At 41.8% G+C, this 72089-nt stretch overlaps 1 protein-coding gene and 1 pseudogene across 1 annotated transcript; both read right to left on the bottom strand.

Annotated features, from left to right (window-relative positions):
- Positions 1-39047: 39047 nt before the first annotated feature.
- On the bottom strand, positions 39048-42596 carry LOC134000068 (putative nuclease HARBI1; annotated as a pseudogene).
- Positions 42597-44845: 2249 nt separating this feature from the next.
- On the bottom strand, positions 44846-46215 carry LOC134000067 (uncharacterized). Its single transcript, XM_062439372.1, has 3 exons — positions 46063-46215; positions 45867-45911; positions 44846-45751 (listed from the first exon to the last, which is right to left on the bottom strand). Exons 1-3 carry the CDS (start codon positions 46213-46215, stop codon positions 44846-44848), a joined length of 1104 nt encoding a protein of 367 aa, XP_062295356.1.
- Between the last annotated feature and the right edge of the window lie 25874 nt (positions 46216-72089).

The raw sequence follows: 72089 nt of genomic DNA, 5'->3' as shown, positions 1-72089 counted from the left end.
CCAACTCCAACGTCACGAGTGTCACGAAAAAATTGGAAGATTCGTGTCCATGTACACAAATCCATAGAGCAAATTTCGTGACCGTCTCACCAACTGTCCTAAGACTGGGTTGTTATTATTGTTAGTGCATCATGTCAATTGTAATGAGTGCCTCTTCTGTCATCCCAAACATGTCTGTAGGAAAGTTTAATGTGATGCTGCTGTGTGAGATTTAATGCAGCTCAGCTCTCCCTCCTGTTTCTAGTGCACTTAGGGCGTACTCACACTAGGCAATCGTACCGTGCCCAAGCACGTTTGCTCCCTAAAGTCTGGATTATTTGGCTAATGTGAGTGCAAGTGTACCGTGCTTGAGTACGTTACACTTCCCTGGCCCGGTACGGCTGGAAGAGGTGTGCTTGAGCACGGTACACTTGGTCACACGTCTGTGACTGTGACCCCTCATAAAAGTAATATTTTACAAATCTGCATTATATAAACTAACGAAATTCGTTAAAGTAAGTCATTTGGCGACTTCTAAGTCATTCAGTTAAATTAAGTCTATTCCTGCGAGCGTGAATGATCACTCGAAGTGATCGAACTTTCTTACTTTTACTGGAGTAAAGAGTTGAATCAGGACGTCTGCTTTTACTAGAGTCTTTTTTACACAAGTATCTAGTACTGCATACTACACAGGCATGACTCAGAAGAACAAGCTTGCACTTTTTAATCATAGTGCGTTGTGTTAATTGACGGCGTTGTGTTGTGTTTTACCGGCGCACAGCACGCGAACACACACCTGTGCATGTGCTATTAGAGTAAACTGTCTTATATGTTTTGCGCAACGTATGTGTCGGAGGCAACCGTGCTTAAATATATATATATATATATCTTACCTCATTCACAAACTCCCTCCCCTGGTCAGTTATGATATTGCTGACCATGCCAAACATGTAAAACTTGGCAGTTGATTGCAGCTGAAATCTCCACAGCTCTTTTAATGGGCCAATTAGATCCATCCCAAGCACACTCCAGTTTTCTTTAACCTGTAAATATAAATGTCTATAGTTGATCATCTTTATATGTCAGTGTACTGAGTCACAGGTCTGTTAATTATAATAATAGTAACTATAGTCTCACAGAGATCAAATACATGTTAAAAAGAACATTGTATACTTTAAGTGGTCACTGGTGTTCATCATTACCTTTATGGAATGTAGCACTGGTGCCACTGTTTTTATTGAATCATTTAACTGGCATTGGTGACAGCAACTGACCTGAAACAGAGGTCAATGTACTTGAATAGATATCTCATGTCAGTTTTTCTTGAAATAAAATTATAGTTGGAAGTTCTATGGTTTCAGATGTCAAACCTTGCCTTACCCAGTCACATCCTCCATGATGTGGGCCAGTAGTATCCAGCCACCACACGGTTTCTGGTGCCTCTGACACCATTGTGGTTGTCTGTGCCTTGCTGGTTGTGGCACTCTTTCTTTTTTTTCCTCCTCAGACATAACCACCAGCCGCATGTACAGCTTGTTTGGGCCAGTGTAGAACAGTGGGCCATCTGTGTAGAATTATTATTTTTTAATTCAAATACACACTCTAACACAATATACTGAACAAAAATATCTGTCTCTCTCTTGTTCTGTCTCTGTCTCTCTCTCAATTCAATTCAATTCAAAGTGCTTTATTAGCATGACTGTTTAAATACAGTGTTGCCAAAGCTATACGAAGAATAACAAACAGAAATGTTTTTTAAAAAATGAGAAAAAAAGAATAATACAATACAATCAAACAGTAACATGAATACAATTGGATGGATGGTAGCTGAGTGAGAACAAAAACACGGCTGACTTAACCTGAGTCCCTCAGATCATGACAATTTAAGACAAATTAGGGCAGCAGAAGGCCCTTCACCAAGGAGTGACATATTAAATGTCTTTAATGTTTCCAAAATTTGGGATGTTTCTTTTTAGTTTGGTGAAGAAAGTTTGTCTTAAGTTGTCATATTTTGGGCAGTGTAAGAAGAAAGTGCCCCTCTGTCTCAACCTTCTCTTTCTCACAGTGAGCACGCGGGTGATTCTCATGAACATGGTACAACTCATAGAAAAAAATCCCAAACCATTGTTTACACACACAAACACACCCTTTTTATAAAATAGGATCTAATTTTAATTTTCAATGTGAAATTAAAACCTATATGCAAATTTTTTAGGTATTTTCAAACATTTTTTAGTCTCACTTTGAGGAAATAAATTCATTACCGTAACACATTTTTAATTAAGAAATATGAAACCACAAAACCTTTTTTTAACATTTTTTTGGACACCAAGGACTTCAATGTGCACAAAGAAACAGGTATCACCAAAAATAAGCATTATTAACAAAAAATATTATTTTAATGCAAACAATTATTTCATCACCGTAACATTTAAAAAGTTTTTTACATCAATTTTGATTGTGTTTTTGTGTCAAATCATTAAATTGAAAAAAACAACACAACCACAGTATAAAGGGTCTGACACATTTTATGAAGGGATTAAAAATTAAGAGTAATTAGTTCATCTAATTTCAATAAATCATCAAATACTCAACATAGCGGTAATGAAAAAAGTATATCGGTAATGAACAACAATGCCATCTGCTCCTTAACCCTAACAAACCATACATCTGCAAATTGAATATTGGACCAATATTGATTATGATGGATCCAAACAATCTTAGGAAACAAGAACTGACAGTTTTGACAACAACACTCTAGCTTTGCTCATCCTTCTCATGTAATAACACTCCCAGGTGACAATTCATTTATTTTTTATTTTTGTACTTGGCCCAGATCTCTGGCACCACACAGAAGTGTCTTCCAGTTGATGAGGAAGGCAGTGGTTCGGGGATAATTGCTTTGATGTCCTCCAAATAATACCAAACCTTCTCGCCAGCAAATCTTATTGATGGGATGTAGAAGCGTTTGTCACCAGCACAGCTCATTGTATCAACCTCGTACTGACCACTGGCAATCTGGATTAATGAATGAAAAAGATACATTAAAACAGCAGAAAGTTGAACATCAACAGCATTAAGTGTAACAACTTGTCCAACAGTTTTTGTTTTGATTATTATTACGTGGTTATGACCTACACCTTTGTTATTACATGTTGACAATCTGAATTCAATATTTACACACTTGACTTCTCTGCTTTCAACTCTGAGTCTTAAACCTACCTGTGTTACAGTGCCAGGATAGAGGTCTCCGTCGTAGTCCACAAGGACCCATGTTCCTACTTTGATGGTCTCTTCAGACTCCTCTGAATCCCTGTGGGTGAAAACAAACTCCTTTGGGGAGAAGCAGTCACAAGAGTGGCTACAGAAGCACAAGACCTCTCGAAACCTGATTCTCCCTGGCTCAGTAGCAATAACTAATGTGGAGACATTAGTTAAGTTTAGTTTTATTTGCAAAAACACTAAAATAGACGGTCTTATCTACATTTGCACTGAAATAAATAATGCAAATTTACAAAAAATGTTGGAGAAAAAAAAGGAAAAGCACCAAACTGAAAAGTGAATGTGAATTTGTTTAGGTGCACATGTAGGAACAGGGTGCTCACCTGATGAATTTTCATAGTCCCTGGGACTGATTTAAAGGATGGATGAACCAGTTCCCCACATTGTGTAATGTTCTCCTCTGTCACCTCAAAAAGCCTCACTGATGATTGCTTTGATATATTTTCCAACAAAGCAGCAGCATTTGGGATGTCTGTGCCATAGGCCACCAAACGATCTGCAAGGTTTTTAATAGCACCTCCTACTCCGTCAGGACCTCCCTTCCCATGAGAGGCCTCTGTGAAGTTCCATGTCACATTCTTAAAGCCTTTCATAAAAGGCACTGTGGACGCTAGGTAGAATGCAAATTTATTACGATACTGAGACGTTGGTCCATCCGATAGGAAGTGGATATTTTTTGCCAGGGGATGGGGCTTGATCGAATGTGTTCCAAGACTGGCTCCAAATGTGCCCATGTGGCGACAGCATTGTGCTGTAGGCTACCAGACACAGTTGAAAACGATTCAGCTTGTCCACCAGCGAAGTACATCACCCCTGTATGGAGTGTGACTTGCTGATGGGATCCACCAAAGTGAGTATCTTTAATTTCTGTACTCCATTTGCATGTGTAGTTTTCACTGTAATCTACATGTACTACAACATCATGCTCAGTCAAGGTTTCTTTTAGTTTTTTAATATATGTTGAACTGGTGCCGAATGTTATATAGATGAGTACAGACACGGGGAGGGTCTGTCTTTGTTAGCTCGACAAGTTTCTCAATGTTAGCAACTTTGTTGTGCAGGGTTGTGGTTTTCATGTCACACTCAGTTGTAGTGCCATGCTGCAGTTTTTTGGTCATTGGTGTTGACCTTGTCACCCACTCACTCCATGACACAATGTTGTTTTTTGTGGTAGGATCCACGACCACAGGGAATGTAAGATCCTTGCAGGCTTCACATCTGCCATACATGCAATCAGTGTTCTCTATATCACAGACGGATGAAGCTACCAGATTAGTAATGGATATTGTATTTATTATCCCCAGCTGGTGCAATTTTTTTTACTTTACTTGAAAAATTCTCGTGAATTTTACAGGCACGTGTTTCTCTGTCAGAGACCTTTGGTCTCACTATCCAGAAGTGCTTCAGCTTAAAAAACTGGGAGCTTCATTCAATATATTTTGGACTGCGCGTTTTTTTTTGTTGTATCTGTTTGAATTTCCCCTTTTTAATCGGTGTCACCTCTCACTACACCTGCTAAACAAGTCACTATATTCCTCCGTTTATCAGTGATGATCAGTGACCCTCAACTGAACCTGAGGGAACTGACGAGGCACGGGAAGATCATTTCCCAGATGGCAGGTTCTTATCATCCTCAATAAAAAAGGATGAGGAGCTCAGTCTTGTGTTTAATGTGAGAGTGGATGATTTTGATTATGTTGTGTTTGTGAACTCCGGGACATTGAAGTGTTTTGGCTGCGGGAAGGAGGCTCATTCAGTCCGAGCCTGTCCTGATAAAGTCTCCTCTGCTGGTGAATCACAGAGAAAGGCTGAACAAGATGGTGAGGGGACAAAAGAGACAGCAGAGTCAAGAAACTGAGAGACACAGACAGAATGAAGCAGCTGTCAGTCAGACAGGAAAAAAGAAAAGTGATAACAGTGAAATGACAGCAGGAGGAGAGCAGACTGTGTTAAACACTGCAAACACAAAATGAAACAGATAAACAGTGACAGTGGCTCTCAGGCTAAGAAGGGAGCAGTAAGCATCAGAGAGAAGCAGAAGGAGGTGCAGCCAGCACTAGCATGGAGGAGGAGGAGGAGGAGGACTGTGCTGAAGGCAACCAACCTCACACTGACTCGCAGCTGTCTGTTTAATCACAGCAGGAGGAAATATATGAAGTACAACAAATTAAAAAGTTCCTGCAAACAACGAAAAATATGAAAAAAGTCAGATTTGAAGAGTACTTTGCAGACAAAGAACTGTTTTTACGTTCCGTCAGATCACAGAGGAGCAGAAGAGGAAAAGGAGGTTATACTGACCAGGAAGTCTACAGACTGTAGAAAATAGTAGTGAAACTCAAACAAGAGTTATATAATGATGAGGACGGTGCTTCTCACATCAGCGGACATGAGTGATTTCAGAGTCTCCGAACTTAACATAAGAGAGCAAGTCTGTTTGAACTGATTAAACTGAGGAGCATTAATGTGATTAATTAATGTTGGTTCAGGAAACACACAGTGACACATTAAATGAGACTGACTGGAGGAGGGAAGGGGATGGGGAGGTTGTCTTAAGTCATCTAAGCAGAACCAGTGGAGGAGTGGCTCTCCTCTTTTCTAAAAAATGTTCTGCCACAGTCTCACGTGGTGGAAGAAGTAATGAAGGGAAGAGTGATTGTGGTTATAGTCAAATATGAGCTTTTTACTTTTTTTTTTTTTTTTTTTTTTTACATGTATACGCTCCCAACACAGGACATGCAAGAGTTCAGCTTTTAAATGAACTAGGTGTGGTTTTAAGTCCTGAAGAGTTTTTTTTTTTCGGAGGAGATTTTAACTGTACATAGAACGATCAGCTGGACAGAAATCATACTGAACCTCATGCTGCTTCAAAACGAGCGATGAAGCAGCTGGTGGAGGCTCACAGGTTTACTGACATATGGAGAGAAATGCATGGCAAACATAGGCAGTACACTTGGGTCCAGACCAGAGAGAAGCTTTTTTCTATGGCCCGATTAGACAGATTTTATTGTTTTAAGCATCATTTCAGTATTTTCAAAGGATGCAGAATACTTTCAGATCATTCCATGGTGTCCTGTAATGTTTTTATTGCAAATGTAAAACACAAGTCTGCGTATTGGCACTTTAACACTGCTTTGTTGTTGGATGAACATTTTAAAGAAACTTTTGTATTTTTCTGGGACGTTTTTAGAACAAGAAAACGGGATTTTACATCGTTGAACAGTGGTGGGATTGTGGAAAAGTGGAGATAAGGCAGTTTTGTCAACAGTACACTCTCAATGTATCTCATGACGTCACCAAATCTATAAAAGATCTGGAGATTGAAATAGTGGAGCTGCAAAATGCTGCAGGGTCCACAGGAGATCGAGGCTGTTTTGAAGGTTCCAAAACCAAAAAAGCCAGAAAACTGGCAGACCTGCTGGGCTCTAAAGCAGAGTGCTGCTTTGATGGACTCAGCGTCTAAGTTCTTTTTCAGCCTGGAGAAGAAGAATGGGCAGAGCAGGTGCATCCACGCTCTGCATTCAGCTATAGCACACCTGCTGACTGAAGCTAGTGAGATCCGACAGAGACAGCTGTAGACTTCTACTCTCACTTATATGAAAGTGAGTACACTGAAAATGAAGGGGCTTTTGACTTGTTCTGCGGTGGGCTGCCCAGGGTCTCGGAGGAGACCCAACAAAGAGCTGGAGGGTCCTCTGACTACAGAAGAAGTACACATGGTGCTGCAGAGTATACAGGGGGGGAGGGCCCCTGGGATTGATGGGCTCCCACCTGAGTTTTACAAGGCTTTCTGGAGTGAACTAAAAAGAGACATCATGGAGGAAAGCTTTGGTGACTCGTCTCTGCTAAAAAGTTGCAGGAGAGCAGTTCTGACTCCGTTGCCAAAGAAAGGAGTTCTTCAGGACATTAAAAACTGGCAACCAGTCTCTTTAGTGTGTACGGACTACAAACTGCTGTCTAAAGTCCTAGCAAACAGACTGAAGGAGGTGATGGACCAGGTCATCCACAGAACTAAAACCTACTGTGTGCCCGGTAGGTCTATAGTTGACAATGTGTCACTGATTCGGGATCTTTTGGAAGTCTCTGGTTCTTTGGGCTTTGATGCTGGTCTGATTTCTCTGGACCAGGAAAAGGCTTTTGACCGGGTTGAGCACCGTTACCTTTGGAAAGTTTTGAAAAGGTTTGGCCTCAGCCCTGGATTCATTTCCAAGATTACGGTTTTGTACGAGGACATTGAGAGTGAAAATGAATGGTGGTTTGTGAAACCTTTTAAAGTGACTCGGGGGATAAGACCAGGCTGCTCAATGTTTGGTATGCTCTATGCACTTTCTATTGAGCCAATGTTGCACAATATTCGTTTTTTTAATTGATGGTCTGGTTTTATCTGATTGTGAAACACGTTTTCATGTATCTGCATATGCAGATGATGTTATTGTTATAGTAAAAAAACAGGATGATGTCACAAAGTTAGGAAATATTGTTGAAACATTTGAGAAAAATCTAGGAGAAAATAGACTGTCAATAAGAACTGGGAGGGAGTGGTGGAGAAGGTGGAGGGGAGGTTGGCCAAGTTGAAATGGCTTTTACCTCACATGTCATACAGGGGAAGAGTTCTGATAATTAATAACTTAGTGGCATCAACTCTATGGCACAGGTTACAATGTATGGAGCCCCCTGCTGAGTTACTGCAAAAGGTGCATTTTTGGGTATAAAGGTGCATTTTTGGGTTCAACAGAGTGTACTTTACCTGCTGAAGGAAAGGGGGGGGGGGGGGGGGGGGGGGGGGGGGGGGGGGGCAAGACTGTCTGCCTCTCAAATTTAAATTCAATTCAATAGGGCTTTATTGGCATGAGAAACATATGTAGGCAAAAAACAGTAAATTAATGTCTAAACAGAAAATACAGGAATAAAATAATAATAATGAAATTGTGCTTTCTGTTAGGAATCTGCATTCTCTCCTCTCCCCTTTGTGTTTGTCTGTGTGTGTGTAACCTCCCTGGTTCCTCCCTTGCTGGTTCTTCACACCTGGCCTCAATCACCTCATCTCCACACCTGGCCTCAATCACCTCATCATCTCAACAAGCTGCTGCAGTATTTAAGACCGGTTCTTCATCCCATTCATCGCCAGATCGTCCGTTTACCCATGTGGTACACAGCTTGGCTAAACCTAGATATACTTACCTTAGTTTAACTGTTGTTTGGAAGACCTCTGTTTAACTCCTGTTTTGTCTCCGCCTCAGATCCACCTTACCTGCCCGGTCGCTCTCCTGCTACGCCCAGCCAGCCGTTGAATCCTGTTCCTGGTCCCAGGTCCAACTCTCCCACATCCACTCCATCTACGCTCTAACCCCAAATAAACTCTGTTTGCACTGAGTTGGCATCCGTGGCTGTGTCCTGCTTATTTGGTCCTAAGAGCGAAACCTAACACTTTCACTGTACAAAAGCTTATATTATAGATGTGCAATAGTATAAATAAGGCATATAATGGTTGTGCAATAAAGGGCCTATATACATATCAGTTAAACATTAACTTTTTAAGAATAAGAAAATATATACAAAGTAAATGACTTAGAATGAATGTTCTTTGCACATTGCTGTACTACTTGAATTGGGATGTCTAATTTGATGTTCTTTTTGATGGCGTAAAAAGCCCTTCTCGCCTTGTCTCTCAGGTCGTTCACAGCTTTGTTGAAGTTACCTGTGGTGCTGATGTTTAGGCCGAGGTAGGTGTAGTTTTTTGTATGTTCTAGGTCCGTCTTATCTAGGAAGAGTTTGTATTTGTGGTGGCGGAGGCTGGGTCCTTTTTTCGAATATCATGATTTTTGTCTTGGTTAGATTCATTGTTAAGGACCAGGTTTGGGAGAAATTGTGCAGAAGATCAAGGTGTTGTTGTAATCCTTGACCAGGTCATCTGCGAACAGAAGGCATTTGATTTCTGTGCCTACTAGAGCAGGGGTTCACAAACTTTTCCATGCCATGGCCCCCTAAACAGCATTAGGCCTGGTTCAGACCAGACGCGGAAGCGCCACCATTAGCTGCGAAGCACCGAGGAGCAGAGCCATTTTTGTTTCTGCGCCCATGTTAACCAATGGTGTCTTTCACATAGAAAGACTGCAGGAAGCTGCAGAGTTCTCCATGCCAATTCCCAAGTCAGACTCACTGTACACTCCTCCATCACTTGCTCTTCCAAAGTCCGCTACCTGGATGTTGATGAAGTGGTAGTCAGCATCTACCAGCGCAAGCAGAACAATGGAGAATGTCTTTTTAAAGTTGAAATATAGGCTTCCAGATTTGGATGGGGCAGTGATGTGGATATGTTTTCCGTCAATGGTACCAATGCAGTTTGGAAAATTCCACTTTCTCCATAAGTTAGAAGCTATGTCTCTCCACATCTGCTCCGTGGGCCTGGGGAACTGTGATTCCGTTATCCGCCTCTCTACTGCCCGACAGGTCATGTGTACTGAACTGGACACAGTGCTCTTCCCTAATCTATACTGAAAGCCCAGGCTGGCAAAGCTTTCCCCAATGGCAAGGAATCTGTGGAAATGGGAGAAAAAGTTATAATTAAATTACAGTTAATAAATAAATATGTAATACAGTATGGAAAAAAAGAAGATGTGACCCTGATCTGTTGTCCAGGAGGAAATATGTGGAATGTACTGAAATAAGTATTAAATGAATTCAAAACAGCTATGCAAAGTTTTAGCCCTGTTAATAATATACATTTTATGATTATGTTATAATAATATAAATAATAAGGATAAATTGTATTGTATTAATTCATGTTTGAAGAATGCAAGCGGAGGTGGAAGCAATTACGGGACAGTTTTGTAAAAAACAAAAACAAAACTGCCCCGAGTGGGTCTGCTGGTTCAAAAGACTGGAAATACAGCAATATTATTCTTACTGCCACACATGCAGACCTGAAGGTTAGTATTTTTTTGTCTAAATATATTTAAATATATTAAAAACTGTCCATACTACATATAGCCTATACTGGACACAATTCCATTGTAATCATATTTAATAGTTTTTTTTATTTCTTATTATGTTGTTTCTAATATTTCATAACAACTTTTTTTTTTCAGCTCTGAAAGTACCCTCCGGCCCCTTGAAGATACACCCGCAGCAACGTCCCAGCAGCGGCTCTCCGCGCCGCAGCGCTATCAATCCGCAGCATTTATATTTTTGACAGAGCCGTTTCTAACTTGTGACAAGCTCAACAGAGCAGATTGCACCAGACAGGAAGTCAGACACAGAATCGGCATAATAAAACTTCCGTCCCCTTTCAAAATAAAACACAATGCGCAGATCACAACCTCACATCCACATTACGTCATAACCGGTGGCCCCAGGTCAGCAGTCAATCGATCAGAGGGTCTCGGAGAATTGGTCCGAGAAGCAAAGTAACCTGTTGTTTCTTGTTGTTGACTTTATACACCCAGTTCGCGGGATCTCGCGATTATCGCGGGATCTCATGATCTCGTGAGAATACTGCTGGCTTGCAAGGCACAGCTCCGCTGCAGTAACGCTCCCGGTGTGAGTTGAAGCCGGGCAGAGGACGGAGCAAAACCGCGCAGCTGTTCCATGCCGCTGACGGACCCGGTGGAAATCCCGGGTAAGTCTACATGGCGGTGCTATGGCCTCACCTCTCCAACCCCAAATATCATTACAACCGACTATTACTATAATGATTAATTATCAGATTATTTTGACAACATGACCTACTGCATATCTAGGTCAGTTACAGTTAATGATAACAAAAAACAGTATTGTTTTGGCAAAATACATTTTGCATTTATTGCCATATGAACAATTATGTCAAAATAACTCTTAGCACAGAAGCATATGAACAATAATAATAATTCTCAAGCAATAACTTAAATTGTAGTTCTCTTTCATAATATTTCGTTCGATGTCTCACTATGGGATGCACGCCTCGCTGCAGCCCTCAGAAGCATTTATCTCATTACGCCAATCCTGATTGGCTGGTGAACGTGTCCGTCCGCCACAGGTAGTCCCACCTACCTTAAATAGCTAATGCGGACGGCACCACCCTCATTCAAACACCTCTTCTCACTCGGAGCATATCTCGTGTCCAGGGCTAGCTAGCTTAACTGTCCATAGACGGATCTTATTTAGCTTCTGTCGCTGGGCGCTACTAGCTTAGGACATTTTTTCTGCTTCGTCGGTCACACCAGATCGAACTCAGTGCTTTCCTGCCCTCCACGGCTTGGTCAGCACTGCTCTCGACGCCCCACCACGGCGACTCGAGCACCGGGCATTAGCACACCAGCTAATTCTCGGCTTCTTCACGGTTAGCACACCAGCTAACTGCCTCGGCTCCCTGCCTGCACACCAGCTCGCACGGAATGGAGGCTAAAACCCCTCACACCAGAGGGCACGGAGACTCCGGAGCCAGACTCTGTCGCTGCGGGAATAAGATATCGAGCATGGATCCACACCAGGTCTGCTCGTGCTGTCTTGGGCTGGAACACGCCCGGGCGGCTATCGAGGTCCCCGGCTCGTGTCAACACTGTGCGGTGTTCACCATCAAGAGTCTCCGCAGACGACTAGCCCGCCAGGCTAGCCTGTCTGGACATGACCCCTATCTCTCTTCCGACGGCGCCGCCGTCGAGGGCGGAGAGGAGGTGGGGGTCGCTGCGGTGGCGACACCGGAGGCTAGCGCCAGCTGGGGCTCCCAGCTCGAGCTAGCCGCGGTTCCCCCGCTGGAGGAAGACGTCCTGGATTTGGACTATGGGGAAGATGATGATGGCGCCTTGGATCTCCTCATATCAGAGGATGAAGAAGAGGATGACATCTTCATCACGCCGGATCGGGCTGCAAAGCCTGCGGCTTCCGTCGACTCTCGGGATGGAGACGAGAGTAGCACACCAGCTTCTCCCTCCCCCAGCTCGGACATGCTCGACGTGTGCAAACGCGCTGCTGCCCGGCTGGGCATCCCCTGGCCCGCTGTCGTAGCTGAGACCACCAGATCACGCTACGAGGGGAAGAAATTGCCCTTGGCCAAGAGCGGGACGAAGCAACTTCTCCCCGTCTTCCCGGAGCTGCTGGAGGAGGTGGCGCGCTCATGGAGAGACCGCCCCTACAGCAGCCGGAGCCCGGTTCCCGGGGCCTCGTCCCTCGACTGTGAGGCGATGGAGGGCCTGGGTCTGCATGCCTCCGATGGAGCCACTTGTTGCAGCTCACCTTCACCCCCAGCTGTCAGCGGTGTCCTCCCGGAGCCCCAGCCTGCCGTCCAAGTCCGACCGTTTTCAGTCAGCCCTGACTGAGAAAGCGTACAAGGCGGCGGCGCTCTCGGCCAGAGCGCTCAATGTCCTCTCGCTGCTCACGGCTTACCAGGCTGAGTTGTGCGAGGATGTTGTGCAAACTCAGGACCCAGCTGCGTGGGAGGAGATACCGGTCATCACCGACCTGTGTCTCCGTGTCCAACGCTGCGCGGTCCAGGCCACGGGAAGAGCGATGGGGACCATGGTTCTGCAGCAGCGAGCGCGGTGGCTCAACCTCGCCAGCCTGTCAGACAGAGAGAAGGACGACGTCCTGGACATGCCCATTGTCCCGGAGGGGATTTTTGGTTCCGCCCTAGCATCGATGCAACAACGGTGTGAAGCCAAAAAGAAGGAAGACAAATCTCTCAAGCTCTGCCTCCCTCGCAAGCCCCCAGCTCCCTCTCCACCTGCGCAGCGTAAATCCTTCGCGCAGGCTGCTTCCCAGGTTTCGCAGTTCAAAATACCGAAACATCCGAAGCCTCAGCCCGCCCCGCCGCCCGTGCCCGGTCGGCCCGGCTGGTTCAAGAAGCCCTCGGCCCCAGCTACAGCTCCGCCGGCACAGCCCGCGCAAGCTACCAGCCACCAGGCCAGGAGGAAGAAGAGAGCGGCCTGACCGCCCCTCTCGTCACCGGTGATGCAGCTGGAAGTTCCCCGTTCTCCAGCTCCACCTGTTTGGCTTCCGAGCGTGCACTCCGGGGCCCCCCACGCCCCCATCTCCCAGCTGCCACGGACCGTGCCAGAGCAGACCGGGAGAGACGGACATCTGACGGCAGAGGGTTCAGCGGTTGCCCCTCTCCCATGTCCACAAGCACGCACACACACACAAGTTTTCATAAAGAAAATAAAATGTGTCCCGCTGTCGCATCCAGGCCGAGTGCCGAGGGCGCAGCTAATAAAAGCCAAAACTATAAAAATAAACAGCGCGGTGGCGGCACCTGCTCTCCCACCCCCGGGGAAAGCCGCGGCTTTTCCCGGGGTGAGGGCAGTAAGGTCCCCGTCACTGCGTTGTCCTCCCGGGCCAAAGTGCACAGCACGGTGCACAGCATGTCAACCGCGGTGCGGTGGCGCCCTCTCGTGGTGGAAGAGCTGCAGCGCGTCTCACCTCTCTGCCGCAGGTGGCAGAGGTGGGCTGCGCTGGCAGCTTCGCCCTGGGTGTTGAAGACGATTTTGAGGGGTTACAGGCTGCAGTTTGCCGCTGTTCCCCCTCGATTCGCCGGCATAATACACTCCCAGGCTCAGGGAGAGTCAGCTCATGTTTTGCAAGAGGAAATCCTCTCACTGTTAAACAAAGGAGCAATCTGTGTCGTTCCTCCCGCACAGTGTCAGAGCGGTTTTTACTCCAGGTACTTTCTGGTCCCAAAACGGGGGGGGAGTGGTATTCGCCCTATCCTGGATCTACGTGCTCTGAACTAATTTCTCAGGAAATACAAGTTCAGGATGCTCACACACGCATCCCTGCTGCGCCTGGTGCGACAGAACGATTGGTTCACTTCTGTCGATCTGAAAGACGCGTATTTCCACATTCCAATATATCCTCCCCACAGAAAGTATCTGAGGTTCGCTTTCCAGGGGACGTGCTACGAGTACCGCATGCTCCCATTCGGTCTGTCTTTAAGCCCGAGGGTGTTCGTCCGGTGCACGGAAGCGGCGATAGCCCCGCTGAGACAGCAGGGCATTCGCTTGGCCACATATCTGGACGATTGGCTGCTTTTGGCACAATCGAGGCAGGAGGCCATGGCGCATACGCGTATTCTCACACGGCACCTATTAGACCTGGGTTTTGTGATAAACGCGGAAAAGAGCATGCTGTGCCCGACACAGGACATAATCTTTCTGGGATTATCCCTGGACTCTGTGATTTTCACGGCGCGCCTCTCGGCGGAGCGAGTGAGAGCTTTCAGAGCATGTGTCGCGCTTTTCCATCCAGGCAAATCTGTTCAATTCAGATTGTGTCTTCGATTACTCGGACTGATGGCGTCAGCCATTCTCGTGGTTCGTCTCGGTCGCCTCCACATGAGGGAATTCCAGCTCTGGGTGGCCTCATGCGGGCTGGATCCCGTGCGTCATGGCGCACGGAGAGTGTTGGTTACGCCGGGGTGCGTCAGGGCACTGCGCCACTGGCGAGCCCCGTCGTTTCTGACCCGCGGGGTGCCCATGGGCTCTGTCCTGTCCAGGAAGGTGGTCACTACGGACGCCAGCCTGACAGGGTGGGGCGGAATTCACGAGGGCCGGTCAGTGAGGGGCCGCTGGAGTGTGGACCTCCAGCGGTCTCACATAAATTTTCTGGAACTTTCAGCGGTGTTCCTCTCCCTGAAACACTTCCTTCCGTCTCTCATGGGCCATCATGTCCTGGTGAGGACGGACAATACGACGACGGTAGCGTACATCAACCGCCAAGGGGGGTTGCGCTCTCGTCAGTTGCACATGCTGGCACGCAGACTGATCCTGTGGAGCTGCGGTCGTCTCCTCTCCCTGAGGGCGACGCACGTCCCGGGAGCTCTGAACACGGGCGCGGACCTGTTGTCCAGGGGCGCGCCGGTATACGGGGAGTGGACTCTGCACCCAGAGATTGTGGAACAGATATGGGCCCGTTATGGTCGGGCCGCGGTGGATCTGTTCGCGTCAAGAGGAAACGCGCAGTGCGCGCTGTTTTACTCTCTGCGCAACCTGGATGCCCCCCTCGGCATAGACGCACTAGCGCACGTCTGGCCGCACGAGCTTCTTTACGCGTTCCCTCCCCTGGCCCTGATACCCCCCACTCTGATACCCCCCACTCTGTCCAGAGTGAGGGACCACGGCCACGCGCTGATTCTGATAGCAATGCATTGGCTGGCGGAGATATATCGGTTGCTGTGCGCGCAACCTTGGCACTATACAAAGTGCTCGAGCCTCTTCCACTAGGTCTCTGTATGACTGTAAGTGGAGAGTGTTTGAGGACTGGTGTCACAGAAATGGCCACGTTCCTTTTCAGTGTCCAGTAGGTGTGAGATTGTCATTCTTACAGGACCTGATTGACAAACGAAAAGCCTTCTCCACAGTTAAAGTGTACTTGGCAGCTATAGCCGCCTGTCACGTGGGGTTTGGGAAACAAACAGCGAGCCAGCACCCGCTGGTTTGCCGTTTTATGAAGGGAGCGCGCAGGCTTCTCCCCGTGTCCAGACCGCTGGTGCCACCATGGGATCTGGCTGTGGTTCTGGAGGGGCTCAAGGGTCCTCCTTTTGAGCCGCTGGGGGGAGCAGGCTTGAAACACCTGTCTCTCAAGACAGTGTTGTTACTGGCTCTGGCTTCGGCTAAACGGGTTAGTGACATCCATGCGCTTTCGGTGCATCCATCATGCACTCAGCTTTTCCCGGGGGATGTGAGGATGATTTTGAAGCCCAACCCGGCCTTTGTGCCTAAGGTAGTGGGCTCATGTTCTCCTATTGACCTTGTGGCCTTTGCTGCCTCACCTGGAGAGCAGCGGTCACATGCGTTATGTCCAGTCCGTGCGGTGCGCACTTACATGGACAGGACTAAGGGTTTCAGGAGGAGCGATCAGCTGTTTGTCTCCTGGGCTAATCCTCATAAGGGGAAATCTGTCACAAAGCAGCGCCTGTCCCACTGGGTCGTGGAGGCGATTGCTTTGGCTTATACGAGTCAGGGTTTGCAGACACCTGCGGGTCTGCGGGCGCACTCGACTCGGGGCTTGGCCGCATCCTGGGCCTTATTCAGGGGAGTTTCTGTTCAGGACATCTGTGCTGCAGCGAGTTGGTCCTCGCCTCTCACTTTTGTCCGTTTTTATATGCTGGACGTCTCCGCTCCGTGCATGGCACGCGCGGTTTTGCTGTCCTGATTGGAACAGAGTACCTTTTCCCTGTGGGTTGGTGGACGCTCGATAAGCTTGTCTGGCAATACGGGAGCAACCATATCCCATAGTGAGACATCGAACGAAATATTATGAAAGAGAACTTTAGGTTATTTACATAACCCCGGTTCTCTGAGTAATATGAGTGAGATGTCTCACCAGACTACCCTTCTTGCTTGGGCGAGTGAGAAGAGGTGCTTATCTTGAATGAGGGTGGTGCCGTCCGCATGAGCTATTTAAGGTAGGTGGGACTACCTGTGGCGGACAGACACGTTCACCAGCCAATCAGGATAATGAGATAAATGCTTCTGAGGGCTGCAGCGAGGCGTGCATCCCATAGTGAGACATCTCACTCATATTACTCAGAGAACCGGGGTTATGTAAATAACCTAAAGTTACTATAGACCACTCCACTGTCTGTCTATGTGTGTGTGTGTGTGTCTCTCTGTCTGTCTGTCTGTGTGTGTGTGTGTGTGTGTTAAGCTGCTGGTTGTATCCCACAGAGCACAGGAAATTCATTTAACCAGTTAATAAATGTTCTAAACAAACCGTCTGAAAAAACTAAAGTCCATATTTTAATTCTGAAACAAAGAAAGCAGAAGGGATTATCTAAGTTCAACTAGTTTATTACTGATGAACATATAAAATACTGTTTCAGTAAATATCTTTTTCTACATTGTGTTTCTTCTAATAACTAAACTAACTGTCTTTGCTGATCAATAAAAGACTTCTAGATGTCTTAGAAATGGATCAGGATCAGCGTTGATTTATTGTACAGATGGAAATAAAGTTGCGCGATGACGGGAACCGGGAAAAAATATTATTATTTAAAATAAAAGAAACACAGAATATTGGTGAAATATATTCACTAAAACATAAGCAGACAGTTTACTCTAATAACACATTCACAGGTGTGTGTTGGCGTGCTGTGCGCCGCTAAGACACAACACAGTCGATCAATTAACACAATGCACTATGATTAAAAGTGCAAGCTTGTTCTTCTGAGTCATGCCTGTGTAGTAGGCAGTACTACATACTTGTGTAAAAATGACTCTAGTAAAATCAGACGTACTGATTCAACTCTATACGCCAGTAAAAGTAAGAAAGTTCGATCACTTTGAGTGATCATTCACGCTCGCGGGAATAGACTTAGTTTAACTGAATGATTTATAAGGCGCCAAACGACTTACTTTTACAAATTTCGTTAGTTTATATAATGCAGATTTGTAAAATATTACTTTACAGTCACAGTCACAGACAATAAACTTAGCATTTCATAATTGTGGTAGCAGCGGTGCAGCAGATGTAATGAAGTCCATGCAGCACACTCTTGGTCAGTTTTTGCCAAATCTGATGGAGGAAATAAATCAATGTCACATTTCAACAAGGATATTCTGACATATAGCTATTGTCACCAAAAATGGGAACCGAACAGTTTTATTATATTAATTATTTCTAAAATATTAGGATACTGTTTATTTTCTTTATTCGTTGCTATGCAACCAGATTGGCTGGTCATAAAATGTAACAGTGCATAGCAACAGTAACCAAGGAGACAGGGCTTAACAACGAGATTTAGAATGTTTGTGAATGATGTCACAGAGATCACAGTCAAGTGATGTCATTGGAATGCTTTGAAGTGCTTTGATGACATGGGTTCAAAGTTCCACAGGTTTGATATAGACCATATTAAGCTTTTTAATATATTAATAATATAACACATTGTGATCCAAACGTAAGAGTATATACTGTGTATACTATACTAACCCTAACGTACAACACAACCACCAGAAATAAACTGAAATGGCTCAAGTAAAATCTACAATTTTGTCCCATGCTGAATGGGCAAGGATCCAGGCTGCAGCCAAAGAAATAACCAAAAATGAAGTGGTTCAATACAAGAAATCCAGAGTGCAGGAAAGAGAGGATGAAACTAAACGGCTAATAAAGCTGAGAGCCAAAAAACGCGTCGAGGAAAAGGAGGAATATTTAAATAAACTTGCTGCAGAGGAGGTTGAAGCCAAAAGAGAAGATCGGCAGCAAGCAATTGACACAGCCAACAATAAAATGTTTTATGATAATGGCTGTGTCAGAAAATTTACCCGTACGGTCCTGGTAAGTCATATCCAGAAAGAGAATGAGCTCCAGGTTCAATTTCATCAAAAAAAACAGAGGGCTGCTGAACAACAAGAGAGGCAGGCTCAAGAGCAGATCAAAAGAAAGCTAGCGGATGATCTTAGAAAAGAGCAGGAAAAAATGAACCTGAAAAAATTCAATAACCTGTCTGTGGCAGAATATCTGCATGAGCAAATGCTGTCAATAAAACAAGCGAAAGAGAAAGAGAGACAGCAGGATAAAATAGAAAGAGATAGACTTTGGGCACTTGACCAACTTCATGCTCAAGAGGTAAGATGTCAGGCAGAGAAGGAAGCTGAGTCCAAAAAAAGCCTCTTGAAAATGAGGCAGGATAATATTACCGATAAAAATATCGGAAGAGAAAAGCAGACACAGGCCCTGATAACGGAGGAGAAAATAATAAAACTTGCTCAATTTGAGTTAGAAAAATCATTCAAGCAGAGAGATAATGAGCAAGCAGAAAAATTTAGAAAGCTCCAGACACCAAAGGAGATTGTGGCTGACAAATATGCATTGAAAATTAAGGAGGAGGCTGCCACAAGAGCTCTGAAGGAGGAGGCCAACTTGTTTAAAGCTATAGCTGAGCAGGAGGCACAATTTGAAAGGAAGGAAAACGCTAAAAAGGAGAAGAAAGCTGCTACACTTCAGTCTATATCTGATCACTGCAAGGCAAAAATACAAGAGAATGACTTGCGGAGAAGGGAAGAACATCAGAGAGATCAGGACTGGTGTCAGGCCCAGAAAGAGTCTGGCAGGTTGTTCCTGAAAAAGGCTGAGCTAAATACTCAAAAAAACAAAAACAAAAAAATTAAGTGTCAGGACTTCAATGCTGCTCTTATGGCTGACGAGCAGGCCCGTCTCCAGCAACTGAAAAGTGAAGAACACAACATTGCAATGGCAGCAGCTGAAGAGATTGCTAAGAAGGACAAACAGCTCCATGAGTACGTTCAGAGTGAACTTAGCAAGGCTGCAGACAGTCAACGAAACAGTCTGCCCCTTTTAACTGCAAGCACAGGAAAGTGTGGCTTCATGTTGGATGGAGAAGAACCCATCAATAAACAATATATGAGTAAAGGCCCTGGTGCGCAATTGCTCAGATATACGACTAACCAGACCCGCAATATGAAACAGCATCTGGAACGTGACAGCCTGCAGCTTACCTATATAGAGTCAGGAACAGTTGATCCAGAACCAACTCGCTTCTCACATATTTCTAAAACGATCGGACAATCTGCAGACATGTCAATCTTGAAGGAGACAACTAGAGATCTATGTAGCCCCACTGTTGGTCTGGAGGGGTCTGCCTACCGATCTCAAGATACAGGTGAATCCTTGCCCAGAAGAGTCACAAAAATGACTCAATCAGTCAAGCAGCGTATTGACGAAAAAAAGCTGGACTTGACTTATCAAGAAAACAGTTATTTTCGGCCAACTCCCCCACCACCCATTCCCACAAATGAAGTCCCTGCAGGATGTCCTCGCCCCCCACCTGGTGTGGAGGCATCCCCCTATTGTTCAGTCGACAGATGTGAACCACTGCCCCGAAGGGTCACTGTAAGAACTAGACGTATCAAAGAACAATTAGAGCGCAACCGCCTAAGGCTTACCTATATAGAGGCAGGTGAGGTCGATCAGGAGCCGACATGCATAAAACCCAGAGGACAACAAAGCTCCATTTTTCATGTGTCAAGTCCACTACCATCCATTCCCACAAATGAAGTCCCTGCAGGATGTCCTCGCCCCCCACCTGGTGTGGAGGCATCCCCCTATTGTTCAATCAACAGATGTGAACCACTGCCCCGAAGGATCACTGCACGAACCCGGGCAATCAAACAACAATTAGAGCGCAACAACCTGCAGCTTACCTATGTAGAGGCAGGTAAGGTCGATCAGGAGCCCACTGTTGGTGTGTCAAGTACCCTACCACCCATGCCCACAAAAGAAGACCCTGCAGGGCGTCCTTACCCCCCACCTGGTATGGAGGCATCCCCCTATCGTACTGTGGATACGTGTGAACCACTGCCCCGAAAGGTCACAGCAAGAACCCGGGCGATGAAGCAAGAAATAGAACGCAACAACCTGCAGCTTACCTATATAGAGGCAGGTAAGGTTGATCAGGAGCCGCAACGTAACTCTACTGTTTGTGTGTCAAGTCCCCTACCATCCATTCCCACAAAAGAAGTCCCTGCAGGACGTCCTTGCCCCCCACCTGGTATGGAGGCATCCCCCTATCGTACTGTGGATACGTGTGAACCACTGCCACGAAAAATCACAGCAAGAACCCGGGCGATGAAGCAAAACATAGAGCGCAACAACCTGCAGCTTACCTATAAAGAGGCAGGGAAGGTAGATCAGGAGCCTCAACGTAACTCCATTTTTCGTGAGTCAAGTCCCCTAACACCCATTCCCACAAGAGAAGTCCCTATAAGACGTCATTGCCCCCCACCTGCTGTAGAGGGGTCCCCCTATCGCACTGTTGATACGTGTGAACCACTGCCCCGAAGGATCACTGCACGAACCCGGGCAATGAAACAACATTTAGAACGCAACAGCCTGCAGCTTACCTATAAAGAGGCAGGTAAAGTCAACCAGCTGACACTGCAACCTGTTTGTACCAAGTTCAGTGTGCAATCTGTGGTGTCGGTTAGGAAGGAACCACTGCCCCGAAAGGAAACTGAAACCCACTGTATTATCAAGGCATCTCCCAAATACCCTATAATCATCTCCTCCATCCGACCAAAAAATAAGACCAAAATATAATCCTTTCCCTACATCCCCATTCCCCCCTTACTTCCCTTGTAACTCCACTGAACCTTCCACCATCCCCCACATCTCTTCCCTCCATCCCTCATCTCCACCTTACTGCCCTTGTCCCCCCACCTCACTTCCTTAAATCCCATTTTCAGGCCTTACTTCCCTCTGTCCCTCATTCCTTTTTACTGCCCTTGTTCAACTCCCCACTTCCTTAAATCCCATTTCCAGGCCTTACTTCCCTCTGTCCCTCATCCCATTTTACTGCCCTTTTCCCCACCCCACTTCCCTAAATCCCATTGCCAGGCCTTACTTCCCTCTGTCATTCATCCCATTTCATTTCCCTTGTTCTCCCACCCCTTACCTAAATCCCATTTCCCCACCTTACTTCCCTACATCCCTCATCCCCATTTTACTGCCCTTGTTGCCCCATCTGACTTCCCTAAATCCCATTTCCCTGCTTTACTCTACCCGAACCCCCACATCCCTTACTTAAAAAAAATTAAAAATTAAAAAAAACAAAAATGAATGGAAGTCATTATTAATAATTAACAGAAACATATGTAACATGTTTGAATATGGAGTGTGTTTTTCAGTGCTTGTATTTCACACTCTCGCAAATATGCCCTACAAATAACTCTTATTAATAACAGCCTGCATGAGTGTCAAGTTTTACCTCTAAGAGTCACATGTTAATGGTATCACTAATGTTGTCAATGACGTGATGCAAATTTTTTGGTGTCCATGTGTTTCTTCAAATTTAAAAGTGTTAAAATTTGAAAATAAACGTAAACATAACTTTCACACACTTTTTTTGTGGACCCAGTATGAAATTTCTGCTTTTAATCCTTTTTGAGAGAATTTATTAGAAGATTATGGCAAAAATGTCTAAGTGGTGTAACCATAAAAACTTTGTACCAAATAAGTCAACTCGCTTAAAACCACTAAATTCTCAATAAAACACCACATCAACTAGTTTGGCATGATCTTACATTTTAATAATAATAAAAATAATAATAATACATTTTATTTATAAAGCACTTTACATTTGCAAAACAAAACTCAAAGTGCTACAAGACAAACAAAACAAAAACAAAACATAAAACATAATAATAATAATTAAAAGACAGAGGTTCTATTTAAAAAATGTTTTAAGTCCTTTTTTAAAAGTCTTAATAGATTTCAGTGCCCTCAGCTGTTGGGGAAGGGTATTGCACTGACGAGGGGCAGCTGAACAAAAGACTCCATCAGCCATGGTGCTGAGACTAGTCTTGGGGAGGGGGAGGCAATTTGAATTTGTAGAGCGGAGGGCTCGAATTAAGGTTAGTAGGGTGAGTTGTTCTTTTATATTACATTATAACTTTTTATAGTAAATAAAGGAAATGGATTACTAGCATTCTAAATATAAAACATAACTGGGGAATCATGTAAGTCAAGTAAACTACATGAAGTGTCAAGCAGGTTAACCACTATTTAAGAGGCCATTTTTCTAGTATTGTGAAAAGGCCCATGTAACAGGAAGTGGTTTTACAGAGAAGGACCCCTGATGATCACAACTGCTGCCTGACAAGCTTAGAAGCTCTCAACAATTACTCATAAATGGACTTTTTTAGGGTTTGATCAGGTTTGCTCAGTTGACATGTCCAATGGGATGACTAGAAAAACATTGATAATTCATTCATTGAAATATAAAAATGAGTATTTACTTTAAAATGATGCTTGAAATATTGAGACCAAAGCCATGTTCTTACACAGGTGTTCATGGTCATATTTGATTTTAAAATGAAATACCCAATGGTGTATCTGGTTACACCATTTGAGTCCTATTAAAAGCCTTTCTGTTAGAGGCCAAAAACACCCTACTTTTGAACATGTACAGTACCTTTTAAAATACCTAAAAGTCCAATAATTCATTTAAAGGAGCAATTGGTAGCAGAAACCGTAGGAAGTATGTTACGGTTAATACTTGTGGAATGTTTTGGGTTTCAAAAAAATATATGTATGTAATATTTAAACTATTACAGTAGCAAAAGATCATGGGATTGACCTGGGGCCCCTTTCGGGAGTTTTCCTACTGAGATGTCATTGCAACTCGCCCGTTGTAGTTTAAGGGGGAGGGGGATGCAGTCACTGCGGTTTATACATTTTTGAGACATTTCGGTAAAAACAGCCCTCGGGCACCGAGTCTCGGGGGCCCCCTAACGGCTCGGGGCCCCAAGCAGTTGCCTGCCTTGCCTGTTTACAAGCTGCGCGTCTGTCCACTACCAATATTGGATTAATACAAAACCATCTCAGCAACTGTTAAGATAGCCATAGTAGACAATTGGCATTATTTGAATGTCAGCAGTGAAGGAAATGTTTTTGTCCAAAGTCATCATTTACAGATTGGTCAACATGAAATTTGGGCTTATCTTGTATAGCTCTATAAACCTTTGTTCTTTCAAAAGGCTTTTTGCCCTATTTCCCCTTCCCCTTCATATTAAATCTGGCCATCAGGCCGTTTGTGAAGAGCCTATAGAAAAAATAAATTTCAATAAATTAATGTGAATGATATATGTAGGAATAACATTACACATGTCATAAACCTTTACTAGTTGATCAGTGTCCCCAAGGATGGTCCTCTTTTTATCCCTCTACTAATCTCCTTGTCAAGAACAGCTGGGGGGTATTCCAGAAAGCGGGTTATGTGGGAAAACTCAGAGTAAGTTAACCCTGAGATGAGGGTGACTCTTGGCGTTTTTCCACTACACCGTTCCAGCACGACTCGGCACGGTTCCTTTTCCATTACAAAAAAGTACCTACTCAACGTGGGCAGGGTCGTCATAGCACGGCGGTGCAAAACTGCGCGACACAAACACATACAATGGAGGCAGTGGTGTACTTGCTGCTCGTTCTGTGGCTTTTTGTCACAAACAAAGCAAAAGAAGATCAGGTCAGAAAAGGCTGCAGGCGGCGAGACAAAACACAACAGAAAAGTACAGGAGAGTTTTGGAAGCCGTACAGCAGTATGAAGCCGAAGATGAGACGATGCAAGCTGCTAAGAGACGGTGTATGAGGGTAAGCTAATGGTAGCTATCGCTAGCTTGCTAGCTAGCTCGTACACAATGGTCCATCTGTTAAACATTGTAATGATGTCGTTATTAACTTTTATGCCGCGCTTGCGTTTCAGGTGGTTCTGTCGCGAAGTCGCCGCCTCAAACCGTCGGTCTGGGTGTTCAACCGAGCCTCCGAATGGTGGGATGTGATTGTTCCCGGCTTCACAAACGCCCAGTGGTTGCAGAACTTTAGGATGTCTGAAGAAACGTTGAACTTCCTCTGCAACAAACTGCGTCCAGTTATGGAGCGGCAAGACACGACTTTCCGCGGATGTGTGCCCCTGAAGAAGAGAGTGGCTATTGCACTGTGGAAGCTTGCCACCGGCTCCGAGTATAGGAGTATTGGCCATCTTTTTGGAGTGAGCATAACAACTGTGTGCCGGTGTGTGCAGGACTTTTGTGCTGCAGCAGAGACATTGTTGGTGCCTGAACAAATCTGTTTTCCTGATGAGGAAAAGTTCAGAGAAATGGCTACCTACACCGAGAACAGGTGGGGGCTCCCACACTGTGTTGGTGCTATTGATGGGTCTCACATACCAATCATAGCACCACAGGAGTATCACTGTGATTATTTCAATCGCAAAGGCTGGCACTCCATCATCCTTCAAGGTGTTGTTGATGGAAAGGGGATTTTCTGGAATGTGTTTGCTGGACTGCCAGGGAGCTTGCATGAAGCCAGGGTTCACACTGTGGGAGTTAGCCAGTGGGGGAAACCACTTCTGAGCTCACACCAGGAACATTGGCGGGGTGACTGCTGGTTATTACCTCCTGGGAGACTCAGCATATCCCTTGCAGAACCGGACGACTAACAGCAGAACAGCATTTGTTCAACAAAAGATTCAGTAGAGCACGGGTGGTTGTGGAAAATGCTTTCGGCAGGCTGAAGGGAATGTGGCGTTGCCTCCTGAAAAGGAATGACTGTGATGTCCAACTGGTGAAATCAATGGTTGTGACTTGCTGTGCTCTGCATAACCTTTGTGAAAACCATGGAGAGACTTATGAGAATAAATGGGATGCCCCTGCAGCAGTCGAGCCGGTGGTGGCAGTGGCACAGGGTGTAGAGGAGGAGGGCAGAGATGTACGAGAGGGTCTGATGCATCACTTGATGTCTTAATTTTGTATTTGTATTTCACTGAATTGTGACCTCCAATAAACCTTTGAAGTTTTTACAGAAATGTCACCCCTTTTGTTTATCATGCATTTCATTTCTAAAGGTTACCAAAAGATTCACAGACATAAATTAAATACTAAAGGATTGAAAAGATGTTTACTAATCCAGTCATTTTTCTTTTAAATTAAATCGGGTCATGAATGTAAATGGAAGAAAATCACTTTTGGTTTGTTATAACTCATGCAGAATTATGTACCATAGTAAAATAGTTATTACCATTACTGGGAAATACAGATGGCAGTTATATCAAGGTATTCTAGGCTATCACTAAAGTGTCTATTTTAAACATTTTCATTTACGTCATATAGCATTTGGTAAATTCTCAAGTGTACTGACAGATGAAATAGAAACATATGATACAATCACAAAATCGTTTATTAAAACCAAATGTCCCATGTGCTAGCACAACGTCTATACACAGGGCTTGATGTGCAAAATACAAACTATATACAGAGCGCATGCTTAAAAAAATACAAACTATATACAGAGTGCACATTTACAAAAAAGCTGTACACATAATACGTTTGTCCAGTGTTCATGTTCGCCGGTTCTTGGCCTGGACAAGCTGGCTCCCTTGCTTCTCTAGCATCATCCAGGAGCAACTGTATGGCGATCACGCTGGGCCCGGTTCTGCTCCTGCTGTGCCAAATCTTGGGCCTGAATGTCAGTCATGAGTGCTGTCATGTCCTGTGTGAACAGGCTCCTTTTTCTCTTGACTAGACAATGAAGAAAGGTAAAAATAGGAGGTGGTTAACCACAGCAATTTTGAAAAAAAATATTGGGGATATACATTTGGAACTAAAGGCTACATGATGTGAAACTTTGTTACTACTACGTACCAGTGCTAACACCGTGAGTGACGGACGCCGAAGCTGCTGCTGGTGCCTGTGATGAAGCTGCTGCTGGGCCAGGGAAGTTGGCCATGTCTTCACTGAAGACGATAGCCGAGCCCTCCTCGCCTATGGATTATTTAACAAAAAGTGTACACACACGGCTTAAGTACAAGCACAACACGAAATGGCAACATGTTAAAACAAAATAGCACTAACCCTAACCCTTGATATGTTGACTTTATGTTTTGTTGTCAGAAGCGAATACTTTTAAGCAGAGCAAGGAGTTAGCATTAATTGCTAACTAGCTAGCTTATTGTGTCTGCACACATGAGACAACGATGTCTTTTAAACGAAGTTAAGAGTCAAAATACCGCTTTCCACCAACGGGATAAGTACCGTTACACTACTGAAATTAAAGTCACAAAAACACTTACCATCCTCCATCATGGCTTCAAGCACAGTCGTGGCCGAGCACCCTCCCTCCCGTTGCTCGCCGGTCGGTGACCATAAATACCGTCCATTAGATCGAACCACTTCCACCTTTTGCGGTCCGACCCACTCCGGCTGTGTGGTCCTTTATTGCCCGATAATCGCTCTTTAATTTTTTGAGTTTCTCCCGGCACTGTTTCATTGATCTGTTGAAGCCGTAGCTGATAGCGACCGAATTAATATTTACTTTGTTTAACAGCCTACGTCAAATATGAATTAAATCAAAGCGAGGTACAATCATGGTGAGGCAAAATGTGCCTTATTTTTCTGAATGATGTTTTTTTATTTCATTTTTAGCTGCTTCCAAATATGTTACACTACTCTTTCACCACTGTTTCACCTACAATTTTAAGTGAGGTATATTAAGGTGAACATACTCAGAGTTGATTGAACTAATTCAGATTAAGCACACGCCAAATGCGGGTGAATTTGTGTGCTGGCGGGTGAATTGAATCAGTTTATTATATATCAGTTCATTCCAGTCAGATCTGATCCAATTAATCTTAATGATCGATATCTTGGTTAAGGCCTAACAGTGCGCTTTCCACAACCCTAGAGTTAGATCCGGTCAAATTATATGTTTCTGATTGGAGCACAGTGTCAGTTGGACTTCATTAGCAGCCTTGGACTATTCACTGCTACTAATTATTACTCCGCACTCCGGTCAGCTGAGCCGGCCGGCTACCCCGTTGCTTGGCAACCTTCACTGCTACTAATTATTACTGGCACTCCGGTCAGCTGAGCCGGCCGGCTACTTTGTTGCTTGGGAACCATCGACTCTAAGTTGGAACTATTTACAACTAGTTTATAAGAACTGAAAATTAAAATGTGGCGTTACATCGCAGGAGTTAAAAGAACTGCTGAGGAGAGTGTGAAGGAGAAAGGGGAGCCAAGTGAGGTAAAGGCTAAGAAGAGATTTTTTAGTGAAAAATGGAGAACAGCAGAGAGTGGGGAATGCCGGTATTGGCTGGTGTACGTTGAGGAAAGTCAAGTGATGTACTGCTCGGTTTGTCGCCAACATGGATCGGACACTCAGAAATCTAACAGCAAAACCATAAACTGGAAGCCGTGAAGGACCATGAAATATCCAAATGCCATATTCATGTCTTAAAAATTGCTAAGGGGAAATCAGCGCCTGAAGACAGCCCAGCCATGAAAACCCTCAACAGCCTGAAGACCGCAAAGCTGAAAAAGGATGGCACAATTATTTAGGAATGCCCACGCAATTGCTAGTCGTGCCCCCCGTGACTTCTTAACAGCTTCTCACAGCTGTCTAGCCACCACCCAGACTATTCTCACAAAATATAAAACTAGGTAAGTAAATCCAAGAAATAACTGAAATGTGTCTGTATTTGTTGCTGTGTCTGTGTTCTTCCTCACTGCAGCTGTCAGACTGTACAATCAGCACTGCTCCCAGTAAACCTCAACACCCCCCCCCCCCCCCCAAAAAAAAAAAAACCTGGGCACACTGCACTTTTAATGTCCAATCCTCTGCAATATTAGTATTTCATGTATACTGACAACACTAATACTTTCAATTGTGTGCAATATTCATATAATATACATATATATTTATTTCACTTTAATCTATGCAATAAGAATATCTGGTATATTACCACTCAATAACAATATTTCTCTTGTAAATCTTGTAAATAATGTCACAACTATTTTACTACATTTTTTTTACTATTATTGTTCTTATAGTTTTTTTTGTACTTATTATTTATTGTTCTTTATTCTTTTTCTTATTGCTGCTCTTATATATTCTGTTACTGTCCACTTGCTGCTGTGACAATGCAAATGTCCCCATTGTGGGACTAATAAAGGAATATCTTATCTGTACCAAAGGCCGGGCCCCAAGCTGAAGGCCTACATGGACCAGCATGTGAGTGATGACAGCACTGTAAACCGTGTCATGAGGGCAAAGACAATGCTCCTGGACGAACTGTGCCAGAGTCTCCAAACAAGATTCTCTGATATGAGCACAAGCCACCTCCAGGCTATAAAGTGGCAGGTGGACAAAAAAGTTAATTTCCATCCCTGACGCGCACACAAACTCACACACCTATTTATGTTTTGAAGTCCCGAGCCCATGTGAGCTGGGAAAAGATGGGACATTCTGTGAATTGTGCCATCGCCCCTGGAGGACACTCAGGGAGACAACAAGCCCAAAATGTCCTCACAGAATCTGCCGGTCCTACAGCGTTTGCTAAGCGCAATTTAGAAGACGCTCAGAGCGCGTTTTTGTGACATATGTGATGGTTTTATCATATATAAGAATAATTATTTATGATTTTTTTTTTTAAATAAGTTACTGCTCTGATGCCATTATGTGTATATTGTGAAGAACTTTAGGCTGCGTTGTATGTAGGCTGTGACAATTGTTGTTGTTATAGTATACTATTATTACAAACCTTGCACTAATTTCCATCATTATAGTTCGGGGTTGACGTGCTGGATCAAATGGCACGGCTCTATTCTGTAAAAGGGGCAACACGAAGATGGCCAGTAACCGTGTTCTACAATCTCCTGGACATGGCTGCAATAAACGCCCACATCCTATACCAGAAGTGCTTGTCCAGCAACGTTGCAAGATTAGCCTTTAACTTGCAGCTGGCTAAAGAACTGTGGGCGGAACACATTTGTGCTAAGGCCGGTCCAGCAGTAGCGCTACTGACAGAGCCGCAACAGAGCCACCAAAGACGGCAGTGTCAGTTGAACTGCCACTGCAAGCAGAACAAAACAAAGGTGTACTGTAAAGGATGCGCGCGACCTGTGTGTGGGAAGTGCAACGTAAGGGTGGAGAGCTTTTGCTTTTTGTCTCATTTCTCTCCTTTTCCTAGTTATCTTGTGTTTTAGGGCGTACTCACACTAGGCAATCGTACCGTGCCCAAGCACGTTTACCCCCTTAAATCCGGATTATTTGGCTAGTGTGAGTGTGAGTACTTCCCTGGCACGGTACGCTTGGAAGAGCTATGCTTAGGCACGGTACACTTGGTCATGCATGCGCACTAGGGATTCATATTTTTCCCGAAAATAAGACATTTTAAATGCCTGGAAAAGAAGCCAATTTTCCAGGGAATCCCGGGAAATCGATGATTTTTAAAAGGCAACACTAGCTGAGCCCTGTTCATTTCAAGCAACACTCAATGCAAAGTGGAGACATTATGCATATATGGGTTCCCAATCCGACCATTTTTTGTGTATTATTGTATCATTATTAACTAAATTTATGTCCATCGACAATATAATGTATATATACATCTGCTGCACCGCTGCTACCACAATTATGAAATGCTAAGTTTATTGTCTGTGACTGTGACCCTCATAAAAGTAATATTTTACAAATCTGCATTATATAAACTAACGAAATGTGTTAAAGTAAGTCATTTGGCGACTTCTAAGTCATTAAACTAAGTCTTACTTTTACTGGAGTAAAGAGTTGAATCAGGACGTCTGATTTTACTAGTCTTTTTTACACTAGTATCTAGTACTGCATACTACACAGGCATGACTCAGAAGAACATGCTTGCACTTTTTAATCATAGTGCGTTGTGTTAATTGATCGGCTTTGTTGTGTTTTACCGGAACACAGCACACGAACACACACCTGTGCATGTTTTATGAGAGTAAACTGTCTTTATGTTTTTGCGCAATGTGTGGGAGGTAACCGTGCTTGAGTACACTTGGGTTTGAGTAATGTGAGTGCGGGCCAGCGGGGGACAGGGGAGGGGGGACATCCGTGCTTCAGCACGGTACGGAACAAATGGCCCTAGTGTGAGTGCGCCCTAACTGTTGAACAAGTAGCTTGTACACTAAACAATGAATGGTATTGATTGCCTGACTATGTGACAGTAAGTTGTTTCCCGTATCCCTATACACCTGAATGGTTAGAACAACACAAACAATAAAATTACATATAGCGGTCAGGAGGACCTAGCGTTAACTATGATATTAATACTAATTTTGGCTACAATAAAATGCAAGTCATTTTGAATGGGAAATGCAATGTTACTTACCGAAACATCTGAATATCAGAATCCTTAGTGTATCTGTTAGTACATCCAAAAGCCGAACAGGTCATTTTTAGGCGACTGAAACGTTACACAAAACTCAGAAAAATGTCGTTGTGAGACAAGTTCACAGGTATCTATTTCCACACAGGCAATAGACATAGACTATCTGTCTGCCCTCCAGAACCTGTCAATCACGACGTAGCCACGCCCTAATGCATACCGAGCTTTATCGTCAAATATAAAATCAGGGAGTCCAAAATGTCCCAAATGAACATCATACTGCATTGAAGAAGGCTTTAAACTAGCGATTGAGACCATAAACACATTTTGAAAATGTTTACTGAGGTTAGAAATCAAGTGAGAAGTTGGTGAATTCTCCATTGACTTGTATAGAGACAGAAGTCCTTTTGACACCAAAACGGTCGCCCCCTGGTGGCCTTTTGATAGAATGCAGTTACTTCCACGTTCGCATCATTTCAGAGGACTGGAACTCCCCGTCTGCTTTGAGTACAGCAGGCCACAAAAGCAGACAAACCATTCTGAATTACACTTTGCATGCTGCTACTCTGTCACTACTGATCATAAACCTTACATGGTGTCATTATTGTCATTGTGTCTGAATTTGATTAGCTTTTGATCTATTGTCTTATGTGTTTGTTCTAAACTGAAGGGGCAGTAAACCACATTTGAGATGTCAAAACAGAACTGTTATACATCAATGTGTACAACAGTTGAGTTTTGTTTTCATTTCAACTGCCAAGTGTAGATTGTACAGATTTACAATTGATATTTTTTTGTCCAGATGGTTACAGCAAGAAGCGAAAGGTGATGTATAACTCTAAAAAAAATGTAGTATTTGATTGTTTTCTGGAATTGACTGTGCAATACTGCTCACCAATAAACTTGACATGATTTGAGATTATATTATTATCCATTTCAACCTTCAATCCTTTGTAACACTGTAGATAAAGTATTAGTTAGGGCTCCGCTGGCTTAGTCCACTACTGCTTAGAGAGTGTAATTCAATCACTGACAATACACAAGTGAAATGTAAGTTGATGTACTGTTTACCACAAAGCAGAAAACGTATGGTGTTTCACCATTAGGTTATTAGTGAATGAAGCAGATCCACACAGAAGAATATTTGTTTACTCATTAATGAACAATAGGCAAAACAATAACATAAATTATTATAAATGATGAATTAAATATGTTTGAAGTCTACTGAACAGGACAGAATTGCCTTTGATCTGTAAATAATGCATGTGCCTGTAAATTTGGGGTGCATATTGCTGCAGATGTCTCAGAGGTAGGTATGGCATGGCAGTTGAGCATCATGATGGCCTGCTGCATCATCAAAGCATCTTCCCATTTAGATTGGTGCTCTCATGGGCGCTCTCAAGGGCACTGGAATGAGCACTGGTCTGGACACTGGCTGTTTGGAGGTTTACCATTATGGGATTGTGGCACTGGCAGATATGTGGTCTGCTACAGAAGCAGGAGATCTCTCTGTGCATGACTTTCCCTGGTTCGGTGGAGATTACTTGGTGCATCGCCAAAGTTCCCTTTACAGGAGGCACAACCTCAGGGACCGCTTCATCAAATCTTCTGATGTCCTCTTCAGTCACCCAGAAGAACTTGACATCAGATTTCTTCTCTGTTAAGAGGTTGTAAAAATCTTCTGGGGTCTGGACATCTTCACCCCTTTGGACAGCAGAGTCAGCAGTGCGCTTCACTGCACCGCCAACTCCATCGGGGGCGCCTTTTCCATGGGAGTTCTCCGAGAAGTTCCATGTCACCTGCCGGAAGCCTGAGAGGAAGGGAATGGTGCTGAGCAAATAAAAAATGTTTTTATTGCGGTATTGGGTGACTGGACCATCGCTCATCACATGGAGAATTGTTGGAGATGGATGGCAATTCTTCATCACATCCCTCAGCACTGGCGCCAAGTGGGCCCACACAGGTTTCTCATCATGGCGAAGGGGTGCAGAGATGGTCGCATAGGACTGTGAGCCTGCTGCTGTATTAGCCATACATGTGTGGACTGTGGCCTGCTTCTGACTCCCTCCCAAATGAAAAGCCTGCACCTCACTGTTAAGTTTGCAGGATAAATTCTCTGAAAAGTCCACATGGAGGACAATTTCATCTTCTCTTAGGCTTTCTTTTAAAGCCCTGCACTCTTTGGCTTGGTGCAACCAGTTATAGTGGTGTTTGGCTAGGCTGTCAAGTTTCTGATTAAAAATGTTCAACAGCTCAGCACATGTTCCAGTTTGTGTTTCTTTTACAAAATTCATGTATGTTTTTGGCCCCTCTGACACAGATTTTCTGATCCACTGATGCCATGTGATGGTCTCTTCTGCCTGTGGTATTGGAATTTCAACCTCATTATAACAACATTTGGGGCTGACTCGATACATGCATGTCTTGTTGTCTGGACTGCATACAATAGAAGACAACAGCTGAGACATGCTGGTAGTTTTCAGGAGACCTTTCTGGTGCAGTTTTTCTGTCAAAAGTTTGACATTCTCATGGTCTAAGCATGCACATGTATTCTTTTCTCTGAATGGCCACTGGACTTGATCTGTCTCCTTTAGATTTCGCCTTTTGATTTTCAGGCTTCATTTTCTTTAATCTTTCTATGCGTTTTCTTAACTTTTCAGACTCTCTTTTGGCAGCTCGTTTCATTTTTTGCATTTTCCTGCGCAACTTTGCTTTCTCTCTTCTCCATCTACTGCATCCTTCTCTTTGTGGTGTTGAGAATGCCTTAGGTGTATCTACACTGACAACATCATCCATGTTGGGAGGGTTAGGTTCAAGCTCTGCTGGGGATTCTATTGACTCTGGTATAAAATTCAAGATTTCCTCCATGGCCCTTTTACTCTCCCTGTGCTTTCTCTGATCTTGCCTCCACTGTTGCCTTGTTTTTTGTCTTTTCTTGCTTAGACAGTTGGCTGATGGGGGGCTTCACAATTTTTCCCTCTCTCTTCCTCCTCTGATAACTATAAAACACAAGAACTAGTAAACTGACAAATTCCCATTTAAGAAACTGAAAGTTGTAATATAATAATAATAACTGTAAAATGAACTGTTGTGTCTCGATTAATTACCTCTCTTTTCTTTGCAAGATATGCTTCCCTTGCAGCTGGATCATTTTTAATGCGCGCCCGATGTCGTGCTGATTTTTCTTTCGTTGATAGTGGCATCTAAAATGTACAAATTATCATGTAAAATGTTTTAAAGTGTATAATATCTTTAAATTTAAAAACTAGTAAACATTTTAAAAGTCTCATGGATAATCTTAGAGCTTTGAATAGCATTATATAGTGACATTCCTTGCGGTTGTGCCACCTGACAAACTGGTTGCACCACGTGACGATCGCAACTAATCTCAAATTAAACAGGCTATTGTTTGGATGCTAGCCATAGCTTCTAGCCTTGTCATGAAGTTCAAACAGACCACTTTTTTTTAAAAATAAAGAGTTTTATGATAAAATTACATTTTTCTAGTTTTAGACTGGTTGTACCACCTGACATGGAAAGTGTACCAGCTTACATATGAGTTAAAAGTAGTTATTTTTATCAGTATTTGACAGAGATCTACAAACCTTTTAGCTTAGTCGAAAAGGGTCTCTTGGGGTCCCCTGGCTGATGCAACATCCTGTTCACAGCTATTGTCTCTGACTTCAAAATAAAAGTCCAATATTTATGGTTGCGCCACCCTGACATTTAGGAAATGTTAATTGCTGGACAAAAGTTTTGCAGTTATTATAAAAGCTTTAAAACTATTAATATAAGAAAAAAAACTTTATCCAAAAGACTTAAAACATAAAACAATGCCGAAGTATTTTATTTTGAATTTATCATTATTAAAATTAAATTTTTTATAGTTTTCTTAGCCTGCTCACTTGCTTGGACAGTTGCACCACCTGACATTTTAGGGTTGTGAGAAGCCAAAACATGAAAAAAAAAAAAAATGTTTTGAATTAACTAAAAAATGTATTAAAATAAATAGGTTTTAGAGAATAAAGTGACAGATGTCATGAATAGATTAAATTATAAAAAAAAATTTTTTAAAAAGGACTCGGACACAAAAATATGCATGTCATGTCATTGACCCATATACACATAAAGTTACTTACCGGTCCAAGAGAAGAAGCTCCACAGAAAACAACAGTACCTTTCTCTGACAGAAGCAAAGACTTTAGGATGTATTTGGCTCTCGTTCACTTCTGAATGTTCGATTTCTGACAAACAGCCTGGTTACTTGTTCCAGGGGACTTTTCCCGCTCCTCACGTGTTTCTTGATTTGTTGCAGGTAGTTTTCAAATGGAAAACAAGAAATGTCATTTAAGGAACAGTTGAAGTGGCTGGCATCTTCATTGAGATGAAGTAGTCCATGTACATTGTATACAGGAAAGGTCTTGCCATACAGGTCAGCACAGCACATGATAAAATGTTTGATTAGTTCATGAGCATATTGGAGATAGGCATTTCGAATCCTGTCATCTGACTCCAGCATTATCGACATGGATACTGTCAAGGACAAGAAATGTTTGTATCTTTCAGGGGACAACACAGTTTTCAATACCACAGGACCTGTGTATAGCAAAAACTGCCGTAGTTCAGTGGCTTTCCACCTATCAATTTAATTTAAACCCTGCGGTTGTCGAGCAAATTCACTCGGCATCTTCCCTCTCAGTGCAATTATTTTTTGAGAAATTGCATCCTTTTGCCTCACAGATAAACGGCAGACTTTTGGGCCACGAGTCAAAAAAATTAACAGGCGTCTAACTACTCCCAAGCAGACGATATGCATATAATCTAAGACAAATGAGCTAACACAAGGAATTCCTGCAGCAATGAAGGGGCTGATGCCAGTTTGGTGGTTACTGTACTCCACTCTGGAGAAACCGTCATCTGTATATTTATATAAATAATATATTTATATTTATATATATTATTTAACTGTTTGCAGATTCTGAGCGATCGGGTGAGAGCACACTGTTGGTGATGATTAAAAATAAAAAAACAGAGGGCGGAACCAATGGATGCCAGTGCACACAGTAATTTATTTTTAAGAGCTGGATCGTAAAATCAAAGTAAAATCAACTGATTAAAACCCTCTAAAATGGTTTCAACCAGGTTAAAAGCCAGCAGGGTCAATGTCAGTTAAAACAAGAAGTCTCTGTTTAAAAGGAATGACCAGGATAAATTACACGAGGTGCAGAAGAGGAGACTTGTTGCAGCGTCCGTTAGCTTATTCCCGGTGTCTCGTCTCTCCCAGCATGGAGGCCACCTGAAACACACAAAATCACTGCCAGTATCGTCGTTCCACCACAATCCACCTTCTCATGGGGATGTCCACACCAGAACGTTACTACTAGCCCAAAGGGATACTCACACACCAGGCAGAGCATTGAAGCCCTGCCGCTGCGGATGTGATGTGTCGTAACGTTCTGGATTTTCCGTCTCTCGCTGTCTCCGTCTCCCTCTCTGCCCAAGGTTCCTGGTCCCTCCCTGTCATCTCCAGCCAAGCTATTATCTGCCACGGGCTGTGTCTCAATTCAGGGTCTGCATCCTTGTAAGGACACGGCCTCGCTGTCTCCGAAGACCGCGTGCTACTGAGGAACCTCAGAAGGATGCATTAACCGTTGTGAAATGGGACGGTCTAGCCTTCGAAGCGTTTCCTGGTTGCGTCACCAGCTGTTCCCGCCCAAAAAACACAAAGAAGTATAAGACAAACAGAAGAAAGAAGAAAAAAGCAGATAAACTCAACGGAAGAAGGAAGACAGACACAGAAGAATAAGAGAAACAGAAGAAAGAAGAACAAATTTGTTATTGTATTTTTATTAACTATGTTGCTGGAGGAAGAGGAGAAGCGGCGTCTCCGCCGGCTATTATGTCTGCAGTTAAGAGGGGACCGAGAGGTAAAACTGTTATTTTCACCCACAGTAATGTTATCATTATCATTATTAGCTAGTTAACAGTCAGGGGTGATAACGTACCAATACATTACGTTAATGCTAGACATACTGTAGAGCGGCACATAATGGCATATAACCTCAACAATTCATTAATAGTTAAAGAACCATAATTTAATATTATGTTGTCATGAATCATCAAAACTAGATTGCGAAGCCTAGATAGACTGATAAGTGGATCGATAAACAGGTTTAGCATTATCTATCAAAAGCTCAAAAATGAACTACAATTATCGTGGAATTACTTCACTGGAATTATCCTATCAACTAAAATTGCGCATTGTCCACTGAGTTACTGGGGAGGTGGTGGCCATACGCCAGAAGGTCATCCACCTCCCAAAGACCGCTGAAGTTAGTGACCATCAGGGCCGCTTTGTGGACGTGTACATGGGCTGGCCGGGGTCTGTGCACGACTCCAGAGTACTCCGGCACAGCCCACTGTACAGACAGGCTGTCTATCCTCCTTCAGGGCACTTCATCCTTGCAGACAGCGGGTACCCGTGCCTCCAGCATCCACTCCCTCTCATCACTCCCTACAAGCGGCCGGTGCAAGGTGTGGGAGCCCAGCGCTTTAATGTCCATCATCCCAGGGCATGCTCTAGAAAATTGAGCGTGCCTTTGGAATGATGAAGACCAGGTTCCGGGCCATCTTCCTAAAATCGCTGGAGGTGTACCACACCTTTGTGCCTCAGGTACGTTATCACACAACAGGATTCTACTTTACCTTTGAGTAGGCTACTGAAGTGAATCACAATTAATGAATAAGGTTTTTACATTGCAGGTCTTAACAGCATGTGCCGTCCTGCACAACATTTGCCTGGGGGTGGGTGACATCATGCCCCCAGAGGATGAGCTGCAGGACGCCATGCCGGAGGATGAGGAGGAGGAGAATGGGCTGGAGGCCGTCAGTGGTTTTCCGTGGCGGGACCGGCTGTCTGCAGAGGTGTATGCCCTGGAGGAGGTTATCCCTGACCACAACTATCTTTAATTGGCAAGTAACATCATTTTAAAGCCATTATTCCTATTTAAAGTGTTTTTTAGATAGTTTTATTTGTTGTAATAATTGTATTATTGTTATTATTATTATATTGTTAGATTACAATTGTTGCCTCTTTCTTAAAAATTCTTAGTGACATTGCAGCCGTCGATCGAGTCAGCCCTGCAAACCCACTTGATGGACGATGTGGTGGACAGTGGAGACCAGACCCCCAAACATTCTGAATACCAGCCCAGATGATGTCCCACTGACCACAGAAGACACCAGGGTCTTTATTGTGGCATCCCATCCAGCCCAGCAGCACTGCCAGGGACTCCTGCTCAGCCTATTACATTATTATTATTATTTTTAATTTATTTGTAAATAGTTATTTATTAATGTAAATAATTTGGAATTGTACTAATTTTTGTAAATAGTTAAATGTTAAGACTGCCCCTTGTAGAGTTAAGTTTCATCCTTTGCTAATAAAAGAAAATATTAAATCCCTTGTGGTTCCTGAAAAGTAGCACTTTATGCCGTTTGCTAATCCTGTTATGAATTGTACTTAAGTTGTAAATACTAAATGGAATACACAACATGTAACAAGTAACAATATTTTTATTTAATAACAATAACATAGAAACGTAACATCTTATTTACAATAACAATCAAAATAAAAATAAATTCATAAATTAACTAAATTACAATAAAACAAAAAAATTATTTCTCAACAATCTTCTCCAGCAGAGAGGAGAGCCTCTCCATCCTCTCTTTGCTCTCCTGCTCTCTCCTCTTCTCTCCTCTTCTCTGCCTCCCTCTGCAGCCTCATGTCCTCTTTGATGAGGTCGAAGAGGTCATCCTCCCTCCTCCTGCTTGGCCCTGGCTGGCTCTCCTCCACCTCATCTTCGTCCTCCTGGTCACCCACTGCAGCACTTGGCTCTGGTGTGTCCTCAGGGATGGAGGCAATTACGACAGGGGGGGGGGGGGGGGGGGGGGGGGGGGGGGCAATAGAAGGCCTCTGCCCTAGTACCTGACAAACCAGGGCCAAGTAGCAGCAGTGGGCTTCCCACTTGTCCCATCTCCTGTCCCTGGATATTTGCAATCCTAAGGCAGTGGAAATCAATCACGTCAGCAATTTTCATTAAAGTATTTAGTAACTTGCATGGGTAAAACAAATCCAAACCTGCACCTACTTTAAATTTTTTTTTTAAGGTTGTCCCATTTTTTTTTTGGCCTGCTGGGGCTGGACCTTCCCCTCCAGGCCCATCTTTTCCAGTATTATCTAAACACAGAGGGAAGCAAGACAAAAGGTAAAAATTAACACAGGGATGCAAAGATTTACAAAAAGGGACATCAGCCTTACCTCCATCCCACTGTGGCGGATTGCTTGGCCCCTGTAAATAAATGGTCGTTTTGGCCTCTCATTTTAATTAGGAGCTCTGTTTGCTCCTTAAAACAAAATGAAATGTAAAACACGTTTTTTTGCTATGTCAACAGACAAAAGGGTTCTAATATAGCAAAAATAGTAGTAATATAATATAGTCTGCAAGGTAGCTGTATAGTTATATAGCAGAATGTGTAGGGGGACAGGCTGGGCTCAGGGTCACCGAAAACAGAGTTGGCAGCAGGTAAGACAATGCCAGTAGCAGTCACGGACATGAGGTTGACCAAGCTGGAGTTTCTGGGCTCTCCTAACAGGATCATAGCCAGAGGACGCCACACAGCCACAGGCAAACAGGAACAGGCGATACTCAAAGTCAGGATCAGAAGGCTGGTGCGTTTACTGTAAGGTGACCAGATTTCTGAAATGAAAATCGGGGACATTTTCAATGCGGCGGTGAAAAATCATTAAATATTATCATTATGAAAGTACTTTTTCATGTATTTTAACCAGCTTTTATTACACAAAAGGACCTGGTTAATAAATCAAAATATCAGCACCCACAAATATCATGTATCAGTAGTGCACAGCAATGTCAAAAACACAAATGTAGAATACTTTAGAAAAAACATCTCTTCCAAAGTTAAGTGTCATGTGCAAAGACAGCTGCCAGACCAGTATCTAGTAAATATCAACAAGATGTAATTAATAATAATTACCAAGTCAAAACATATGAGTATATTAATATTATACATGACTCAGGGCATCAGCTAATCAGATGGTCTGCATTTATAACTACTACAGTCATTAGTTACCCACACAGCCCGACACAAAATACAGAGGTTAGCCTAACACACAACTATCAACCATTGATTATTATTATTTTTAACCGAGCCTCAGGTCCCTAGATGCCTACAGGAAAATCATATGTTACCAAAGCAGTCTTCCACCTCCCCCTCTTCCAAAACAGGGCCACATACAATGTCATCACCTGGTAATCTCATGCTAATGTTAACGTTACAGCGTCACTAATGACAGATATGAAAACATTGTCATAATGTTAACGTCCACTGACTTTTATAACGTTACGTTAGTTCTTCAATTCAGATAAGCAACTTACTTTAACGTTACATCACTTCTCTCTCACACACACACAAAGCCAAGTCTACTGCCAATTCACACAAAATAAATAAGTTCATACACAACATACCATTAATGACCACTGGTCTTTTTTTCTTTCCTTTTTGCCGCCTCTAGATTGTTGTCGTTGACGCTACCGCGTCTGGTCGTACGTCCTGATAACGTCTGTACGTCATACGACGTCTTCTCTCTCTTCTCCTTCTACCGTTATAACTGGTGTTTGAGTCTGCGCGCATTTTTCACCCATTCAGTGTCAAAATCGGGGACATTTTCGGGGACAGGTCACCCAAAACGGGGACTGTCCCCGGAAATCGGGGACGTCTGGTCACCCTAGTTTACTGGGATAGACACGAGGAGAGGAGATCAAAAGCAAGCGGGGTCGAAACCAGGGAATCAGTCCGTGAATGAGTGCTTGAAGGTCTGGCATGTAGATAAAGCAAATGCAAATGAAGATCTGGCCAAGAGTGAGTGGACAACAGGAGTATATATACTGGCTTGATTGCGGATGGGTTGCAGCTGAGAGTCCAGGTAATTACTGACAGTGTTGGGCTTACTTAACTACATGTAGCTGAACTACATAACTTAACTATAATTTGCTGGTAGTTAAACTACATTCATATTTTGTGCTGCGTCAAGTATTTCAACTACTTTTTGGGTCATTTTTTGTAATTTAACTCAATTTACAAACAATTTTGGCCAATAACATGAAATATTTTTGATTAAAAAAGCCTATATAATATACATTTTATTTTACCATTATTGTGTTCCAGAACTCTTGGAAAAAAACGCATGAATCATGTCATGACAGGCCAACATTGTTGTTCAAGACACACAGAACTAGAAGAAGTCTACCTTTTTGTGTTTTTTTTATTACATTTTATGTTGACTGATTTACATTTCTGATTTACATGTGGGTATTGGGTTAGGATTTTCGTTTTCTCTTTATATTACCCAACATGTCTATGGTGAACCTACAGTATGTTGACCAGCTTTTTTTCTTTAAAAAAATAAAACTGAGTTGAGAGGCATATTTCTGCTGGCATGTGAATTTTTTGTAGGCTATTATATTTAGTTTCATATACACCACATGTTGATTTATTTAACGCTGAGTTAAATGAGTTAAATGAGTATAAGTAGTTGCTAAAGCTACTTTTTTTTTAGCTGTAGTTTGTTCAAACTACATGTAGTTTTACAAGCTACACTTGCAAAGTAGCTTCCCCAACACAGATTACTGATGAGCTGCAGCTGAGTGCCCAGGTGAACAGAGTTAATTGATGAGGTGGGTGTGGTTGATTAGCAGGAGTAGAGCAGGGGTGTGGTGAATGGAAATTTACCAGCAGCAGCAGAAGAGCAGAACAGACCGAATGTCATTTCAGTGCGGGCCCTGGTTTTAGCACGGGCACTTTTGACGCACTTGTGCTTATCAATATGTGTGTCTTACCTTGAGATAGCCGCTGGTGAATAGTATTGGCCCGAAAGACTCGGGAGTCATGGACCGAGCCAGGCCATTTTGCCTCTAAATTAGTGATGGTACACTCCGCATCACAGATCATCTGAAACAATGAGATGTTACCTATCAAGATAATTAAATGTACATAATTAAGGTAGTTGACAGTGATCATAAGTCATTTTACCTCAACATTGATACTGTGGAAGGATTTTCTCTTATAAAATCCCCCTCATGTGCTCCTGAGGGTCGTTTTATAGGGATGTGTGTGCAGTCAAGCACACCAATGACATTATGAAAGGCTGTAACACAAAATGTACCAATGAGTATCCTTTGACTCTAATGTGAAACGTCCTTTTGTAATGTCATGCATTACCTGAAATTTTGTAGAACTCCTCTTTTATGTAGCATACTCTTCTGTGGCCAGGGAATGCAATGAATATCTTCGCCAAGCACACACGTCGGATGGTGCGGCAAACAGTGCCTTTGTTCAACTGTTCAGCATCTCCAACTGAATACAGGAACATGCCACTTGCAATATATCTTAAGGCCACACAGACCATCTGTGGCACAGTGAGAGCATGGCTCCGGACTGTGTGGTGAGCTATCTTTGGTCCCAGCAGTCTGCAGAGATAACTGAAACCTGAAAATCTGTATCTCTCATATAAGTACTCATCAGGAAATGTTAGTGGGACCGACCTGTCCTGAACAACTCTTTTACATCGGAAAGCCCTCCTAACTATGAGTGCCTCATCATCGAGTACGTCATTCAAAAAAGGGCATGCCATAGTTGAATCGTACTTTATATATTGCCCTCATCACTGAGTTCATTGAAATCACCTTTGCAACGTCATCAATCATTTCTAATCATCTCAAAAACTGCAATAATGGATGCAGGGTATTTATCACACTTCTGATGGCAATGTGGACGGCAGTTTTCATACAAACATCAGTCGGCCTAACTAATAATGACTATTATATTAATGTATTTTATATATTTGCACATATATTGTATAAATAATAACAGTAATGACTGTCTATTTTTATTTGTATGATGCTAATGAAAATTAATCAGAATACATACAGAACACCATGAAGTAACTGTGGAACACATTTGTTTCCAATCAGAGTGACAGTTGCCTGAATGAAAACAAAACCAAGATTAACTAAGCCTGGATGTTAGCCTGGTCTGGAGCAGGCTAGCCCCACAGAATAAATCTCCATGGTAACTTATGTTCCTCTGCTTTCGTGCAACTGAGTCCCAGCTAAATTCAGCCAGGATAACCGGAAACTCCTGGCTTAATCCGCTATCTAGGTTTTGTGCAACAGCCCTCTGGTGTGAAGCACCACACTCCAAAGGGTATCAAATACCCCTTTTCCACCGAGCTGGAGCTAGAGCTTGTTGGGAGCTAGAGCCTGACTAAGCACCTGCTCTTTGCTTTTCCAGCCCCGAGCCTCAGAATGGGAGCCTGAGCGAGCACCAAGTCTTTGCTGGTCAAAAGCAAGACCCGATTATGTCAGCGGGCTGGGGGCGTGGCTATGTGAGCAGGACTTTACCTGCGCAAACACGGTCTTCACCTTCATTTTTCAAAATGGACAAGACCAAGCAGCAGGGGTCCGAGGAGGAGACCCAGTGTTTCCTTGTATTGTGGTCTTCCGCCGAAGTCCAAACCAAGCTGGACGGGCCTGCCGGACACAGCCGGTATTTGAAAATATCAAGCAGGGGATGGCCGAAGCAGGATATCAGCGCAGTGTGGATCAGCTGATCAATAAACTGAAGAAGCTGAAAAAAGATTACCGCGATCAAAAGAAAAAACTGTAACGGAGCGGCAGTGGGAGGTCGAAGATAATGCCTTTCTTTGACATCATGCAACGGGGTTCTCGGCGACCGGCCAGCAAATCAGGCCACCGGAGCACTGAACTCCGCCACTGCTATGCTGGAGTCGATGGTGGTGGACGAGTCGGTCCTTGCCGCCAGCGATGCAGATCCTGGTAAGCTGTGTCCCTAATCACAATCCTGATCTGTTGTGAACAGAATGTAATGATAAACGTTGTTGCCTCAATTCTGTAGTGTAATTTATGTTAGCACAAAAGCCGGCTAGCGACGTAAACGTTCATTAGCCGGCTAGCGGTGTTATTGTTCATTAGCCGGCTAGCGGGGCTAACGTTCATTAGCCGGCTGGGATTTACAGAGAGTTAAACACTTGTTGATTTAAAGCACTAATTTTATCTTTTTTTTGCCAGGACTGTCTGCGTTGGATGAGGGAGCGGGCTCCACCGGACCACTTATGTGCAGCTCATCTGTACCGTCCAGCTCATCCTCCTCCTCCCAGTCCAGATATGGTAAGATTTGTTCAGACCCATGCATCTTACAGTACTTTTACCCAAAAGTATAGAAGGCAAACTGTATACTCTATTATATGTAAAAACAGGCATGTTTCGTATTAACTGATTACTCTACTGTTTTTACACAGGGAAAAGGAAGCGGGAGTCTTCCGATTTGCTTGAGTACCTGGAGAGGTCCGAGGAGCGCACCCAGGAGCAGAGCCGGAAGGACCAGGAAGTTACTGCGGCAATCCTCCAGACAATGCCACGCATGGACGACAATGCAAACGCTGTGGTTGGGCTCATGGGGCGAATGGTGTCGGTGCTGGAGGGCTTATGCAAGAAGCCTTGAGCCCTTGAACATTTTTTTTTGTATTGTGTGTATATAACTTTTTTTATTGTGTATAACTATTTTTTATTTTGTGTCTATCTATTTGACAATACAAATTTTGTTTGCCAAAACCCTCGTCTTTTACTGAGTACAACGACATACCACAAGTTCTGAAGAAATCTGGCAATACTCATCTTCTTTTCTTATTAGTTCCAACCCCACTCCCGCCAGAAATACACGCGAGAAGTCAATTAACACCATAAACTTTATTATGAAAGCAAAACCATATTATGAATCCAAAACCACATGCATTGAAAAAGATTATATATACATACATATACACACACTGTACTGCCTAGGAGGCAGAACATATACAGTGTCTCAATTTTGACAAAAGTACTCCATCAAAGCAGCCCTGACATCATTCCCTTCTGGATTACCATTGTCAGGTAAGGCTTGGACAGCAGGCTGAACTTTGATGTGTCTGCCTGGGAGCTCCTCCATGAAATTGTCACCATGCTCCTCACAAATATTGTGGAGAACACAGCAGGTCAGGGCCATGGTCTTGCACAGTTCCAGCTTACAGTCATTTCTTTTGAGGAGACATCTCCCTCGTCCTTTCAGTCTCCCAAAAGCCATCTCCACTACTGAGCGTGCACTGCTCACCCTGTAATTGAAGGCCTGTTGGTCAGGGGTCAGTCTCCCAGTGTCCGAAAACGGCTTCATGAGCCACCTCTGCATGGGGTAGGCGGGGTCACCGAGAAGATAATGTCCAACATCACAGCCGGAGATGTTCACTTTGTTCTGCCCCAGCAACTGTCCACCACTCAAAACTTCCCACAAATGTGACTGACGAAAAACCCTTGCGTCGTGCACACTTCCTGGAAAGCCGACACAAACATCCCAGAAGAGGCCTCTTCCATCTACAACAGCCTGAAGAACAACTGAATGCCAGCCTTTGTGGTTGAAGTAGTCCTTGGGGTATTCCTCTGGTGGAATTATGGGAATGTGGCTGCCATCTATAGCACCTACACACTGTGGGACTCTCCATCGATTGGAAAAAAATGTGGCCAATTCAATCAACTTTGGACCATCAGGAATCTTGATATGTTCTGGCAGCAGCACTGTGTTGACTGCCTTACAAAACTCCTGGACACAGTTGAACACGGTGCTCAGGCCGACACCGAACAGATGGCTGATGGGTCTGTATTCGCTGCCCGTCGCCAGTTTCCAGATGGCAATTGCGACCCGCTTTTCCACTGGTACACTCAAGCGGTAGTTTGTGTTCTGTCATGCCAGGATGGTCTTTGTCCGATCGCAGATGTACCTGAAGGAGTCTCGGGACATCCGGAAGTTTTGCATAAACTGCTGAGCATTGAAATCCGGAACAATCGTGTCCCACCAGTGGCGTGAGCGTGGATGTTCCCAGATCACATGCGATCTCCGCCTGGCCACGAGCCGTAGAATGAGTTACAGAGATGAATAAAGGGCGATATTTTAGTCTATGTTTAACTGGATTAAACATACAGTTAAGCAAAAGTTAAGTAAGCAAAGTTAAAGGCTAGCTTCATGCATTCAATGTCATCGATCAAACATACCTGTCTCCTGGCGTGTAATCGGCGTTGTGGGCGATTGGTACGCTGACGACGCAGAAGAATGGTGCTAAGCAGTAACAGTTTCCGTTCCTGTATTTCTATGTGCGCTTGCAAACACATGAACAGCACTTGCATCGTGGCCGCAATTTGCTCCATCTTCGTCATCTTCTCCTCTTTCTTTGTTTTCTTCTTCTACTTATTTGTTTTCTTCTTCTTCGTTTCTGGCGGGCTAGATGCCTTGCGACATGTTGCTGCCTCTCACTGGTGAATCATGGAAGTGCTTCAAAGGTGCACGCTGGCTACGTTATACAGTGACGTAATCGCGTGGCTCCTTGCCGGTGGAAAAACAACAGGTTCGTAAAGCCTGATTTATACTTCTGCGTCACGTCGACGGCGTAGCTACGTGTAGCCCTCTGCGTCGACGCAGACCCCTACACCGTAGCCTGACGTGCACCTCCAAAAAATCCTAACTACGCGTCACGGCAACGCGGACCGCAAGGGCTGTGATTGGTCCGCTCAAAACGTCACTTCCTCCGGCAGTTGCTTTTTCTGGTCTTTCTTCCGGCAACATACCACCTCTGCAAACGTCTGCTCTGTTGCCTGGGCAACAACATTAGTAATAAAACCAATTCTTCCTCAAGATCAAGGAGCTCCAACTCCAAACACGCACGCTCTACCTCGGTCACCATTGTCTACTGTGACCGAAGATAAACAAGGATACGGATATGACTCCTCTGAAACCACACACACACACAATCACACCCCCTAGCGGCATGGCGGTGAATTGCAGAGCAACGCGTTCCCTCGACGCAGGGACTATAAATGGTCAACGACGGCGTCAGGGCACCGGAGTAGCTACGCTGTCGTTCCGACGCAGAAGTATAAATCAAGCTTAAGAGTTGCTCGGGTTAACACCAACTGAGCACTCACTGTAGCACCAGCTCCCAACAAGCTCTAGCTCCAGCTCGGTAGACAAGGGTTATAAGTGTGGTTTGAAAAATTAATTTGTGAGTGTGTACGTAAATTTGTGTATGTGCAGATATAAATTGATACTTTATATTGACTTGCGGGGGGGGGGGGGGGGGTATTCTAGGTATGAGGTTAAACAAACTCTGGCTGTGTTTCAATTCAGGGGCTGCATCCTTGTAAGGACGCATTTTAAGGGCGGTTACGTCACAGCGCCGCGCCAAGGCCTGTCCCAATTCGAAGACCCCTCAAACGAATGCTCAAACGCAGCCTCAAAATGCGTCCTTGTTTTCCCTGATTTTGAGGATGCATCGCTACTATCCTTAGCGGCCTTATATATCCCAAGATCCTTTGCGCACCGCTCGGCAGTCCCGCGAAATATTACAATGGAAAGCCAAGCAAGCAAAGCTGAATTCACCTTCAAATGTATTGGGGTTTTATATTCAATTACCTTTACGTATAAGTACTTATACTGCTATACTTTCACCAATTACTTAGATGAACAAATTCAGATTAGGTTGTGATCCCTGCCTTATTTCCAGACTGTAAAACTGCAAGGTCCAGTTCAATGATTGGATTGAATGAAGAGCTACGTTTAGGATTATCACTATTATATGTTATAGTTCATTATTATAATCATTTTTATCATTTTTTGCTATATTAGAACCCTTTTGTCTGTTGACATAGCAAAAAAAACGTGTTTCACATTTCATTTTGTTTTAGGGAGCAAGGAGCAAACAGAGCTCCTAATCCGGCAGAGAGGACAAAATGAGCACCTGTTTACAGGGGCCAAGCACTCCGACACAGTGGGATGGAGGTAAGGTTGATGTCCCTTTTTGTAAATCTTTGCGTCCCTGTGTTAATTTGATCTTGTGTTTACCTTTTGTCTTGCTTCCCTCTGTGTTTAGATAATACTGGAAAAGACGGGCCTGGAGGGGAAGGTCCAGCCCCAGCAGGCCAAAAAAAAAAATGGGACAACCTTTAAAAAATATATAAAGTAGGTGCAGGTCATGAGGCTGCAGAGGGAGGCAGAGGAGAAGAGAGATGATGGAGAGGCTCTTATCTCTGCTCGAGAAAATTGTTAATAAATTTTAAAAAATGGTGTTTTTGTTTAATTGTAATTTAATTTATGAATTTCTTGTTATTTTATTGATGTTATTGTTAAGATTTTTTTTTAGAAGTTGTTATAAAATAAAAATTGTTAATTGTTACACATTGTCTATTCCATTTAGTATTTACAACTTAAGTACAATTTATAACAGGATTAGCAAACAGCATAAAGTGCTACTGTTCAGGAACAACAAGGGATTTAATATTTTATTTGTTATTCTTCTGTGTGTGTCTTTCTCGTCTTATGGGCGGGAACAGCTGTAGTTCTAGTCCTGCAGTGGGCCACATTAAAATGTTGTTAGGGGTCAGGGGTCAACAGAGAGGGCTGGCATGGGTAGCCTCTATAGAGGAAGAGGAGAGGTGATGTATGGTGAGAGCAAAATGTATCATAAAGCGTAGCAGGTATCTGTCTCTATCTCACACACACACACACTCAAAAACATTAAGTAAATGTACAGCACATTTGAAGTGTTATTCATTATATTCAATTGAGTTTAACAACCTGTGCGTGTGTGTGAGTGGATGCATGAGTGAAAGTGTGTGTTTGAGAAAGAGATTTAGACATAATTGTATGAATGCAGACCTGTAAGATTATACAAATTCTCTATTTTTTTTGCATATACACACATTTACGTAAACACACTCACACATTAATTTTTCAATACAGACATACACACCACACCCATACCAACACATCCAGGTCATTTTGGATGCAACCATTTTCATCTTTCTCCCTCTTTACTATTATACATTCATTAAACATATTTGAACAGAAGTGGAGATGGCGAGTAGCTTTTGTATTGTGAAGTCTGTGCACGCTCACGTAGAGGGGAGTCAAAACATTGAGTACACTCCCCTATTTATTCATGCATACATGTGTCTGTACATTAAAAAAAGGAAGGCGGTACTAAACTGGGTCCATCATTTTGGCTCTACTGCCGCCTCTTTGAAGCAGCAGACGAGCTGAGTGGCTGCATAACCCAGTCTCACAACAGTTTGAAATAGTCACATAAAACTTATGTGGCTGTGTGAAAACTGTCATGTTTCTGGTTCATTTGAGTGCAATGACTATAATCAAACACTAGAGGTCTGTATGTGTCCACAGTGTTTTGAATTGTTTTCTGGATGCTGCATCATTAGAAGGCTGATAGAGAGACGGTCACACAGATCCACGACAGTGAACTGAGAAGTTGCTCTTTACAATATGGTAAATAATGTAGTCTGTCAGTTTTCAAACATAGATTTGAGGTTGTATTTGTATCAGTAATGTGTTCCTGGACTTATTGCCTAAAATGTCATTGTTTCAGTTGGAGGCAAGAGACCAGGGTGACAGATAGAGGGAAGGGTGTGACATGCTGCATGATCCCAGGCTGGAAGTTGAATCATGGACGTTTCAGTTATGTGGAATACACATTAACAATTAGGTCTCCAGGACGCTAGAGTTATCTAAAACCCAAATAGGTCCAGCTTCTGATATTTCAAATTGAAAAATAAAACCCCTTTCTGCCCAGTATAACCACAGTCTGATCTGTCAGCCACAGAGCAGCTCTACTGGAGCAGGTGGGGTTGAGAGGCCTTGCTCAAGGGCACCTCAGTGGTGGTAATGAGGGAGAGGCAAGTGCTGCTGCTTCACTTTCCCAACCCAGATTCATTCTGTCAGTCGAATTGCTAATAAGGTGTTCCGTTTAGCTCTACTTTAATAGAAAACTTCACACATGCTGTCTCTAAGCTATAGTAAGTTCTTAGAAAGTATGGAACTACTACTAAACGCTGGTAGTGCTACTTGCTGATCCAGTTGGCTGAGGAAGAAGTTAGTCCACACACAAATTCATCTTCCAATTCTTGATGATCCTCCATTTAATGACAGATCATAATGTCTGTGCAGCGAAACTGGGTTGGCAACATGGGTTGGAACCTGGCCCTGAAGTCAAGTCCTTTTTCAGGGACAGCTGAGGTGCTGGACTGAGACCTTTGCTTGGATGGAGTCTTGGTGGGAGCACGAGGGGTACCATCTGATGACTCTAGCAGTTTAGGCACAAAAAAAAAAAAAATTCACGTTGATCTTCTGAACCTCTCAGTGTGTCTGACTTGCTTTCTGCCTCTGCACTGCACTGATGAAGTAGCTCAGAAACATACCAGGCAACTGTGCTGTGTACGACTGTGGGTGCCCCAAATTGTACCTCCTTTTCGGTTTTAGGTTTTTGTCATGAACTCATGGGTTTTGGACTCTTTGGGTTTTAGTTCTTTGTACTAGTTCTGTGTTTTTTATATTTTTGTGTTTTAGGGTTTTTGGTTTTGTTGCTTATGGGGGAGGTTAAGGTGTGGAGTATTTGGGTTATGTGTCATGTATATTCTGGGATGGGTTGATGTACGCCGGTTTGAATTGAGGGGTTTTGTGTTTTCTGAGTTTGCTCTGTGCTCACCCTCTAAGTTCCTGCACTCCTGCCCTGAATCAAACTCATTAGCCCTGCTCCTCCCTTCACATCTGCCTCTTATCAGTCTCATCAGCCCTGCTCCCTGCGTTTCCCTCTGCCCTGTCTGTCCTCCTGTCTTATCACCTCATTCCCCTCACCTGAACTTCTCCACCTGCCCTTCATTAGTTCTTTCTGTATTTAAGTCCTGGCTATTTGTTTTTTGTTGGATCCTCTGTTCCTGTTTTGTTTATTTTAATGACCCACTTCATAATGAATGTGTGTGTGACATCATTTCATTCTTGTTAATGAATATGGAGCATACGTTGACCCGTCAGTGACTCAAAAGGTCAGTATTGATATCCGCTGATATCATAGATTTTGCATTCTAAAGGGTGATTGGCTGATGACTTATTGATCATGCAGAACATGTTGATTGGATGCTCAATATTGATGGCAGTTGGAAATCCAATGATGGATTAATTGTCATGAATGGCAACGCAGGTGGATCCAAATGCAGAGACCTAAGAGTGTGACACAGAATACACAGACCAGAACCAGAACAAAGCATCCAGTGAAGACTTAAATACTAACTGAACTAATGAGGAAATGGGGAGCAGTTTAGACACAGACTAGACACAAGTGCACGGTGGAAGTGATTGGCTAGGAGTTATGCAGGGCTAATGAGACTGATACAGGACAGGTGTGATGGCAGCATGGGGAAAAACACTGACAGCAGAGCTACACAATGCAGGGCAGGTGTGTAGGAGTGAATACTGATAATTAGAAGCCCCGAAAACACACTCTTAATACAACCCAGCATTCACCAAACCACCCAAGGAAACCCCCTGAACACAAAACCCAAGTACACAACATCAGCTAACCAATAATTCAAGACAGTCCTTCAAAGAACCACCAATAGAAATAAACAAAATCAAATGATCATTAGAACTGAACAACAGAACAATGGAAAGCAAGAAAACCATGAGTCCCTGACATTACTGATCTTCTGCTTAGTCACAGTAGAGAGCACTTGTCAGTGAGAGTTAGGGTTAACAGTTTGTACCAGACAGATTTTGTTATGTGGGTTAATGGGTTTGCTCTCAGTATAGATAAAAGCTTCACTACAGCTTCCAGTTCAGCTGTGATCAAACTGCACAATATTTTGGTCTGACTAATGAGAGCGTGCTGTTTCTCAAAACTGGCAAACGTGATTTTATGAATGAAAGTGAACCTGGAACAATTCATGGTCCCAGATGCAGAATAGTTTTTTTCTTCCAGTGGGTCACACTACTGTCTGACCTCTTTACTCATCCAAAACTTCAAATAACAACAGTCTGTGATTGTGTTTGAACTGCTCTAGGCAAAAATCTTTTTTTTTTTGTAAATTTCAAATATTACAAAATGTTCTTTATTCCAGGGGTTGAACACAACAATTGAGGTGGAACAACTACCCCAATTTGATTACTTTACAATAGCAATGATGATTTTCTGGCCTTTAAATTAGATGTATACATAGAAAGACTGATCCCCCAAGCCTCCATCTAGTCACACACATATGAAAGATTCACCTCTGTCAGGGTTACTGAGATGATGATGATGATGATGAAGGTGATGGAAAGCAGGACAGTGTAAAAAAAAAAAAACACACCTGCACACACCAGGACCCCACTGGGAGGCAGTATCTCTTGAGAGATGATTATGACGGTTATGTGGCTGTGTGTGTGTGTCTGTGTGTGCACACCATTCATTATGGATGAATACCCCCAGTGCTTTCCACTGGTGTCAGATGTGTTTTTCTTCTCACAGCCACTCAAATGAAAAGAAAAGCCACTCTCCTTTTTCCCCCCAGCTCATATCTGATGCTAATGTGGTGTAAAGGCTGCACACTGAGTCACGGAAGAGACTCAACAGTGATGAGTCAAACTATCTAAACCGCCCATGAAGGTTATAACTGGGAGATAACGAGGTTAACTCATACTACTGAGCTTTCCTACAAGATAGGTTTGTGGTGGACGGAGTCTGTTTGCATCACCCAAAGACATGTTTTCTTTTTATTGATGACATTTCTTTTGCATTAGGTAAGTACTGAAACAAAGTCTAAACTATGTCAACTACAATATACAATTACACATCTAGTGTTCCAAACAGAAATTCATTTTTACAGGACTGAATAATATACAGAGATGATTTAAGACATATGACTTTATTTAAGAATATATATTGAAATTCAGTTCTCCGTTACTGTTCCCTTCATCCTCCCCTAAGACTTCATATTAAGATGCACTCATCAAGGTATGACCTGTTAGTTTGCATTGGCGCTGATTCGAAAAACCAGGAGTTGCTTCTTATGGAGTCCATGGATGTATTATAACAGCTGAATACGGGACCAAAAATGGCGCCCATTCATTCCTATAAGAAATTGCTTGGCTGGCGCATACAGCAGAAAAAGTGTCCAGCTTCTGGGTTTTGCTTCTGTGTTATGCTGCCCATTGAATATGCAACTGAAGTTCCCGCTCAGCCCACAGACTTTACATTGTGTTGACATCACAGGATTTTAAATCACAAATATAAAACCTCCATGGATCCAAAATTCATAATAAAAAGAGTCATAATTGAGCTTGTCTGCAGTTCGAGGTGTGCTGTCAACAGTTTTACAGGCGTCTCTTTTACAATGGTGGTCTATGGGGGAAAATGCTTTTTGGCCCCTATCAACTCTTATAATACGTCCATGATGGAGCCAGGACCTTCCAAATATGAGTGCAGGGTGCTGCTTTTCAAGTTGTGCTAACAGGACAGGTATCATAATCAGGTAACATTAAACTCTACTAGTGCTTATGTTTTTAATATATAAAAGCATAATATACTTTATATATAGAACAGACAGAGGTTACTGTGAGCACTAATACATTTTAGGAATTGTACTTAAACCAATTGGCCTTAATCTATTGGCTGAGTGGTAGATTCATTGTGAGTGAATGAGGTTTTAGAACACTTCAGCATTGGGCTTTAATTCCATTACTGTATCTACCTCATAAACTGTACATCTCATTATAATACTGAGCATTTTGAAATGTGAATAGACTTTGACTTCACACAGGCGCCAAGATGTAAATGCAATGGGACTGAATTGGTCTACATTGACTTTAATGCATCATAAAACTCATAATAACTGATAAAACTGTACAGGCTCTATACTGTATACATGCCTGTGTTGTGAATACAATAGGACTCAATAAAATGTAGGGTTATTTACAGTACTACAGGTTCTGTGTAAGTTGGTATAATATGAATATAAATAGCATGATTTGTATCAATATGGAGGATGGAGTTTTGGATTACCTCCCATCTGGAGAACTTGTTTTATTCTTGTCCCTGTAGGAGGCGATATGAGCCGCCCTCCCAGACAGAGAGCAGGTCCATGTTGTGTCCTCAGTACGCATCACTGAGTCCAATGGGCCACAGGGTGTTCTCGTGTGTGTGTGTGTGTGTGCTTGTGTGTGGGACGAGAGAGAGGGGGAGATGTTATGTATGTTCTTACATAACTGACTCAGAGAAAGTCACTGGAGTCAATGGAAAATTCAAGACTGAAAGTTAGAGTGCAGACACACACACACACTCACACACACACACACACACACACACACACACACACACACACACACACAGGCTCTGTTCAAATCACAGTACACACACTGTCAATAAGAACAACATGTGCCTCACTGGTTGTCTATCTACAATCTAGGACCCAATGTTTCATATTGATCGCACATTTTAATGGCCAAAACAAACAAAAAACAATGGCTGCATTAAAAAATGGAATAGTGTATTTATTATTCAATATTTTGAGGCAAATTTAAAGCAACGTCTGATTATTTCAGTACAATTTCAACCTATGAAGGGGCAAGATAATGATAGGGCAAGTTAAATATGTCTGTCAGATATAAGCAGACTCACTTTGATATCTACATAGATGCATGAGATGACATGTTTCAAGTCATAATGCAGTATATTGAGAAATAAGTGTAAATGTTTTCAGAATAAAGTCATCATTTTATAATAAAGTCATACACATCACCACATTTAAAGGGAACATACCGTTTTTAAAAATGGGTCTTATTGTAATAACCATTCTTAATAATGCTTTTAACACTTTTAAAACTTTCCAAATAAACTTCAGTCTTGAATAAATGATGCAAATGCTGATCTAAGAGTCCAAAAAGTAAACTCAAATTAGCCTCCTGGATTAGCTAACTGTATAGTGATCCACCTCCAGCTAACTAAAAAGCTTCTTTTTAACCTGTGTATGTTGGTTTGTTGTGTGTGAGGCTGTGGGTCATCTTCTTAATCATGTATACCCCCATTAATCATGACCATCCCCTTTTATTTGACACTTAGTGAATTATCTTGTTTGAACGTCCTTTCAAATATGTTGCTGCCTCTAGTGGAGCCTGTGTGTTATAGGTACCATAACAGATGATGATGCATAATAATTACTAAAGCTTAAAAATTGGCTCCGATTGCTGTCATTAACTGAAGTTGGTGTTTCAAGTGATTTGTTCCAGAGACTAATGTGTGTGTTGAAAAGTTCAATAGTAAACAAAACAATATTAGAACTGAGAAATGATTAATAAATCATTAAATCATTAAAAGACAGATTTGGCTGAATAATTGATGACCACTGAAGGAGTCTGTCTTTGCTGATTTTCATCTTTCTCACCTTGTGGGAATATTTAGTCCTCATAGGTACTGTGATACCAGAACACACACACACACACACACACACACACGCATGTTCTAACCTACTTTTCTTTTCTGTATTGAGTCAAAGAGAATACGAAATATGATTGTGTCCTCCAGACTCAGGGGAGCTTCTTACTGATCCTGCTCTTATAATACTGTGATACACACACATCATTCTGAACAGGTGTGAATGGACAACTTTACTTTGAGAAAAACCCGGGGGACAATGCAGTCTTCACTCTTGATGTACTGTTTTCTCTCACAAGCAGAGTACACACAGGAGCTGCACTCTTTCTTTTCATCATTTTGGGGCAGTGGAGCAACATGACTATTCATTCTTCTTATATCTTTCATTTATTCTCCACCAACATGTTTAATAGATGTCCCATATTGCAAATGTTCACCCCTAACTGTGTGTGCTGTGTGGTGCTGGACAGATAGTGTACGGTGTGTTTATCAGTGACAACAGCTGCTGCTGGAAACAAGGTTGGTGAATGCAGAGGTTGTTGAGACACATTGCTGTTCACGGCTGTCTGTGTCTTGAGCCGACCACTTGTGTCCAGATTTAGTTGCTACCTACATCCGTTCTGCTAGAAGCTCAATTGGCCCCACTCATAGTGATCATGTCAGTCGGACAAGCACAAGATTTGTTTTTAGTATGTAAAAGTAAAACTTTTTCAAGAACCAATATACATGAAGGAGTTATCCCTTCTGTTCAGATTACTCCAACCACGTACATCTGTGCTCCTCTACATTCTTTTAATGACATATTTTCCTGTCACCACCTTGCTGGGGACACATCCGGACACATTAGTGTTTACACTACAAAAGATATGTGGTCAAATGTGTCCCAGATCACCTCAGCAAGTGGTTTGATTGATCAGATCACAATGCATCTTGGTGGTCGTTCCCACTTGATTTTAGCGCTGTCCCGTACATGTATTTTAGTTCTTGAAACACTTTCCTTACCTCTTTAGCTCACACTAAAAACAAATCTGGCGCTTGTCTGACTGACACGATAACTTGAGCTTCTTGACACAAGTAGTCAGCTCGAGACACATAACAGAGGTATGTGTGAACAGAAATGTGTCTCAGCTGTCCACCTGTGATCAGATCACCTGAGATGCATGTTAATGCTGGCTGTAAACAGGCTCTTAGTCTGTTGGCACACTCCAAAGACACAGAATGTCACAGAAGGCATTCAAATCTGTATATTTATCTTGTGGGTAACGTAGGCCAGATTTTGACAAGAGGAAGAAAGCATAGTCTTGTAAATGTCATCAGCGTGGCATTTCTTACCATCAGACTAGAGCTAAAAAGTTGGAAAGATTACATTAGAAGAGAGCATTGTTCTATATTAAGGTTAATGAAGAAATTATAACAGTGACAAATCCCAAGTTACAGTCATTTTTCAGGTGCCGTAGTTTAAAATAAAATCTGATCTTAAACATTCAGCAAAGATCCCATCATGTGGTAATTTGTTCCAAAGCCAGAACAAACTACTGCACCACTGATCATCGACCCTACACATGTACAACATGTCAGCAAAAATCACCCGACTATTAAAGTTGAAACCTGATTGGAATTCAGTTTATTAATAACTCAAGAAAATCGCATGATCTTCAACACAGGATGACACATTGGTTTTATACAGTTATATAAGTCTGCCTGTCAGAGCTCAGGCGAGGGCTAGTGTGTGTGTGTGTGTGTGTGTGTGTGTCAGTATGTCCCTCCCTGGGCGTTCATCTCCCTCATCATTTATAATCTCACAGTTTCAGTAGTTTCAGTGGCTCATGGCTGCTCATTTTTCTCTGTCTGCACTTCTACCCCTCTCACTCTCCCTCCATCCCTTTTTTCCCTCCTCCATCACTTTGCATTTATCTCTGTCCCACCACCCTTCCCTCACTATCATTGCATAGACAACCGGCTTAGATGGGGAGATGAATGGAGGCGTGTAAATTCAATCAATAAAGGAAGTGAAAGAGGCAGCTGACCTGCTTCCTGACAACTCAAGAAGAAATTTTAAAGGAGGAGGAAACTGTTTCTTTTTCTGTGCTCCATTAATCTCCAGTGTCAAGGATACAAACTTGATTCTGAGCCAACTACAGCAGAGGATTCACCCACTAGTGTTGTGTAATTAATACCAAACACACATATATATTATAATATATCCACACTGTATGCCTCAGCAGACTTGTTGTATGGCTTGAGAGAATGCTATATGAAGTGCAAGATCACACAAAACCTGTGGTGTAGTGGTGTGTTGAGATGGGTATACTGTAGTTTGTACCTTACCGCTCCCCCTACCCCCATCCAACCTTCACTGCATGACCTTTGTGTTGTAATATTGCATGTAGACGGAGCTTCTCTCGAGGCTGGGTGCCGTTTTACAAGAGCTTAAGTCAGACAACAAAAGTCTGCCATGCCACAGACTGTAATACGATTGCTGCTACACTGATATGTATCTGTGGCTATTTTCAGGTAGGTGGATATAGAGGTGGGTGTACACCATATACATACTTGTAATCATCACACCTCCACCACAAAACCTACTGCAAGGGAACACATCAGTAGATGAGAAAAACAAATTCCCACCGTGACCTATCAAGGGCTCAGCTGGAGACTCATGCAAGGTCTCCAAAAAACAGCTACATTACCACATGTGTTCAGGTTGGTGTTGTAGATGAAAGGTATTGTGAGAAAAATCAGTACATCTCACTGTGAAACATCTCCTGGAATGTTGCAGAATCATGACAGATAACAATAGATTCACCTCAGCTTACCTTATGATGGACCTACACACACACACACACACACACACAAACACACACACAGTACAATCAGATGAAGAGTCTCTTCAGGGCTGCTGCAGATGTAGAGCACCGACATGAAAGCCCACACTGAAGCGAAGCCCACTCACTGGCACATTTCCCTCTGCCTCAACCCACTTATCACTCAGTCAAAGCGTGAGAAGGACCCATCGATCCCTGTGTTGGTGTTCACGTGCATAATTGTGCATGTGGAGGTAACTGAAAGGATTGTGTATATGTGGAGGGTGTGTGTGTGTATGTGTATGTGTGTGTGTGTGTGTGTGGGCGGAGGTCACAGTTAAACAGTATAAGAAATTTCTTGAAATCTAAATTTGTCTTAAAAGTGAAACTGCTGCTCTGAAACAGTACCGAGTTGAAAGTTTTGGTGAACTCACTTCAAGGCAAAGGACAAACCATTTTAAAGTGCAAGCAGCTTATTTTCGGGGCAGGGTGGACATTTGCTGCAGGCAAAGAAACAAAGTGACAACAGTAAGCACTTTTGCTCCTCTTGGTGTACTCCTCAGTACATGAAAAGCCACATTGTTGGGTGACTTTTTTGTGGATACTTTAAAGAGGGTGCTCAAGTGGTTCTTTTGCCTGTAGGGGAGAAAGTGCAGTCTACTGTGCCAGCAAAGCCTTCAGCATCAAATACAGAGAACACTTTGAGGTCAGGGCACATGGGGTTGAGTTAAGGCCAGGTTCAGACTGACATTAGTGGTCAAAGAAAAAAACAAAAAACAACACAGGCTGCTCATTCATTACACTGCATTGACACAGCTAACCCACTAGATACCTTAAACGTTTGTTGTGTAAGTGCATGGAGATAACTGACTCTGAGGAAGGGTGGGAGATATATGAGACAGACCTGATGGGCATGTGACATTATATGAAACATGACACATCAGTAATAATATGTTGAATAAAGAAAGTAGCGATTAATCCTTATGTGCAAGTTTTTTTTTGCAGCTTTAAACATTATTGGCCATCTTGTCTATACTGAACTGCTCTGATTATTTCCATGTAAGTTTCAAGTTATGTTAGGAACAGCTTCATGAGGACAACTCTACTTAATCAAACATATATGGGTCAGTGACAAAAAAGGGTTGGCAAGATGATCAATTCAAAAATATGTTAAACATAGTTTTAAAAGCAGCATCAGGTTTGTTAAAATGTACATTTAGTATTTTTGTTGGTTTTATGTCATTTCAAATGACATTTGCACCATTTTTACCAAAAGTAAGACTGAATGCTCCTGAAAATGTCAAATGGTGTAACCACAAAAGAATGATACATATTACATATTTTATCACCTACAGTGTGTTTACGTGGACTTATACTAATAATTACTTTATTTAAAAAAAAAAAAAAAAAGTAAATGTTTCCTGATCTCCATGGTAACCCAGAGTAAATGTAATATTTAGAACAATTGTATTCCATTACCTTTATTTAATATAAAAAGTTATAATGTAAGATCATGCCAAACTAGTTGATATAGTGTTTTATTGGGAATTTACTGTTTTTAAGCAAGTTGAATTATTTGGTACAAAGTTTTTATGGTTACACCACTTAGACATTTTTACCATAATCCTTTAATATATTCTCTCAAAATGGATTAAAAGCAGAAATTTGATGCTGGGTCCACAAAAAAAGAATGTGTGCAAGTTATTCATACGTTTATTTTCACAACTAAATTTGACTAAACCACATGGACACAAAAAGATTGACCCATGTTTGTGTGCACGAGACAAACGTATGCTGATATTATATCCCCTGCACACATATTTTTGCTTTCATGGAATAGTAAAGGAGTGAGGGAATTCTGACATGTAACATAACATGTAATATAATGTTGTGTTATGTGGTATTTGCCTTGATCATTCACATATCATGATATATATGACTGATGAATTTGTTGTTTATTTTTTAATGATGTGTTATTGAGTCTAAGGAAATCATGAAAAATTGCCATAATTTCCCAAAGTTTACGGTGACATCTTCAAGTTGGTTGTTTTTATCCATCTTAATAATCCAAAACCAAAAGATATTTAATTTATAATGATGTGAAACTAAGGAAAGGAGATAGTCACACTAGACAACAAAGGTCATAAGTCATAAGAAGTTTCAGCTTTCAGGCAAAAGTGAGGTAGTGGTTGTTTTAAATGTGAACTCACAGTATAATAAGATAATTGTGCTCAAGTGCAATCACCAGAGCTGAGCTGGTCCTGTCAGCAAGTACTCTGCTGTTCCAGTTGCAAGCGATTTTTACTGCATCTTTGAACATGACACGTTGGACTCAGGAGTTTGTACTTGTGTGTTGAACTTGCCAAATTTGAATTTCCAAACTTGGTGTACTTTGTATTGAGAAAGGCACTCTATTTTAAGTTTTAGGGTCTAAATACACTGGCAAAAAAAAAAATACAGGGTTGGGGTAGGTAGGGGACTTACTACTCATTATTATTATTAATCCTTTTGAAATAACCACACAGAACTCATATTCGTTGTATGTGTAGTTTCCTCCATGTCAGTGTGTGAACAAGCCAGCATGGAAGCAGAATCAGTTGTGGGGGGCTTTATAACCCACCCCCACTTAATGCTAGCTGGTTTGGAATAGCGCTTAATGAGGTGGACTCTCGACACAAACATGTAAACAGAGTCAGGGCAGGGTGAAGGGGTGAGTAACCTGACATGACAAAGCCGGCCTTCAGTCAGCTACAATGTCTACAAACACACATCATTAATAAATGTCATCATTTCTAACATATTAAAACACATTGATACAGTGCCAATAATGTAGTAATGATGGGAACCTTCATTACACTACAAACTACATATGTATTTGGTACAGAATGGGTTGTTTTCATCAAGGAGTCAATCACTGTTGTGTTCCATGCCTTTTTAAACCTTTATTTATTATGGGAAAATTCACTGAGAGCAATGTTCTCTTTTCCACAACTGGAAGATTCCCAGTACCACCACAGTCTGATCTGCTGGCCACTGAGCAGCTCCGCTGGAGCAGGTGGGGTTATGGGCCTTGCTTAAGGGCATAAGTGCTGCTTCTTCACTTTCACCACCCAGATTCATCAGATACATCCTACCCCTACTGGGGGTTGGAATCACAGTCACAGGCTCGCTTCTCTAACCTTTAGGCCACCACTGCCCCACAAACTACTACCCCATTATTAAATTGAAGATAATCATTCGCTAATTGAACAATGTGCTGACTCATGGTGTAACCATGGAGCTACGTAGTGAATTCTTCTTAGTGTATACAAACTGTATATCTCCACTCACAGTGTATTTGCAGTCACTGTTAATAATGTACTGTTTTATTTTAAAGTGGTGCACCATACTGTATGTTCAGTAGGATCCACAAGTTTAGTTATACACAGAAATATATTTAGGGACATATTTGGGTATTTGGGGTTTTCACTGAAAGCCAAGCAGTTTGAAAATGCATGTATGACTGCAGTGAAGCACATTTACAGTGCTGCAGGAGCTTCATGATGCTGAAGTGTCCTGAGCAGGATGTGAAGTCTGATCTGTTGCTAAAGTCTGACCTCCTTAAGGACAAGTGAAAAGAAAATTTCCCTGTAGACCTCTATAAAGTCTTTGCATTATTACCGTGCAAATATTACTTTTATTATTCCATTAAGAAAGTGTGACAAACACCATGAATCCCATCACTAAAACCCACAAAGCAAGACATCCATTGTAGGCACATTTCCCCAGTCATCCCTCAGGATGTCCCATCTGCATATGTTTTAATGAGCCTGGGCCCAAATCCAAAACTGAATTCATACAGTTTGGCTCCCAGGCCGCAAAAGTTTAGGAACCTCTGAGCTGTAAGCGCGTTATGTTGTCGAAAGTAATTAGTTCATTTAAATTCACAGCAGCCCGAACATGTTGAGCTGAGAGGCAGATGCCCTTTCATGTTCCCTTTGAGAACTCACGGAGCAGGATGGTGCCCGCTGTGGATTTTTAGAGAGTTGCTTAAACAAGCTGTCAGTTCACTTACATGTGTGCAAAGATGTGTAAAAAGATGTGTAAAGGTGGACTGAAGCAGCTCTCTTAATCTGTTACTGATATATACTGAATGAACAGAGAAATGACTGAAATTATTCCTCCTGTTCATACTGACTATTAAAAGATCTCATTCAAATGTGCTTTCAATGGAAGTGATGGAGGACAAAATCCACAGTGTGTCCACACAGTCATTTCAAAGTAGATGTGAAGCTTATACGAGTCTTCAGCAGTCTAAACATCACACCTGAATCCTGCAGGTCTTTACCTTCATGTTAGTGGTGAAAGAGGTTGCTTAAAGGAAAAGTTCACAATTCTTCAAATGGGTCTTAAAGCAGCAGTCAGGTGTCCATATGAACAGCAAAGAGGTGTTCCTCCTGTTCATATTAAAAGATCCCTTCATCTTTTAATAATCAGTATGTTAGATATTATATTAGTCAGTATATTAGATAGATAGATGGATGGATAGATGTATGGATAGATAGATAGATAGATAGATAGATAGATAGATAGATAGATAGATAGATAGATAGATAGATGGATAGATAGATAGATAGATAGATAGATAGATAGATAGATAGATAGATAGATAGATAGATAGATAGATAGATAGATAGATAGATAGATAGATAGATCTTTTTTTGAGGTCAGATGTAATTGATTTTTGAGTTTGTTGCTACTTTCTAACTATTGGAATGGAGAAATAGGTCTGTGGAGATAAAACAGTAATGCTTCTTTAGCCTCTGCAGCGTGTGTGTGTGTGTGTGTGTGTGTGTGTGTGTGTGTGTGTGTGTGTGTGTGTGTGTGTGTGTGTGTGTGTGTGTGTGTTTGATAGGCTGAGCCAGCAGGGTCATGACACACAGTGTAAACAAAGCTGCTCTGTTATCGCTTTTATTATCTTACAAGCAAATCAGAGACAGTGTGTTGTTAGCTGTGGTGTTAAAGAACTGATGAGTGTTTTGCTGTCAGGTATGTTATGAACCTGCTTGGTGTGCTATATTGCTCAGGATCTCATTCAGCAAAAAGAAAAAACAGATAAGCATTCATGTTTTGTTTTTTTAAAATTAGGAGTTGTAGCCAGGCAGTTAATGGGTGCTCTGGATCCAAATCTGAGGCTGTTTTTGTGTTGTATCTCAGGCATGAATTTATTATGAAAGTTAATTACCAGACTCAAAGATGGCAGTTATTCATTGGAATAAAAAACGACTCACCTTGCACATATGCCACAGTGTTCCCTCCCTGGTTTGCCTCTGTGTTGTGAAACGTGTCCGTGACCTTTACTGACTCTGGCTGCTGCTCAGCCCACAGACTGTACTCTGAGATCACAGCACACATATAAAGATAGCTTTCAACGGCTCTTGGAGACAAAGAATAATAGCTGAGTTTGCAGTTTGATGTATTCTGGTCAAACTAAAAGTCCTTATAAGAGACATTTTAATTGCTTTTACTACATCCTGTAAAGATGCACATATGAGCCTGATCAACTACACAAGTCAGCTGGTTGACACTGTATTTGCTGAGTCCCATGCATTCTTATTATTCATATTTCCATCTAAAGTAGATAAAAAAAATAAAAAAACAAGAGAATGTGGTGGTTAAATAATTGATTCAGGCTTTTTATAGCGTCTGATTACACTCCTATGTGTAAAAGTGAAATCCATCCTTTCGATAATAATATCAGTCTGTGAGTTACTGTATGAGCATGTGATGACTCGTGTGTTTGACATACACCTCCCTCATACATGTGGGCCTTGTTCTCCCTCCACTGAGATGTTGGAGATTCATATACATGAAGAAACCATAACATATTCACATTTAAGAAGCTGGAACCACTGAAGTTTAGTATTTTTTATTACAAGCCCCTATAATGATGTAACCTGTTTTCACTATCATTGTTTTAATAGCTTGTCGACCCTTTTTAACAGCTCAAAAATAAATCTACACATGTGTCATGTTGATGTTTTTTTGTGTCCATGTGGTTTAGTCAAATTTAAAGGGTTAAAATGTGAAAATAAACGTATGAATAACTTGCACACATTCTTTTTTTGTGGACCCAGCATCAAATTTCTGCTTTTAATCCATTTTGAGAGAATATATTAGAGGATTATGGCAAAAATGTCTAAGTGGTGTAACCATAAAAACTTTGTACCAAATAATTCAACTTGCTTAAAAACAGTAAATTGTCAATAAAACACCATATCAACTAGTTTGGCATGATCTTACATTATAACTTTTATATTAAATAAAGGTAATGGAATACAATTGTTCTAAATATTACATTTCATCTGGGGAATCATGGAGATCAGGAAACATTTACTTTTTTTTTTAAAGAAGTCATTATTAGTATAAGTCCACTTAAATACACTGTAGGTGGATAAAATATGTCATATTATCATTCATTCATATTTCTTTTGTGGTTACACCATTTGACATTTTCAGGAGCATTCAGTCTTACTTTTGGTAAAAAATGCTGCAAATGTCATTTCAAATGATATAAAACCAACAAAAATACTAAATGTACATTTTAACAAACCTGATGCTGCTTTTAAATCTAGTTTAACATATTTTTGAATTGCTCATCTTGCCAACCCTTATATGTTACTGACCCACATAACAAACCACTGATACACATTGATATAACAGATGATCAAACACAATTAAGAACTAAAATATTTGATAGAAATGAATGATTTAACATCTATAAAAAGGAATGATAATATTAAAGAACAGGGCCTGTTGAAAGAGGAGCAGGGGCATCACATAAACAATGCACATCTCTCATGAGACACACAGTAAATGCCAGTGAGAGCAGATTCCATGATTCTCCATTTGCCTGCTGTACATATGCCACTGCTACTCAATTGACTGTTTAGAAATGTTCTCTTTGAGGGTAATTAAACTCTGCTGTAGCTCTGCACGGATCTAAATGGAATTTATAATCAACTCCGGGCAGCATTAATCACTTTACTCTAAGTGTGTTATCAATAATGCATGTGTGCTTCTGTGTGTGTCAAGTGCAGAGAGAGAGAGAGAGAGAGAGAGAGAGAGAGAGAGAGAGAGAGAGAGAGAGAGAGAGAGAGGGAGAGAGAGAGAGAGAGAGAGAGAGAGAGAGAGGAGAGAGAGAGTGTAACGTCCTGAAAGCGATGGGGGTGGTAGAGTAATATAATCATGGTTTTTAATCATTTATAAGTGAGGTGTTCTTATCAGACTGTGTTTAAAGATCATTATTCCTCCACTTCTCACTTCTTTTAATACCTCCTATTCTATATTCCCTCTCTTTATCTTACAGTACTGCTCAGTTACACACACAATACCTTTTAGTTTTATTCTGATCACCTTCAGTATCGCCTGATCCTCACTGCTACACTAATTAGAAAGATATTTGCATGAATGTTTTAGCCCTTGGGACTAGTTCTACCACTGTTCCTTATCCTCATTTTCTCTCTAGTCTCAACATGATGAATGATGTGTTGTTATCTTACCATGAACATGAAAGAGCAAATCAGAGTTGCTCGACATGCCTGCAGGGGTGGGGTGGGGGGGTGCATGTCAAGCTCCTGCAGCGATGTTTTATCTCTCTGAGGATGCAGTGTATGAGGGCTTTAAGTCAAGAATGTCAAATATTACCTTCTGTCTCAGACTAGACCAGAGTATGAGAATATAAACAGCGTGCAGCAGATTGACATCACTGCAGCGTTACTGCTGTCAACACTGAAACCTACTGCCTTAGTGACACATGGGCGGTAGTTACATAAGCAGAGGGATCATGCAACCTTCTAGTTACATTATCTTATGTCCCAAATTTAGTGTATTACAAGCAGGAGACTTGTAGAATCATATAGATGCAAGTTTAGTTGTATGTCCGTGTGGTTTAGTCAAATTTAAAGGGTTGGTGTGCTTTGGTAGCCGAGTGGTTAGTGCGCATGCCACATAATGACAGCGCCCTGGTTTGATTCCAGCAAGGGACCTTTGCTGCAGGTTATTCCCCCCTCTCTCTCCCTGTTTCCTGTCAGCCTCTTTGCCATTTACTATCAAAATACAGGTGAAAAGCCCAAAAATAAATCTTTAAAAAGGGGTTAAAATGTGAAAATAAAATGTATGAATAACTTGCACACATTGTTTTTTTGTTGACGGAACATAACATTTCTGCTTTTAATCCATTTTGAGAGGATTATGGTAAAAATGTCTAAGTGGTGTAACCATAAAAACTTTGTACCAAATCATTCAACTTGCTTAAAAACAGTAAATTGTCAATAAAACACCATATCAACTAGTTTGGCATGATCTTACATTATAACTTTTATATTAAATAAAGGTAATGGAATACAATTGTTCTAAATATTACATTTCATCTGGGGAATCATGGAGATCAGGAAACATTTACTTTTTTTTAAATGAAGTCATTATTAGTATAAGTCCACTTAAATACACTGTAGGTGATAAAATATGTAATATTTATCATTCTTTTGTGGTTACACCATTTGACATTTTCAGGAGCATTCAGTCTTACTTTTGGTAAAAATGGTGCAAATGTCATTTCAAATGATATAAAACCAACAAAAATACTAAATGTACATTTTAACAAACCTGATGCTGCTTTTAAATCTAGTTTTATGATAGTTTTGTATTGTTCATCTTGCCAACCCTTATTCGTTACTGACCCTATACATAGCCCAAAACCACACATTTGTACAACATACAAGAAACATCCCGAAATTACACAGAGCTTTGACTTGTGAAACTTGTGAGACTTCATGAGGAACAACAGAGGAGAGATTCTGTCTTCCATGTTGTATCTGCGCTCTTCTAGTTTTATTAAATACAAGTACATTAACTTTTAGAGGAAGTGGTTTTTGATTTAGGCAAGGTCTCATCTGTGTAATAAAACACTGTCCCAGACATCACAGATTAGTTTTTAATTACAGTGTGTATCTTTTGTTCCCATGCTTCAATACCCAGTTTCCCTGCGGTAGTCTTTTCATTGAAGGTCAGGATATTTTCAGTCAGGGATTCCTGGATTACAGAGTGCTGTTTAAAGACTACAAGGCCACCACCAGACCTCAAGGCAGCAGTCCAGCTCCAAACTGCACGTACGCCTCTGAAAATGCTGAGCTGAAGCATCTTGGTTGAATCACGATGAGGTTAGAGCGGGATAGATTCTCCTCTACTTTACATGTGATTTAAAAGACTTCTGTGTTTGTTCTGCTGTTTGTGTGAAAGGCCTCTGGCAAAGGGACAGTGTGTGTATGTGGGTTGGAGGTGTTGAGGTTTGTGTGTGTGTAGGTGTGATTTCTGGTTTGAAAGGATGGTAGGGTGTGTGATATGTACTGTATGTATAGGGAGCATTTTATTTTCATTTAAATAGTGAGACAAATTGTCTGATGAAAGGTATAGAACTGCTAGGAACCCAGACTACTAGGACTTGTATGCCTTAATATGCTATAATTGCCCTCTCCTACTAAAATACATCATTAGAAACACATGAAATACTTTACTATTAATAAAATCTTCAACATTAAATACATATTTTGACATATGGAAGCCGCCATTACACAAACATGTGCAATGAACTCACAGCTCACATTTATGTAATTGATGACAACGTTTATCTAACAAGGCCAAGTAATAGTCATGGATCCTTTTAAAAACCACAGTTAATAAAGTAGAAAACATGTACAGCAAAAAACAAAAATGATCTAGTATTTTCTGTTTGAACTGAATCCTAAAAAACACATTTTCTTAAAGGAATATTTGATCATTTTGTGATAGGGGTTGACATACATTTGTACTATTTATCATATATTTTTCAGCAATAGCTGTTCATTAAAAGAAGTAAAAATGTCTAACATGTGTGTACCTACATAGAAGACCCAGGACATGATGGAGAAACTATGTCTCTCGGCTGGCCTGGGAACGCCTCGGGATCCCCCAGGAAGAGGATGAAGTGGCTGGGGAGAGGGAAGTCTGGGCTTCCCTGCTTAGGCTGCTGCCCCCGTGACCCCGGATAAGCGGAAGAAGACGGACGGACACTACATAGATTTAAAACTTAAAAAATAAATAAATTAACAATATAACACTTAGGCATAAATATTATTGTATGTATGAACTTTGTAATGGATTGCATTATTTATAAGAACCTTGGTACATTTGACGATATATTACCATGCATATATATGGTAATATGTGTATGTTTTCACTTTATTATTGTATGTGCATTGTGTATATAGCCTATTATTGTAGATGTTCTGTGTTTGTTGTGTATATTGGGATCTATTGAATGACTAATGTAAGAAGGGTAGGTGTTATAAGCAATTGCTTCATCCTACACCTTTTTGGTCAGAAACAGCTTTATTTATTTATTTTTACACTTTTTTTCCCTTTTGACTTGTCACTATTTCTAATGGAGATGAGGGACAAGGAACAAGGATATATGATTATTGACTTTATTTATACATGTGTATTTGAGTTTAATTGTCAAAATAATGGAAACTAAACTGTAGTTATGTTGCGTCTTCGTAGTAGTCTTGATTGTTTGTGCCGTAGTCCACCATTCCTGCATTGGATTCAACCTAGCATACGATAAATGAACAGGAAATGATTCTACATGTAAATGAATGATGTTTTATGATGTGACAACACTGTGGTGAAGCTCTGGTTAGGTTTAGGGAAAGATGATGGTTTGGGTTAAAAAAAAAAAAATCACTTTATTAAGGGTAGAGAAACATGCGGTGTGGGTAAAAAATGTTTCCTTAAAGTTGTCGTCATGGCAACAATAATAACCATAGGGTTGAAGTTAGGGGAAGATTGTAGTTATGGTTTTTAAATAACTGTTAGGATCTGTGGTTGGAAACAGGAAATGAACAGTGTGGTTAACTCTTCTGTTGGATTAATCCCTCCATCCACCACTCTTCCTCCTCTGAATCAGGAAACACTGTCAACTTTTCGGATTTGCGTCACTACTCCTGGCGCAGTTCGCAGCTTTTTACTATGGCCACTAGATGGCATCTGTCACTCAAATGATATGTCAAACCAAGCGTTATTCATAAGGATATGGTACTTAATATTGTGGTTACATATTATAACCCTTACATACTGTTCATATTCTGTTCTGGGTTCCCTCATAAAAAGTGTCTATACCAAACTTTGAACCACAGATGTGTTTAGAAAGCATCAATAGTTGATCTGACTGATCAATAAATGTGATTAAACCTTGATTCATGTTTCAGAGAGCAGAGAGAGTGTATTTTTTCATTGTTGGAGAATCACACAATATCATGTCCTATTTTACCTAAGACATGAAAATATAACATAGCAATAATGATGGAAATGTATTTTATGTAAAGGTAAAATGACAAGAACTTTATGGAAGTGTGGGGTTTATTGTATAACCATTAGAGCCATCAGTCTTCACTGCTACATCATAAAAAGAAATCCTTATAACTACTATCTTATTAAAACGATTAACAAAAAGCCATATGGGTCAATTTGACCTGAAACAGCACTGAAACATTTGTGTACAATTTGGGCCACTTTAGGAATAGCCATCTACTCTCAGGGTAAAAGGATGACATTTGAAGTGTAAGGGTTAAGAAAATAACTTGAATAATTCTAACTAAAGATGAGATTACTTGACAGAAGAAGAGTTTTTGTAGAGTGCATAGAAGCTATTAAAATTCTCTCCAGGTCACATCTGATCTACAGTCACATTTTCACTCTGCTAGATTGTGCAGGTTTAATATAGTGTTCATTGTCAAAGTGAAAACAAGCAGACAGAGCAGTGACACACTGTGAATCATGCAGTGTGATCATGATGCTGAACTTTCATTTAGTCTTGTAGCCCCCCCCCCCCCACAGTCTGACTCACCCAACAAACTATCACACTCACCAACTCTCTCACTTTCTCTTCACTTTCTTTTTACTATCTCAAATCTATCTCTAAGTAATATCTCAACAATATTTTGAGATGAAGTCATGATTTTATGAGAAAAAGTCATATTTTGAAAAACATACTTCATGAAAAATGTCATTTAATGGGAATAATGTTATAGTCTAACAATGAATGTTTCAAGTTTTTTTTTCTCCAAACCTCACCATGAAGGGGCATTTAATAACTTAGTTTGTGTGAAAATGTAAAATTCATCAAATAAGGAAATAAAGCTCTCCAAACTGCTGACCTCTCTAAGTATTTTGGTTGTATTGAATTTAAACACATCTGAATTAATTTATCTATACATTTCATAAGTCATTTTGTATTTATTTGATGAACACACACACACACACACACACACACACACACACACACACACACACACACACACACACACACACACACACACACACACACACACACACACACACACACACACACACACACCATGTTTCCATCACTTCAGGGGACATTACATTGACTTACATTCATTTACTGGACACTTATCCTAACCGTAACCATAACCACCTCATGCCTAATCTTAACCCTTATCCTAAACTTAACATAAACCTAAACTTATATTAACTTTAAATCAAGTCTTCACCCTAAAATAAATCATTTACCTTAAGGGGACTTGCCTTTTGTCCCCATAAGACAGGCGAGTCCCCATAACATTACTGTGTGAACAGATTTAAGTCCCCACAACATTAGGAATACCTAGTACACACACACACACACACACACACACACACACACACACACACACACACACACACACACATACAGGGACAGGTCTGTGTCTGCATCAGTCTCAGAGGACACCAGTTCATCTCACAGCCCATAAACCGTAGCTCATTAGAAATTCCCGGGAAAATGAATAATCCTTTTAGCTTCCTGTGCAGAGGGGCCATATGGATGACGACGCTGATGAGCTTGATGTATATTTAATCCTGTTTTCTGGAAGCAGGTTTTTGTTCCTTTGGAGCAAAGCTTATTATCTGTTTTAATGTCCAGAGAGGAGAAGGAGGTAGAGGAGGAGGACACATGCACGACTACGAACTCAACAGTCCTAAAAATGTATATACGTATATATATATATATACACATGTCATACATACACACCAAGTGCATAATATGTTAACAGAAACAAATAGTCAAAAGAATAAATGCAAGAAAACAAACTATTAACAAACAAACCAACAAAACAGCAACAACACAGCATCTGGAGTTCATTAAGAGTTCATTAACATTTCAAATAATAAAAACCCAAATTCAAAACCAAGATCATAATCATAACTCCTTGAGATGAGAAAATAAAGGTCTCCACAATTCAACAAAAATCTCTCCATGACCATATTTCTCATATGTCAGTCTCTCCAAAGCCAAACTATTTGTTAAGTGGTCTATAAACATCTTAAAGCTATAGGAGGTGATTCACTTTTCTAGAGAGTAAGTATACATTTTTTGGCAAAATATGAAAGAATTATTTAAAACCTGCATTTTTTATTATCTACATGAGACCCGGGCATGTCTTTCAATAAATAAAAACAGGACTTTAAATCAAACTCAAAGTGCTGAATTATCTTTGGAAATGTGATGCATTTTTATTGGAGATAGAATTTGTGAATAGATTTAAAATGTGCTCCTTTTATTTTGTTACCAGGTGTTTTCATCTATCTCCACGCTTAGCTCTTTTTTCCAGATGTTTAACAGGTTTGAGAAAGATGAACGACTTCCTTTGGACAATATATCATAGAATACACTCATTTTTTATTTGATTGTGATTTGAGGTTAGTAAATCTTCCATTTCAGACACAACAAAACTCAAAGTACCGTCCCTGATGATTCTGACTTTTGATGCCACTTTGATCAAAGAGCTTAAAATTCAACCTTCATCTAATGTTATATCATATGTCACATGATGCCTTACTGTCTTTGAACATACACATGGTGAACCATACAAATGACATTAATACTGTTTTTACATGTACTTTATGTTAACTGACTCATATGTGATTAAAATGATTAAAAGCACTTACTAGA

This window comes from Scomber scombrus, chromosome 18 (assembly GCF_963691925.1).
Source record: "Scomber scombrus chromosome 18, fScoSco1.1, whole genome shotgun sequence".
Classification (NCBI taxonomy): Eukaryota; Metazoa; Chordata; class Actinopteri; order Scombriformes; family Scombridae; genus Scomber; species Scomber scombrus.
The sequence above is the reverse complement of the archived record's forward strand: the minus strand, read 5'-3'. Positions and strand labels throughout refer to the sequence as shown.

Bases quoted from the DNA above. Each gene is read 5' to 3' on its own strand.
- LOC134000067 (XM_062439372.1), bottom strand. From the start codon at position 46,215: ATGGAGCAAATTGCGGCCACGATGCAAGTGCTGTTCATGTGTTTGCAA. The intron at 45,912-46,062 runs GTATGTTTGATC...GCTCGTGGCCAG, and splicing joins GATTACACGCCAGGAGACAG to GCGGAGATCGCATGTGATCT. The intron at 45,752-45,866 runs GTGGGACACGAT...CTGGCATGACAG, and splicing joins CATCCACGCTCACGCCACTG to AACACAAACTACCGCTTGAG.